At 41.3% G+C, this 72089-nt stretch overlaps 1 long non-coding RNA gene across 1 annotated transcript; it reads right to left on the bottom strand.

Moving 5' to 3' along the window:
- Nucleotides 1-33068: 33068 nt before the first annotated feature.
- LOC124547380 lies at nucleotides 33069-59909 on the bottom strand. The gene is made up of 3 exons (XR_006967692.1): nucleotides 59739-59909; nucleotides 33290-33390; nucleotides 33069-33205 (listed from the first exon to the last, which is right to left on the bottom strand). It is a non-coding gene; the product is annotated as an uncharacterized LOC124547380 (long non-coding RNA).
- Between the last annotated feature and the right edge of the window lie 12180 nt (nucleotides 59910-72089).

Here is a 72089-nt window from a genome sequence, read left to right as displayed (position 1 = left end):
CATTGTCTCGAAACCAGGCAGAAAATCCAAAGAGATTCTCGTCGTATGTGAAGTACGCTGGCGGCAAGACGCAATCAATGCCTTCTCTGCGCGAAACCAATGGAGATGATACATACCAATGGAGATGATACTATCGAAGACAGTGCTGGCAAAGCAGAGTTACTAAACACAGCCTTCCGAAGTTCCTTCACCAAAGAAGACGAGGTAAATAGTGCAGAATTCGAATCAAGTACAGCTGTCAACATAAGTGACATAGAAGTAGACATCCTCAGACTAGTATAGCGACTTAAATCACTTAATAAAAGCAAGTCTACTGGTCCAGACTCTACACCAATTAGGTTCCTTTCAGAATATGCAGGTGCAATAGCTCCGTAATTAACAATCATATAAAACCGTTCGCTTGACGAAAGATCCGTACCCAAAGATTGGAAAGCTGCACAGGTTGTAAGTAGGCTGTTTAGGTTTTTATATTGGTAACGCCTCGTAGCGCTCTGTATAAAAATAAGTAGCTGTGCTCTGTGCAGTCTCTGGCTGGTTTGCATTGTTGTTGGCTATTGTAGTGTTGGGCAGTTGGCTGTTAACAGCGCGTAGCGTTGCGCAGTTGGAGGTGAGCCGCCCGCAGTGGTGGATGTGGGGAGAGAAATGGCGGAGTTTTGAGAGCGGATGATCTGGACGTGTGTCCATCAGAGACAGTACATTTGTAAGACTGGATGTCATGAACTGCTATATATATTATGACTTTTGAACACTATTAAGGTAAATACATTGTTTGTTCTCTATCAAAATCTTTCATTTGCTAACTATGTCTATCAGTAGTTAGTGCCATCAGTAGTTTGAATCTTTTATTTATCTGGCAGTAGTGGCGCTCGCTGTATTGCAGTAGTTCGAGTAACGAAGATTTTTGTGAGGTAAGTGATTTGTGAAAGGTATAGGTTAATGTTAGTCAGGGCGATTCTTTTGTAGGGATTATTAAAAGTCAGACTGCGTTGCGCTAAAAATATTGTGTGTCAGTTTAAGCACAGTAATTCATTAATTTTTCTAGGGGGACGTTAGAAGGTCACACCAATATTCAAGAAAGATAGTAGGAGTAATCCACTAAATTACAGGCCCCTATCATTAGCGTCGAAATGCAGCAGGGTTTTGGAGCATATATTGTGTTCGAATATTATGAATTACCTCGAAGAAAACGGTATATTGACACACAGTCAACACGTATTTAGAAAACATCATTCTTGTGAAACACCACTAGCTCTTTACTCGCACGAAGTGTTAGGTGCTATTGACAAGGGCTTTCAAATGGATTCCGTACTTCTGAATTTCCGGAAGGCTTTTGACACTGTACCACGCAAGAGGCTTATAGTGAAATTGCGTGCTTATGGAATATCGTCCCAGTTACGTGACTGTATTCGTGACTTCGTGTCGGAGAGGTCACAGTTCGTAGTAATTGACGGGAAGTCTCATCGAGTAAAACGGAAGTGATTTCTGGCGTTCCCCAAGGTAGTGTTAAAGGCCCTTTGCTCTTCCTTATCTATATAAACGATATGGGAGACAATCTGAGCAGCCGTCTTAGGTTGTCTGCAGATGACGCTGTCGTTTATCGACTAGTAAGTTATCAGAAGATCATAACAAATTGCAAAACGATTTAGATAAAATATCCGTATGGTGCGAAAATTAGAAATTGACCATCAATAACGAAAAGTGTGAGGTCACTCACATGAGTTCTAAAAGTAATCCGTTAAACTTCGGTTACACGATAAATCAGTCAAATCTAAAGACCGTAAATGCAACTAAATATCTAGTGTGAGCTAACGAGCATTTTGCTCTCATTTAAGTATATGACCGAAAGAGACAGTCTTCCACGAACTGTGAAACGAATCCTGTCGTACAGGACCGTGTGCCACAAGAAGTGCAGATTCGCCACGAGATGGGGAAATTCACAGGCGTCTACTGCGCTGAATGAGGCCAGGCTGATCAGGCCTAAGCGCTGTAGTGTGCGAGTGAGACAGACGAGAACATACATCATACCGAAACCACGTAGGAGCTGTTTGTGTCCAGGGAGGCGTAGCAGCAGTCTGGAACCGCACGACCGCTACGGTAGCAGGTTCGCATCCTGCCTCGGGCATGGGTGTGTGTGAAGTCCTTAGGTTAGTTAGGTGTAAGTAGTTCTAAGTTCTAGGGGACTGATGACCTCAGAAGTTAAGCCCATAGAGCCATTTGAACCATTTTTGAGGCGTAGCACTGTTAAATATGGCAGACCTGAGATCCGCCATAAAGGGAAGCATTTATGAAAACTATTTAATTCTGTAGTAAATCAGGGAAAGGAGCCACAGTAATTTTAATTTACCATCTTTCTAAAATGTTCATGGTGATCCCAATAAAACTTGAATATTGATCTCATTTATAATTACTATTAAAGTGAAATAAACAAGTTTTGTAACAAAGACCTGATGCTAAAATCTGAACGCTTTGGTGGATCTTAACGATCGACATTTCATATAAAAGCGTATCAGTAAAATGACAAATGTTTTATGCATCAACTCGGTAACTTCATTTGTTTAAAAGATATAGTAAATTTAAATTATCAGTATTTTTAGTTAATCACCAGATCATCATTTCCTCCACACAAAACACATTGAACGATGACAGCATGGCACTTTATTGAATAATTAGGTAATAGAATATTTGTTGTTAAGTTTAGTGCATAATAGTTACATTTGTTCTTTATTTATTTATCAGAAAGCACATTGGTGCAAGGCTACTGGACGTAACATTCAAAGTTAAGAAGGAAAATGTATTGGTTTTCTGTAAAAGAATTCAGCGTTTATTATGTAATGGGTATTATTATTACTTTATTTAGAACGTGAAAGTGGTCAAGCTTTGATTATTTAAATATATTAAAATGTACAATAATGTAGAACAATCTGTAGCCAATCAGAAGGACGGGGGAGACGCGGCCGGAGACGGGCGGAGGGACAGTGCTGGTGCAGACGCAAAGGCGGACAGTTCGTCTGGAGGTACCAAAGTGGACAGTTCTGGTCTCAACACCAAAGGGTACAGTTCGGATTGAGACGCGAAAGTAGACAGTCGGTCGTTAGGTAACTAGGAAGTGAAACGACCTAGAAAATTTCGCGTTGTGTGATATCGCGGGACTTAGTCTCTGAGCGATGAGCAGTCGCGCGATTAGTGCGAACTCTTAACTTTTCGCGTAGATAACGAGGTGGAGTATTGGACTTGTATTTTGCGATGAGATTGTGAATGATCGAAACTTGTCAAATGGGTATGCGCTCGAATGTAACAGTAACTCTAAATACGACCACTTTCGCTATTCGTTTGTTTTCTGAATAAACATTATTCTAACCAAATCACAATTGTGTGGCCTATATCATTTATGGATCGTTAATTTAGTTTCCAATATTATTATTGCTGTTATTATATGTTATATTAACTAATTTCAGGAACGTGCCATCAGCCAGACAATTTAACCAAAGGGTTACAGGCGCGTAATTTAAGGCTTGTAATGCGACACGTGCGGTTCAAACCCCAGACAATTTTGAACCAAGACATTTCGACGAAGAGGAACCGCTTGTGAGTCCGAACATCTTTGGGATTTTAGCTGGGGGGGCCGCCCGGGATAGGAATTTGGAAGGTGTTAGTTCTGAGATAAGAATCTTGCAAAGTGTTGGAACAGGATTGAATTTTGGGAAGTGTTAGTTGCTGAATATGAACTCTGGAAAGTTTTAGAATTGGATTTGAAATCTACAAAGTGTTTACAAAAGTATTAGTGCATAATAGTTAGTACTATCTGAACTCCGATAGCGAGGACCTCTCGCTAAAGTTGAATGTGAGATCAGTTCAGGACTGAATAGTGGATTTCTTTAGTAGTTGTGAAATTACAGTTGTAATTCTCACGGTTACGACATTCTGTGATCTAGGTCCCGAGTCTGTGGCGGTTTAGGCAGTTTGCGTGGGGGCTCTAGAGTTACGAATTTTGCAACCGTTGTGTGTACCGAGTTTTAGCAGTGGTTAAGAAGTGATAAAAAAGTAACGCGTAAGAAGAGGCGACATCGAAAGCACGTGGTTCCAGCCAGCAGAGGCATCTTCAACGGCGATCCATCGCGCAGCCGCGGTTGCAGTACCACAGCAGAGGCTACGTGATCTTCAGCGTCGGCTTCAACTGCAACAACGGCAGGAGTACCATGGCAGAAGGATCCAGCACGACAAAGCTAAGTACCTGCGCTGATAGCGAGATTACGCATGATTCTGTACTTCAATCGCCAATAATAGGCGTCGCTAATATTAAGCAGTCGGCCAGTTTGTGTGGGTCCGAAAATACTAGCGAGCCGCTTAGCTCGAAGTCGGAGCGGGAGAGCGAGATTGTCGGTGAATTTAGTAGGGCAAATAGTCCGAAATCAGGTAAGGGTGATGCATTTGGGGGAGACGTGATGTCGCAATTAATGCAAATGATAAGAGGATTGGGATCCGAAATTGATTCTGTTAAAACCGAGATGGGTGACGTAAATTTATAAACTGATTCGGTTCAATCCGAAATAGGTTCGGTTGTGAAACACAAAGTAGGTAAAATTGCTAGTGGAATAGAGGAATTGATGGAAAATTAAAAACCATTCCGGATGAAATGGGCAAAATTTCTGATCAAGTTGGGATACTTGACTCTAAAGTAGATCAAGCGGAGAAAAATTTCAGTGATAAGGTAGAGAAGTCGCAGGCAAATCTTGGAGGCAACGTAAGAAATTAATGCTCTAATGGCTAATACAACAGCGGCTATTAGTAACTTATCCCTTCGAATAGGAAAGGAGAGAAAGAAGTAGCTAAAATAAAGGAACAAGTAGAATCTGGCATTAAAACTGAAAATCGTGAAGCTAAACAGCAAATCAATGAAATAAAAAGCGAATTGAATTCTTTAGCTGCACATCAAACCTCTACAGTGATCAGTGTTCCGTGGATGAACTAGGGAACGGTCAAATATTTTGGAGAGGACGGGAAATATCACCCAGTAAATTTTCTAGCAGCATGCAGAATGCCCAACGAGACGAAGATGAAATTCGTGAAAAGAGATTTGGAAGGTGAGCCGCAATCGTGGGCAAATATACCCAGTGATACGTTCACTATCTACGAAATATTCGGAAGCAGTTTCTGGAGTGAAGCGAAGCAAACGCGACTCCAAAATGAGTTTCTGAAAGGGCTAACATTTAAATACGGGAACGGATCGATGCGAGAACTTTGCAAACGTGAACTTGCGAGATTAATGCATGTGAAACGTCCATTGGGAGTGCTTACTGAAATTACGACATTGAAAAGGCGGTTACCGGAAAAATTGCAGTGGGATCTAGTGCACAGTCCTATCAACTGAATAGACGAATTTTTGGACTTTGTAGAATAATTAGAACGCGCGATGAAATTTAAAGCGCAAAGTAAACAGATGAATAGTTTTTAGAGTTGAAATCATAATTAGTCTGAGTAACTACTATGAAAGACATCCGGGAAGTTATGAACGGAACGCAAACAGCAGTTTTCATAAGGAAAACGGTAACAGGAACATATCCAATGATAAATTTCAAAGGGGTAATTGGAACACATACTTTCGTGATAGGGACAGACACCAAGAACGTAGATTTGAGGGATCGGCACCTGATGAAATCGACCAGCGTAATGGGAGACTGGGAAACTAAGTTTTGCCACATCTCAGGTTCGAAGATGGCAAAATAAAGCGGCAATGAATAGGACGCGAGTAAACGCAAATGTCATACGTGTCAACAGATCGGCAGAAAGGCGCCAAAATTTTGAAATGAAATAATTAAGAGATGAAAATCAAATAGGTACATTTTCAAATCAGGTCATCCGTAAAAAGGCATAAACCTAAGATAAGGAAAGGTAATGATAAAGATAAAATAACAATTTAGGGCTAAATGATTTGTTTTATGAATGTGAGACGAAATAGTGTGTGAATGTTAATACAATGAAAGATTCTATGTGTCATAAGGAGGCTGAGATGTAGCTGAATGTGATGGAGTTAATGGTACAGGAAATTCTTATGAGGTTCTAACCAGGGGTAATGATTATAGTGATAAAGGTAATGATGTTTCAGGTGATACTGTAATGGCGAAAGTTGTTAAGGAGGTTAACGGCGGCGTAGCATTAGTCTCGTCAGCTGATGATGAATTAGTGTGTGTATCGGGGGGTACTGGTGAATTATTTTTGAAGGAAGGTAGTGATGCTGTTTTATGTGCATAAGTTATGAAACTTGAAGCTGCTGGTATTGATACTCCAGAGGAAGAAATCTGTACGTATCTTTCTACTAATGGAGGTGAGCCCGAAATTCTACATGGATCTGTGGATCTTGAATTTGTTTCAGAATGAATATGGACCTGAATTTGATGTGTGATTTGAAATTAATGTGATGCCGAAGCGTGTAGGAGAGGAAAAGATATTATGCTCAGGTGTAAACCAAAGCAAAGCTGAATTTTATGTTACTGTTGATTCTGAAATTGCACGATGCTGCAGCTACAATTTCTGTGATTTAAGGGCAGAGGATGGTGAAACTATGAACGGGTCTTACATTGGTGATTTGTCGATGGAGGTTTTATGTATCAACAGCTGTTGAAAGTGCTGTTTGTGAAGGTGTTTGTAATGACGTGGAAGTAACAAGTAATCCTTTATTTCATGATAATGATGTTGTAACTAATAATGTCAATAATTTTAAGGGAGAATACAGTGAGTTTGATGCTACAATGTAGAAACTGATATTTGGACAGAATGGTATCTTAAGGAGGAATGTGATTTTAATGTAACTGATTGGCGATGGTGAGGTAGAACATTACGATCGTTATTGCCTTATTTGTGGACCCGACAGAAATTTAAGATAGCGAGAGGTCTAGAAGGGAGGAAAAATGCAACTGAGGAGAAAGAAGCATTTAATGAATTATTTTGGGATATGTACGAAACTGAGGGGTGAATCGAACCGTATATGTGTACTCTAGAGATGGAAGAGAAGGGATGATTTATTGAGGGAACAGTGTTTAGAGCGAAAAGAAATGATTAATGTTCAGCCTATCATTGAAATTAAAGTAAATGATGAGAAAGTAGATGCACTGCTGGATTCTGGAAGCAATGTGTTGGCAGTGTCAGAAAGTTTTGTACATAGGATGAAGAATAAGAAATTAATATTACTACCTGCAAATAATGTAAAAATTAAAATGCAGTTGGCGGTTTAAGTAAGCAGTTTAAGTGTGAGGAGAATAATTTTAGTATAGGATGCTTTATAGTGAATGGACTTTTAAAAAATGTGGTACTGGGAACAGATTTCTTATGTAAATACAAAACTTCGCTCCACTACATGGGAAGGTGCTTGGATTTTGAAATTGAGGGTGAAAAAAGGAGAGTATATATATATATATATATATATATATAGTAATGTTCTGTAGGTGATACAGGCACCTACAGAACCATCCAGAGCCCGCCGATGTGGCCGAGAGGTTCTAGGCGCTTCAATCTGGAACCGCGCGACCGCTACGGTCGCAGGTTCGAATCCTGCCTCGGGCATGGATGTGTGTGATGTCCTTACGTTAGTTAGGTTTATGTAGTTCTAAGTTCTAGGGGGCTGATGCCCTCAGATGTTAAGTCCCATAGTGCTCAGAGCCATTTGATTTGAACCTTCCAGAACATTACTTCTTGACACACCTAGAAGATACTAGAACTAGACACAGAAATTAAAATTTACGGATAGGAGGAGTCACGAACACGATCCTTTGCATAGGACTCTAACTCCATATCCACTGCACCATACCAACGCACAATTCATAGTTTTCTCCCACGACCATATCATGGAATTCTCTTTGTTTACATGAAAATTCTGAGCTTGTTTTCCGACAAGATTTGCTTTTTTTTGTGCCTTAGCGTCTCTAGAGAGCCACTAGTAAGTGTCTGATGGTTATGGTCTTGTGTCGATCTGGCATCGTATCAAATCTTACAAACTTTCATCAATGGCGAAATTGTCTGTGACTGGTGGAACCATGTTGGAACTGTTGCAAATCTAGTAGCGGTATCTAGGGCTGTTGTATCTGTAACAGCAGACATAGTTCCTGGAAAAAGCTCGAATGCTAAGCACTACACTAACGGAAAAATGAGAGTTCACTGATGCAGGCTGCTCTCCGTAATAAAACGATCTTTGAACGCTATTTTTATCTCTAACAACAACTCCGCCACGAGTGTGACTACTGTGTTTTGCAGACATCTACAAAACAAGATGTCAGTAACAAGCAAAGGAAACTTTTGTGAACAAAACGCTCGCGATGGAGCTGATATTTCCCTCCCTATTTTAAAACAGACGAATATTATGTAGTCTTTCTAGAGAAATAATCGCCAAATCTGGAAACATTCAACATAGTGACTGGAATCAACTTTTACTCGGTTCCGGGCAGCGAGAAACACGCGGCGTGGAGGACACAGTATCGAGCGCAGAATCTTTGCTGTCGAGAGAGGAGGTCCAGTGGTAAGAGTTTGGACCCGCATTCAGGTGAAAGGCGCTTCAAGTCTTCGTCCAGTCATCCAGATTTAGATTTTCCGTGATTTGCCTGCATCTCTTAGGGCAGATGACGGAAAGGTTGCTAAGAAAATGACAGTCGATTTCTTTCAGTTTCCTTCCGCAATCCGACTCTGCGCTACGTCCCTAATGACCTAGTCATCGATGGGACTTTTAACTTAAATCTTCCTTCTTTCCTATATTCCTTGCTTTCTTCCTGCGCCGATAAAACTCGACATTGTTCTAGACAGCACGACATACCCGGTATCGATAACAGCAAATTGTGATTCATATAGTAAGCACAGAATACTTACTATATGAAGCACAGAATACTTGCAGTAGTCTGTGAAGAATAATAGATCACCATGATTACTCAGTATCGCAGGTATTGTTACCAGCAGAAAACTACATCTTCTAAGATAATAATGTCGCCACTGATGGTTTAACAATCATAATGATGAAACAGTCCGTCTTTCGAGCCCCCCACAATTGCCATACTTCAATATTACGGACTGTTTTAATGGATCCCCTCCAGCGATTCACGATTCATCTTTGAGACGCATAAATTCCCAGGCGGGATTCGAGCTTATAGGAGTCAAAAGTTGGCTCTGCATCATATTTGACAAGTGTACACCTTTATCTTTCAGGCCGTCATATTTTAGTTTCATTTTCGTAAACTTTAAGCAATTTCATTTTCGTTTCTCTATTCTTCTTTTAATTTCATCTCTAAGTAGTGGAAACGCCTTGCTACTCTTCACATCTTTTACATTCTTGTACTTCTTCCTTCTACCTTTAAACTAAAGAGTTTCATCTCATGCGCATTTTATACTTTGTCTCTGCTGCGAATAATGTCAAAGCAGTCGGAAGACTGATGAATAAAATTGCTTCAAGCTGAAACTATATGCTGTACTGGGATTCGAATCAAGACCACTTCCAGGGACAGTGTGTTACCAATTACGAGACCATTTTTTTCCGAGCACACGTCATTCACCAACTCAGACCTCCTACGTGTCACTGTCTTCTCCCGTTTTCACATTTCTCAGCAACTGTCGAGTTGTTTCGAGGCTGGTGCAATCGTATCGATTTCACGCTGCTTCGATGGTGTGCGTGTCGGTTGCGCCGTTGAGTTTCCATGCTGGAGGCGTATTTAGATTTATGTGAACGGGTGGTGCCTGGTCTTTTGAACATGTCCGAAAGGACAGGCGTTACGCGTTCACATAACTGGTTCGCCTTGATTGGCAGAGAATCCACCATATTCAGTGGGGATGAACAATTACGTCTGCCCTTCTGCGGGAATCTCAAAGTAGCGACCACGGCTGTGTCAGAATGGGAGTCGATCGACAGGCGTGCCGAGATAGTCCGCGCATCTGCGATAAACACTGTGTGTGGGTAGCGCAGTGGGTAATGGAACTGCCCAGTACGCGGGAGGTCCTGCGTTCGAATTCCCGTCCGGCACATACTTTCACTCGTCGCCGCAAATTCTGCGTAAGGTCTCGATCCAGCTGACGTCAATAGCCCCTTCTCTTTCCTATATTTTCTCCCGCCTCCACCTTCAATTTACATAACGTGTATTCAGTTTTGCAGAGCCTGGCTCTGTCACATATAGACTGCTCCAATGCCGGGCCAGTTATTTCCGCCTGCCATTTATACTCGTTCCTCACAGCCTGGCGAGTCAACGCCCGTGCCGCTTGCGTCAGCGCCCTGTCTGGGAATCCCCCCCCCCCCCCCCTCCCACACTTGTTGGATTTCACTGCATGAGAACCGTTCTCTTCATCCTTCACAACATCGTACGTGAAAATGCTTCCCAATTTGTGTTAGGTTTCAACTTTCAGACCGGTTATCCGCAACCGACACTTTAGTATTTCACATTTCCCCCACGTCAGCAGATGGGGGAGATCGGTGAAGAATGAAAGATCCCTTACGTCATTAATAAAACGTTAACGGGTACGCAATTGGATTCATATAAGATCAGGTATACTCAAATTGTCTTATTCAAAACTGTAACAAACTTTAGTTTATAAAAACTGCTTATTTTTTTAATTACTCGTATTTTAATTTATTTATGCGTGGGAAAGAAATGCAGTCTTCACAATGAAACAATAATTTAGTAAGCTGGGGCTCAGAACCTACAACTTAAATTAAAAAAGAACAATCTTTGAAGCCGGCCGCTGTGGCCGTGCGGTTCTAGGCGCTTCAGTCCGGAACCGCGCTGCTGCTACGGTCGCAGGTTCGAATCCTGCCACGGGCATCGATGTGTGTGATGTCCTTGGGTTAGTTAGGTTTAATTAGTTCTAAATCTAGGGGACTGATGACCTCAGATGTTAAGTCCCATAGTAATTGAGCCATTTGCACCATTTGAACACTCTTTGATTTATAAATATGCCTATGCAGAGATGAAACAAAAGTGTAGGCGTATACGATACACATTGTAAGTGTTGTCTTGCCTACATTAGGGAATCCGTAACGTCTAGTAACCACCTCAGTGAAGAGTATGAGCGCTCAGTTTGACTGCGACAGCACAAAATTCGGCACCTGCGGAGCACCATCATGGTTGTGAGCTTCGTATAAAATTTCAAAAAGCCCGAGTACTTGCGAGACAGTCATGGATTCGTTCACGTAATATAAGATAAGCTACTGTAATCATATGCAGCCTCACAAAATGAATAGAGAGAACTACTAAAGACTCATGGTTGCCAGTAACTCATGGCTGCCAGTGATTCCGGTACGACGGACCGAGTGTAACGGCAGGGCTGGCTGCGGCCTCATCAGCCACTATAGCGACCTTTTAAACAAAGATTGTGTGCCGAAGTGGCGTCGTTTTCCCGTGACTAACAGTAAGATAACCCGACATCACAAATTTGTTGTCGATTAGCAGCTACAGATCACCAGCAAGCCGTGTAACCCACGATTATTCTGCCACATGCCCACTCGCCCTCTCCTAAAACTGACCAGTGTTATTTTAGGTCCACTGTAATTTAACTATTTTGATATCGGTGGTATTATGACACCGCTAGAAACGTAACATACTGTAGCACCCAATCATTTCCTAAACTATTCTATGTCCTGAGGATGGCCGCTGCAATTCGATCGAAATGTCGATTATTTTAGCATCTCGACTACTGGATGTAATGAAAGAGATTAGACGTGACCAGAAAGTCTATCACAACGTAACGCGAATTTTAATTGCAGTGGGGGAGTAGAGGTCTTTCCACAAACGAGTGACTATGTATTCGAACGATGTGCTGAGGTAATATGCCACCCGGCGAACTACACCGGACGGTGCGAACACGACCTCGGCGGTGTCTCTGCTGCGACTATCGAAGGCCCTGCTTTACGAGCTCCTTGTCTACCTGCTAGCTTCTGGAAGACACTCTCCGGTTGGCGAAACGTCTAACCACATTCTTTCTACCAATAAGTCTCGAACAAATATAGCAACTTCGATTTTTGGGTGAAAATATACGGACAGAAGAAATCCTAGCAGTTGGCGGGACGCCGAAGCCTGCTCCTGCCGAACTCGATACATATAATAGGTGCACCAGGAAATCACCAAGAGTATGTAAATGAACTGATGCACACTGTAAAAGAAATAAACTCTGAATTAGTCCAAGCATGCCATTTCTACAGAGAGGTACATTGCCGTCCATAAAATAAAATTTTCCTGGCTGTTATCAATTTTTCAGCTTAGTCTAAGTCTGTTCATTTTCACGGGTGATCTTACACAACATCTTCAATATTAGACAGCCCGAAGCTCTATATATATATATATATATATATTATGACTTGTAACATATGGTACCTTGTTTAGTATAGTTATCACAGTGAACTCATTTTAACAGCCTCACGATATGGTCACATGTCTGGCACATCCTCCACGGGTCGGAGGATGGAAGCATCATACGCCATGCTATCGCCACGAATATCTTGTCTAAAAAAGCAATGCAAGATTCTCTCGTTCTTCCCAGTGCTCATTAATGTGTCAAAGCTCATTAACTTGTATACTGTGTTAATGCTCTCAGACTGTGGGACGGATTGTTTCCCTTAGGTAAATGATTTATATCTCCACGTGAAAATGTGCTAGCAATTGTCTGTCATTTTCTCACTGTACAAACTAAAAAGCTAAGACACAACGAATATTCACCTCATTGCCCGTTGGAAATGGAAATGCCGTGTGGCTAGGGCCTCCTGTCGGGTAGACCGTTCGCCTGGTGCAAGTCTTTCGAGTTGACGCCACTTCGGCGACTTGCGTGTCGATGGGGAGTCATCACGAGGCAGAGAAAATCCCTGGCCCGCCAGTAATCGAACCCGGGACCCCGTGCGCGGGAAGCGAGAACGCTACCGCAAGACCACGAGCCCGTTGATCAGTTAACAGAACAAATCTGCAACTCCTAATTCTACAAATGGGTCATTTGTGGAAAAACCAGGTGGCTCCAGAAAGTACGCTTTTCGTAAAGAATTCTAGGAATTTGTCAGTAAAATCATGGTAGCACCAGACTAATGTCACTAAAACCTATAATAAATAAGGAAAAGTATGAGGTCATCCCCCTGAATACGAAAAGAAATCCATTACATCGTTTACACGATAAATCACACAGATTTAAAGGCCGTCAATTCGACTTAATACCTAGGAATTACAATTATGAACAACTTAAATTAGAACGGTCACATAGATAAGATTATGAGGAAGGAAAATAAAAGACTGCGTTTTAATTGACAGAACGCTTAGAAGATGTTACAGGTGTACTAAAGAGACTATCTAAACTACGCTTGTCCGTTCTTTCTTAGGCTATTGCCGTGTGGTATGGGATCCTTACCAGATAAGATTCATGGAAGACATCTGAAAAGTCCAAAGAAGGGCGGCTCGTTTTGTATTATCGCGAAATAGGGGAGAGAGTGTCACGGATATGATAAGCGACTTGGGGGTTGCAATCTTTAAAGCAAAGGTGTTTGTCGTTGCGGCGAGATGTTTTCACGAAATTTCAGTCACCAATTTTCTCCTCTGAATGTGAAAATAAGTTTGTTGTCGGCAACCTACATAGGGAGAAATGATTATGGTAATAAAATAAGAGAAATCAGAGACCGTTCAGAAAAATTTCAGTGTTCATTTTTTCCACGTGCTGTTAGAGAGTGGATCGGTACAAAAAGATGGTTCGAAAAACCGTCTGCCAAGCACGTAAGTGTGAACTGCAGAGTAATCATGTGGATGTAGATGTCTAAGTGTAGGATACGGAAAGAAGTTTGCGCGTTGTAGTGGGATGGATACGGACGGGCAGGGGAGCGGTGTATGGCGTCTCATGAGAACATCGTAGCTGTGATAAGTACCCACCATTGTTATGTGTATATCATTGATTCAAGTTACTGCCTACGACGACGTATGTAATAGAAAGCGTGAGTCTTCTGACCACACAAACTGTTCCTATTATTCATGATCCAGTTGGCGCTGTTGCTGAATAAAAGAACGATTACACTCTTGACATCAGTTATACAGAAACATTTGTACAACGTGCAGAACGCTTGTCTTCTCAGAACACATTTCTGAGTTCTCAGTTGCACCACGTGTTCTGCTTTGTATAGCGGTCAAATCTCTCGTGACTGTCATCTTGTATAAATCATCGGCTTCTGATGTCTTTTTGTGTTGTAGCTGTTTCACCTTCATGCGTCCTATTTCCACAGATACTACTTGCAGCAGAATGGAACAGTTGACACGTTTCCCATGATACTCGTTTCCCTTCATAAAGTATTATCCGTTGTCAATGGTACCGAGATAAACGGATATTGCGACATTCTGCACAGGTAAATGGTCATTTTCTGTCCGTATTTCTGATAGTTTTTCTAGAGTTTTTTGCACCACATCGGTTGCCCCTGCTGCAATGCAGAGATTCTCGTTCTCACAGAGGGTTCGAAATGATGTGCTCAGCGGCTTATGATACCATTTTAAGGCGTGCTGCATAGTGTTCCGCGCAACTGGTTATTCAGACCCAGTTAATTTGGTTGTGGACCTTTCCTTTCTTTGGATTTACCTGGACAATTCTTTGCATCTTATAGAAATTTTCTTTGACAATTGAAAAATAGTTCTTGCCTGCAGAAATACAACGCACACTGAGCTCCAACAATTGGGCTACGTCCAGAGTCATCCTACAAACACCATGGCATCTGAGAAGTAGCTGACCTTGTAACTCTGATGTCATACTTGCACGCACACGAATAAACAGTGTGATAAATGAAGGAATTTCTAGTGACAGCGTTTGATGTGTTCATTAACAACTCGGTAATTCTCTGCCATCATATTCATCAATCACATGCATCCTGAGACGAATGCTTGTTTGAGCGAGTGTAGAGAGACAGTGAAAGAGATTAAAATTCTAAGTGAAGGATATGAGTGAGAAAATTCGCTGATGACATCGAAAAAAGACGAAAATAATGAGAAGTAGCAGAAATGAGAAGAAAGAGAAACTTAACATCAGGATCGATGCTCACGAAGTAGATGAAGTTAAGGCGGCAACATAACCTATGACAGACGGAGCAAGGACATCAAAAGCAGACTACCACTGGCAAAAAGGGCATTCCTGACCGACAGAAGTATGCTGGTATCAAATATGGGCCTTAATTTGAGGAATAAATTTCTAAGAATGTACATTTTGAGTACAGCATTATATGGTAGTAAAACATGGACTGCAGGAAAACCAGAGATGTGGTGCGACAGAAGAATGTTGAAAATTAGGTGGACTGATAAGGAATGAGGTGGTCCTCTGTAGAATAGGCGAGGAAAGGAATATACGGAAATCAGTGAAAAAAAGACGGGACAGGATGTTAGGTCATCTTTAAGACGTCATGGAATAACTTCCATGGTGCTTGAGGGAGCTGGAGAGGGTAAAAACTGCAGAGGAAGAGAGAGATTGGAATACATACAGCAGATGATTGAGGACATGGTTGCATGTGCTACACTGAGATGAAAAGGTTAGAACAGGAGAGAAATTCGTGGCACGCCACATAAAACCATTCAGAAGACTCGTGATTCAAAATAAAAATAAACAAATATTCACGGTCATGGTGTAATCTGATACCCTGCCCATGTGTCTTGAGCAGTTGCCTGACATAAAACTGGCGGTGAAATGGAGGTCACCCTCCCCCTCCCCTTTCCCTTTCTTTATAAGACAATGGGAACACATTAAAAGGCAGGAACCCCTTGTTCCTCCTCCTCCTCCTCCTCCTGCTGCTCTGCCTGCTGTTCCTCTCTCTAGTCAACTGCATGAGCCTCGTAATTCGAGGTCTGTTCACCTTAATGACAGGATAAGTTTTGTGTGGAATCAGGCTCAGGTTTTTTTCTTTGTAAATAATAACATAGATATAACAAGTTAATATCTGGTTTATTAATAATAATTTTCTAAGTTTTTCCCAATAAATACATCTGGTTAACATTTTTCTGCTTTTTAAAATAATTTTTCTAACCATTTATAAACTTTTCTGGAGTTTTGGGTAATTAACATTTTCAAACTAATTTTATAAGACATTATTTTTTATACTTCGAAGATGACTAGAAAACTTATATACATACACTTTTAAAACTAATACTAACAGGTACAGAGATACTTCTATATACAGTTTACGCAAATATGAGTACTAATGTTGAATCTATGTACAACTTTTCACATTTCAAATAATTTTTAACCAATACTTTATGACTTTTATTTTTTTATTTAATTTAATTCTCTTTACTGTCAACATTTTCTCTGTACACAATCGACGTTTTTTCATACTATATATAGATATTTGTACATTGGAAACAAGATATTAATAATAAAGACTTACTGGAAAAAGTAGCAGCAACGAAAGAGAAAACCATACTCACAGCCACACAGAGGTGTACATCACACACAAATAAATGCACATACACACGTACCATGCAGTATGAAGCGGCAGGCGGTGGTTTGGAGCAGTGGAAAGTTACTGGACTAGAGAATATAAACAATTTTAGACAAACAAACTTTATTATAGCAATATCCAGTAAGTGGTAAGAAATACAGATCAATACAGGTGGCGAGTAAGACCTTCATTGATAGATCAGTGCTACAAATAATAATTACTTTAAGTCAACTAAAGAGAATAAAACACGTTATTGTTCTCTTAACCCCTGATTATCCACTTGAGTGGCAGTCCAGAAAATGACACAATACAGTTAGACAAACTTATTAACGCTCAAACACAAATCTTAAAACGAGTGTAGAGAGGCACCCAACATTTAATAACTATTTGTGCCAAATGACAAATGTGATTAAGATATCTTTTGTTTTTTAGTTTTGGCTTTTAAGTCGAAGGTACCGGAAATAATGGGCAAGAGAAGATAAAAACTAAAAGCTTCCAATGTAAATAACTTCGATACACATGTTACCCATTGTTTCTCAAATTGCACATTTTCATTGTTTACAATTTAATCATGATTATAAAACATTAGCGAAAGTTATCACAATTAATCGTGAATAAATCCATATAAGAAGTATTTACGTCAGTAGAGGTCAATTTGAATGCAAAATTTTAGAGGTAAAATAAAATCCTGCGAACTGAAAGAAAAATACCCATGAATCATAAAATTCGTGAAACATTGAAGTAGCATTAGACGTGGTGAGGGCAAAATATTTCGTATTAACTAAATAAAAGAATTACACGGTACTCGCCCAGAAGAGCTTCTAGTCAAGCTACTAGCAAACTTTAAAGCTACAGTTTTGACGACAAGCAAATTTAGAACATTACACATGGGAATGCCCAAACCTCACAGAACAGGCAAGAATGGCAAATTAGCAGCACAAGTACCAGCTTAATCAAAGCGGATAAAGTAAAACAGGCACTCACTAAATTCTAATAAGACATATCGTTTTACTCAGCTGAACATCACCGCAAATCAATGAACAAATACACCTTATGATTCAATATCTTCAAGAACGTCTAAACAGCTCGTGAACATGAATCGGACTAACAGGCACAGAAAAGATATGATATCATACATATACAGTCCCCTCATGATAATGGATCTAAGTACTGTCTGCAGCTTAATAAACTTCATTAATAAACTTACCACTTACATAAGCTTGCATATCACGTAGCTTAAAGAGCTTATAAAAAAGGATGAAAACCGAATGAAGAAGATTTCACCAATAAAATTTTGATAAATAAGCACCAATGATTGACATACCCGACACAGGGCGTAACAGATGCTCTGTGGAAGCATTAAATGGAATATGAATACAACATCAACGCTTCCTACGCGCATATAGCGCAAGTACCAACTTGGCGGCGCTCCTAATGTAGGAAATGACAGTCATCCACTAAGGAACTACTGACTGACATCATACAACAGAACGACACACTGGGAGAAAGAACACTTGCTACTCATCAAACAGCAAACCTGCCAGAGGGTATAACGATCATGGACATGGAGCACTTCACAGGGGATTTAATCATAGAAATGAAAACTAATTGCTACAATATCATCATCATCATCATTTAAGACTGATTATGCCTTTCAGCGTTCAGTATGGAGCATAGTCCCCCTTATAAAATTCCTCCAAGATCCCCTATTCAGTGCTAACATTGATGCCTCTTCTGATGTTAAGCCTATCACTTCAAAATCATTCTTAACCGAATCCAGGTACCTTCTCCTTGGTCTGCCCCGACTCCTCCTACCCTCTACTGCTGAACCCTTGAGTCTCTTGGGTAACTTTGCTTCTCCCATGCGTGTAACATGACCCCACCATCTAAGCCTGTTCACCCTGACTGCTACATCTATAGAGTTCATTCCCAGTTTTTCTTTGATTTCCTCATTGTGGACACCCTTCTGCCATTGTTCCCATCTACTAGTACCTGCAATCATCCTAGCTACTTTCATATTCGTAACCTCAACCTTGTTGATAAGGTAACCTGAATCCACCCGGCTTTCGCTCCCATACAACAAAGTTGGCCGAATGATTGAACGGTGCACAGATAACTTAGTCTTGGTACTGACTTCCTTCTTGCAGAAGAGAGTAGATCGTAGCTGAACACTCACTGCATTAGCTTTGCTACACCTCGCTTCCAGATCTTTCACTATGTTGCCATCCTGTGAGAATATGCCTCCTAAGTACTTGAAACTGTCCACCTGTTATAACTATTTGGCACTCAATCCGTTTATATCTCTTTCCCACTGACATTACTTTCGTTTTGGAGATGCTAATCTTCATACCATAGTCCTTACATTTCTGATCTAGCTCTGAAATATTACTTTGTAAACTTTCAATCGAATCTGCCGTCACAACTAAGTCATCCGCATATGCAAGACTGCTTATTTTGTGTTCACACATCTTAATCTCACCCAGCCAGTCTATTGTTTTCAACATATGATCTATATATAATATGAACAACAGTGGAGACAGGTTGCAGCCTTGTCTTACCCCTGAAACTACTTTGAACCATGAACTCAATTTACCGTCAACTCTAACTGCTGCCTGACTATCCATGTAAAGACCTTTAATTGCTTGCAAAAGTTTGCCTCCTATTCCATAATCTCGTAGAACAGACAATAACTTCCTCCTAGGAACCCGGTCATATGCCTTTTCTAGATCTATAAAGCATAGATACAATTCCCTGTTCCATTCATAACACTTCTCCATTATTTGCCGTAAGCTAAAGATCTTGTCGTGACAACCTCTAAGAGGCCTAAACCCACACCGATTTTCATCCAATTGGTCCTCAACTAATACTCGCACTTTCCTTTCAACAATACCTGAGAAGATTTTACCCACAACGCTGATTAAAGAGATACCTCTGTAGTTGTTACAATCTTTTCTGTTTCCATGTTTAAAGATAGGTGTGATTACTGCTTTTGTCCAGTCTGATGGAACCTGTCCCGACTCCCAGGCCATTTCAATTATCCTGTGTAGCCATTTAAGACCTGACATTCCACTGTATTTGATGAGTTCCGACTTAATTTCATCCACCCCAGCTGCTTTATTGCACTGCAAGCTATTGACTATTTTCACCACTTCCTCAAATGTGATCCTATTTCCATCCTCATTCCTATCCCATTGTACATCGAAATCTGAAACATTACTGATCGTATTTTCACCTACATTGAGCAACTCTTCAAGATATTCCCTCCATCTGCCCAAGGAATCCACAGGATTCACAAGCAATTTTCCTGACATGTCCAAAATACTTGTCATTTCCTTCTTACCTCCCTTTCGAAGACTGCTAATTACACTCCAGAATGGTTTTTCAGCAGCTTGACCCAAAGTCTCCATCCTGTTTCCAAAGTCTTCCCAAGATTTCTTCTTGGATGCAGCAATTATCTGCTTGGCTTTGTTTCTTTCTTCAACATAACTTTCTCTGTCTACCTGAGTTCTAGTATGTAGCCATTTTTGATACGCCTTCTTTTTCCTTTTACAGGCTGCCTTGACTGTGTCATTCCACCAAGCTGTTTGCTTCATCCTACCTTTACACACTACTGTTCCAAGACATACTTTAGCCACTTCTAGTACTGTGTCCCTGTACCTTGTCCATTCCTTTTCCAATGACTGTAATTGACTACATTCAACTAACTGGTACCTTTCTGAGATCATTGTTATGCACTTGTGCCTGATTTCCTTATCCTGTAGTATATCCACTCTTAACCTCCTATAAATGGACCTGACCTCCTGCACTTTCTGCCTCACAATACCAATTTCGCTGCAGATTAAATAATGATCAGTGTCATCAAAGAATCCCCTGAATACACGTGTGTCCCTCACAGCCTTCCTGAATTCCTGATCTGTTATTATATAGTCAATGACAGATCTGGTTCCCCTGCCTTCCCAAGTATACCGGTGAATGTTCTTATGTTTAAAAAAGGAGTTTGTGATTGCTACAATAAGCTTCAAAAAATCGGATGTTACATAAATCATGATAGCTGATCACTCAGTGTGCTTAACCTGACATTTAAATTCCTTGCACAGCCTGCGGACTTTCAAAAAAAAAAAATTAATGGTGGCCCTCAACTACGTACTCTCAGACTCAGAGTTGAAATATTAAAAGCTTTGGGTGGTTTCGTTGTCTAAGGGCTGGGATACATAGTTGCCACATTACAAGCCAAATACTGTTGAGTCTACAGTATGCAATATGAATATACACATGAATCGAATAGTCGAATGTTCCTATCACTCAGCAATTGCGAATTTTGAATGTAACATAAAAATTTATAAATGAAAAATTGCAATTAAATAAAATCTGCAGGTACTATTTTTAAAGACTTTAAATGATGAGTAAGATAGCAGAAGTACCTTCATAATGCAGTTTATTACTGCAAAACACTTACTGGCGTCGATGGTCCAGCAATTAAATAAAATATAGGTTGAATAACAGGGAAAAAATAGATTCCTACTTCACGTAATTAGTTATGAGCCAAAACATAGCTCACGAGATATTCACTTCTAAACGCATACTATGTTTTCACTGCAGAAGCCATGGAAATCTCCCAAGTGCACGCACTGCGGAGTATTTCTATCTCCAGCGAGGTGGACGAGCGGGCATGCTCTTGAGATGGAAAACTGTCCCTAAAAGACAAGAATCAGCAATGATCAACGGCATAAGGATGCAGGAGGAAATAGAAACCATTCTCTTAAAGGCACATAATGTGTATCCACAGGACATGTGGCCTACAACAGAAAAAGTGTCATATGATCTCTCCATTGGCGAAAGATTCCGGTCCAGTCCTCCAGCGAATCTCTGGCAAGGGACTGCCAAGGGGAAGGTGACCATGAGAGAAGGCTAAATAAACAACTAGAGGATAACTTTCTATTAGTCGGGCGTGGAATGTCAGAAGTTTGAAAGTGATAAGGGAGCCAGAAAACCTGAAAAGAAAACTGCTAAGACTCACTCTAGATGTGGTAGGCGTCAGTGAAGTAAAACGAAAAGATGACAAGGGTTTCTAGTCAGATGAATATAGGGTAATGTCAACAGCAACAGAAAATGATATAACGAGATTAGGATTCGTTATGTTTAGGAAGCTAGAACAGAGAGCGAGTTTCTGTGAACAGTTCAATGACAATGTTGTTCTCATCAGAATCGACAGAAAGCAACACCGACAATAGTTTGGGTATACATGCCGGCGACTCACGGTGAAGGTGAAGAGATAGAGGAAGTATGTCAAGATGTTGAACGGGTAATTCACTACATAAAGCGAGACGAAAATATAATAGTCAAGTGAGACTGGAATGCGGTTGTAAGGGAAGGAATGGAAGAAAGGGTTACTGGAGAATATGAACTTGGTAGTAGTAATGAGAGAGGAGAAAGACTAATTGAGTTCTACAATAAATTTCAGATTGTAATAGCGAATACTCTGTTCAAGAATGACAAGTGGAGGAGGTATACTTGGAAAAGGCCAGGAGATACAGGAAGATTTCAGTTAGACTACACCATGGTCAGGCAGAGATTCCGAAATCAGATTTGGATTGTAAGGCATATTCAGGAGCACATATAGACTCAGATCACAATTTAGTAGTGATGAAGAGTAGGCTGAAGTTTAAGAAACAAGTCAGGAAGACTCAATGGCTAAAGAAATGGGATACCGAAGTACTAAGGAATGAAGGAAAACACTTGAAGTTCTCTGAGGCTATAGACACTGTGATAATGAATAGCTCACTAGGCAGTTCAGCTAAAGAAGAATGGAAGTCTTTAAAAATGGTAATCACTGAAAAACGTAGGGGCAAGGAAAGTAACTGCGGAGAGTGCATGGATAAAAGAAGAAATGTTTCAGTTGGTCGACGAAAGAAGGAAGTACAAAAATGTGCAGGGATATTAATGAATACAGAAATACAAGTCACTTAGGAATGAAATTAATAGAAAGTGCAGGGAAGCTAAGGCGAAATGGTTACATGAAAAATGTGAAGAAATCGAAAACGAAATAATTGTCGAAAGGACCGACTTAACATACAGAAGAGTCAAAACAACCTTCAATGACTAAAAGCAAAGGCCATAACATTAAGAGTGCAGTGGGAATTCCACTGTCAGATGCAGAGGAGAGAGCGGACAGGTGGAAAGAGTACATTGAGGGTTTCTATGAGGGGTAGGACTTACCTGATGATGGGATAGAAGAAGAAGCAGGAGTCGATAGGGAAGAGATAGGAGATCCAGTATTAGAATCAGAATTTAGAGGAGCTTTGGAAGACTTAAATAAGGCAGAAGGGATAGATAACATTCTATTAGAATTTGTAAAATCATTGGGGGAAGTGGCAACAAAATGACTATTCACGTTGGTGTGTACAACCATCTGACTTTCGGAAAAACATGATTCACACAATTCCCAAGATTGCGAGAGCCAACAAGTGCGAGTTCAAATGGTTCAAATGACTCTGAGCACTATGGGACTTAACATCTGAGGTCATCAGTCCTCTAGAACTTAGAACTACTTAAACCTAAGTAACCTAAGGACATCACACACATCCATGCCCGAGGCAGGATTCGAACCTGCGACCGTAGCGGTTGCGCGGTTCCAGACTGAAGCGCCTAGAACCGCTCGGTCACACCGACCGGCCAAGTGCGAGTTGCTGACAAGAATAACAATCACAAGAATGGGAAAAAAATTGAAGTTTTGTTAGATGACGATCAGTTTGGCTTTGGGAAAGATAAAGGCACCAGAGGCGGAACTGACGTTGCAGTTGATAATGGAACCAAGACTGAAGAAAGACCAAGGCACATTCATAGAATTTGTCGACCAGGTAAAAGCCTTAAAAAAATAGAGGTAAGCTACAGGGAAAGACGGATAATATACAGCATGTACAAGAACCAAGAGAAAACAGTAAGAGTGAAAGACCTAGAACGAAATGCACGGATTAAAAAGGGTGTAAGACAGAGACGTAGTGTTTCGCCCCTGCTGTTCAACATATACGTCGAAGAAGCAGTGGCGGAAATAAAAGGCTCACGACTGGAATTAAAATTTACGGTGAAAGGATATCAATGTTAGGATTCGCTGATGACATTGCTACCCTCAGTGTGAATGTAAAAAACAATTACGGGACCTGTTGAATGGAATGAACAGTGTAATGAGTACAGAATATCGATACAGAATATCGACTGAGAGTAAATAGAAGAAAGACGAAAGTAACGAGAAACAACAGAATGAGAACAGCAAGAAACTTAGCATCATAGCTGCTGATTTCTTATTTATTATTTATATTAAAAGTCTAGTTCCGCTGGACCAAATTGAGGAGTCAATTTCCATGGTTACGGAGCGTGTTAGTACGTGAAATTACAACAGAAAAGTAACAATAGATCGAATAAAAGGTTTATGAATCCTGAAAAAGATAGACTATAAGTTTATGTAAGGGCAGTCAACAATATTCTGATAGTAAAAATGGCAGCATTTAGTCTTTGGACAAGATCCTGAACACATGCCACAAAGGTTTACTATCTATCTGAACACCTAGAAATCTGAGCTGTTCAGTCTCACTAATCATCCGTTCTGTGTCATTATAACATCAGGTTTTGTTGAATTGGGTGTTAAAAATTGTAAAACTGAGTCTTACTGTGGTTTAGCTGCAGTTTATTTACTACAAGCCGTGAACTTATGTCTTTAACTGTGCTATTTGAAACAGTGACCCATTCGGATCCCACCTCATAGACATTCTCAATAATGTGGAAAATGACCTTCTACTGTCTGTTCTTAAAGTAAGCTATGAACTAATTGTGAGAAGCTCCCCATATTCCATAATGGTCAAACTTCTGGAGTAATATTTCGTAACCAATACAATCAAAGGAGGCTGCATATAGGACGCTGGTGTGAACAGTTCTTGAGTACTCCTTGATTGTTTGGGACCCGTACCATGTTGGGTTGAAGGAAGACATCGAAGAAGATCAGAGGCGTGCTCCTAGGTTCGAACAATATCTAAGTGTTACGGAGATGCTTCAGGAACTCAAATGGGAATCCCTGGAGGGAAGGCGACGTTATTTTCTAGAAACGCTATTGAGAAAATTTAGAGAACCGGCGTCTGAAGCTGATTGCCGAACGATTCTACTGGCACCAACATACACTGCACGTAAGGACCACGAAGATAAGCGCTCTATTTGCGAGTCGAACAGGAAAGGAAATGACTGGTAGTGGTACAGGGCACCCTGCGCCTTGCTCTATTTAAGGAGTATCATATAGATGTAGAAATAGATTGTTTTTCGAGATTTAGCACATTGCACTGAGCTAAACCGTTTGGGTGAAGTGACAGTTGTGTAATACCTTTTTAATATTTCTGGAAAATATGATGAATGCAACATCTTTATACACAAACTGTCCAGCAAATCCCTGTGTGTCTGTGATGATGATCACATTTTTATGCATCAGTGTAGAATACACCACATGTTGTGTAATACCTCTACATTTATATTACACATTGTGGAATTCCTGTTAGTGGTGATTAATTAATAAGTTGGTTATGTAGCATTAACGCATACACTGAGGTACCTGAAGGGAAGTTTTGCAATGATTCAATTCAGTGCATACAACCACAATTCCAATTTTCGCCACCTTGCACTGCTTTGAACAACCTCACCACTATGAATGTTAAATCCTTAAACTTGTCTGGGCTGAGTTTGCATCTGAAACCATCATCAGTCTCGTAGTAAAATGGGCAAAACCTTGCGTAAATTTCATACAATAGCTGATATACGTTTTTGTCTTAGTCAAGCCATAAGTTATCATATTAAATAAATTGGGAATGTAAGTAAACTCTACCATTGGTTAGTTTATAGTTGTCAAATACGCTTGACTCCTTTGTCAGGTACCCCTTCCTGTGTGTTTGCACTGCTAGAAAAATAAATCGAGGTGTTTCTAGCTGAACATATGTCTTAATCGTTCGTGCTATGTGAGATGACTCTGGGAAGATCGGATAATCAAACAGCTCCCACGAACAGAAAGTTAATGGCAGTGGATTTCTGGGATTCAGTACACGTAAAGTTCAGACTCTCTTCATCTGCTAGAGATACATGTGCACTTTCCACACCACTTTATGCAACACAGTTTTATGGTCTTCTTCTCCTTGTCTTAGAATGTATGAGTTGTTATCAGTAGCACCTCAGACTAAATTCAGCTCCTGTTTAGCCTTCGGAATGATATATTTATTATGCAAAAAGAACCCCATTAAAATTTTGAGCAGGATACACAAAATAAACGAGCCATGACTTGATCTGTCTATGAACCATCCAGCGTTGTGTAAGGACCTGACCTGATTCCAACAACGTTTCAGATGAAGTCGAATTCGACGCCATTAAGTTCGTATCTTATTTCTTGAAACAGAAAGGTGGCTACATTATGCGTGAGTTGCCATGTCATTGCTGCTGCTGGGGTCTTCTTATACATAAACATCCCCTTCAATGAGAATAAGTTTTTGCTCGGAATTATTAAACCATCTTGATCTTGAATAAGAATTCTTATCTCGTCGTTATTGTTAAATGTTGATGAAGTCAAAAGTATGTGTGAAAAATATTCCTGACTAATGATACACTCGTCATATTGAACTGTAGTTGTTACATTGAGTGACATCATTGTGAGGTCTCAATCGTATTCTTTTAAGAAACTCGTAATTCTCGTGTCTTCTGATCGTTGTCCGCACTGTATTTATACTTAATGCCCGTGATGCCGTTTTAGATGAGGATCTTCGCTACAAAAATCCCATCCTCATCAATGAGATTCAGACGGAGATGGTCTAATGTCTGAACAGTCACTGGGAGGTACGAGGTGCGTGAGAAAAGTGACGAGCCTGACAACACTGTTGGCGACCTAGCAACGCTGTATTGTTCTGCTTGTGTAGACCGGTGTGTTCATTCCTTCCAGATGCTCAGTCTGAGTTTCAGCTCAGTACAGCCGTCAAATGATGTTTGAGAGCGCCGTCAGTGAAGTTGTTTTTTGTTGTGTGTTAAGAAAATGGAATGGAGGAATTTAGAGCAACGTTATGTCATCAGTTTTTGTGTTAAACTTGGGGACTCCATGAGGGTGACCTATGAAAAATTGAAACAGGCCTATGGCCAACATTCCTTATTAAGAGCCAAATGGTGGCCAGGTGCTCAGGATGAATTATATGGAAGGACTGGACGGAGGTTCGGATAAACGCCATTCACCATCTGTAAAACATTCATTATAAAAATTATGGAAAGCAAACATCCAGTTTTACAGTAGGCAAACTTTATGAACATACCCAATGGATACTGGTGCTTAATAAATTTAAAGTGGACTGAATCCAAAAACTTCCTTAACATTTCAAGAATAAGCCCACAGGGCATTTAAATAAAACTTGAACAAGAAATAACGGAATTTACTCTAATTTTGAGTTTACATATTTAGGAAAAAAGCTACCAGTGCCAACATGTGGCATAATTGTTCTGAAAAAGAGGGACTTCTAGAATATTATACCACAATTCAAATCTACAAATGGGATCCCGACTAACATGAAACCAAGAACATGATGGGTAATAAGGAAAATTACTTATAAATGTATCACAATAACATATTGCTTCTACATCTAAAGGCCCTATTAATTAAGAGAACTTGGTCAGTGCCTAAACCTATAAAAAGGTTTAACAAATTAAGAAATAATCAATCATTGCTCTTCAAACATTTAAACCCAGCCAGCGCCAGATAATAAAATTTAAGGAAATTTAACAGTTTGGGCAATGGTTGTCCATGGTCCTGCAAAACATTATCCCAGCAGTGTGAAGCTCTTAAACTCATGTTAATTAAAACACGAAATAGGACAATATCTCTTTTCAAAGAAAGGAAAATAAAGCAAGAGTATTACAGTTATCGTAGCAGAAGCCCATAAGAAGGTTACGTAAATTAGGTCTCTGCAGTGTGAGATGATGCAGGAGGTGGTAGTCTCGGTGAAGATGATGTCGGCAACTGTTGCACATAGACGGTCGGTCCATAAGAGAACTATGAAGTCAAAATATTCGGTGTCCTCCGCGTGTGTCACAACAGCTGTAAGACTGAAACAAACTAAGGAAGCATCTAAGCTGCGGCACTACTAGCTCCTTTCACAATCTCCCATCATCGGATGTTCAGTCAGGAAAGGATTCCCTTAGCAGGCACCACCTCCGCAAAAGTCGAAGTTCTCTGCCTATGGAGTCACCAATCATTTATACAATTTAAAATATTTATACACTGTCATACTTACTGCTGCTGAGCATAAGGATCAGCAATACAGTTACTAGAACCACATCTCAAGCATTGCAGTCCCTTGATTCTGCCCAGCACCAAAAGGCAAGACACTGGGACAGGAAGCAAACCCATACACCACAAATATCGCCTTTCCTGACTTAGCCCATCTAACGAGCTTAACCAGCTCCGAGCTCACTAGGCCGACAGACAGCACGGTAATCTCATGATGCAAAGGCCAAAGTACCTGACGAATCAGAGTCTTCAAAACACCACACACTCGTTACATTAATTCATATAAACTGAATCCCCAAATGAGACGAAAATGACTCGAACGTACAAATGAAATAAATTTTGGCGGTCAAGAAACTCACACGGCCAAGGTCGTGTACAATAAAGTGTACTCAGGTATAATGTCAGAGAACTGTCGTGCCAATAGGCCTCATACCAAATACCAGAGGCCAACATGACCAACCTAGGCCCTACACAGCCATTACTCCCAACTGAGCCAAGTCCGACTTTATGCCACGAACCACACTGCCACTGTCAACAACCACCCGGCCTTTCGCAGCGGCACGACTGTGCCCCCTAGTTGGAAACCGCTCTCTGTGGTGAGGGATCGCTAGTTCTCTGGCGTGCAGATCAGGAGATGTGAAAGAAGGAAGCCGCCACGGTTGACACAATCCGTTTTTGGAAGACTGAGAATATGCTGAAGGTGAACTTTGCTCAGGTTGACCTTCAGCTTCAAAAACGTCGAACATACGACGTTTGGCAATAAGGAGGATCAAATGGTTCAAATGGCTCTGAGCACTATGGGACTCAACTTCTGAGGTCATTAGTCCCCTAGATCTTAGAACTAGTTAAACCTAACTAACCTAAGGACATCACACACATCCATGCCCGAGGAAGGATTCGAACCTGCGACCGTAGTGGTCTCGCGGTTCCAGACTGTAGCGCCTAGAACCGCATGGCCACTTCGGCCGGCTAAGGAGGATCGGTGATATGTTGAAACTGAAACACTTTTACTGACCATCAAATTTTCACCAAAGTTTTAAACACGCGAAAGGTTCGTACCAAAATGATGCCGAAAAACCTCACAACTGAACAGAAAGACAGACTAAAAGTGTGCATTGATCTTGAGAGGATTGCCAATAGTGTGATCACAGATGATGAATCCTGGTTTTTTAAGTACGATCCTGAGACAAAACGGTAAAGTGAGGAGTAGCACACTGAAACGTCCCCTCGACCAAAAAAAGCTTGACTGAGAAAACCAAAGATCAAAACAATGCAGATTTCCTTTTTTGACGGTTGGTGTATCGTTCGTAAAGAATTTGTTGCTCCAGGACAAACTGTCAGCCAAATGTTTTACGAAGATGTACCTAAAAGGCTCAGGAAATAGGTGAAGTGAGTAAGCCCGCATATTCCAAACAAGTGGATGCCCCATCGTGATAACACCCCGTGCCACACAGCCACTTCCACCCACGAATTTTTGACCTCAGAAGGCATTCCTGTTGTTCCACAGCCCCCCTCTTAACCTGATATGAGTCCTTGTAACTTTTCTATTTTGCTGAAGTTGAAAAATATCTTAAAAGGACGTCATTTTGGGACCTTGGAGAACATTCAGAAGAATGTGACCGACATGTTAAAGGTCTTACCAGCTAAAGCCTTGCAGCGCTGCTACGAAGACTGGGAACAATGACTCCGCCGTTGTATAGTTGCCGAAGAGAACGACTTTGAAGGGGACAATATTGTTGTTTGAAAAAACTTAAAACTTCGGTAGATAAGAAATCAGTCTCATTTCTTTTCTCACACACTTCTTGTAAGACACTTGTGACAAGGTTTTTTTGGTCAAGTCGGTCATGGCGATTATTGCTTGTTCACATTAGTACATAGGGTTTTTATTGTTGTTGTTTTGGTCTTCAGTCCTGAGACTGGTTTGCTGCAGCTCTCCATGCTACTCTATCTTGTGCAAACTTCTTCATCTCCAAGTAGCTACTGCAACCTGCATCCTTCTGAATCTGCTTAGTGTATTCATCTCGTGGTCTCCCTCTACGATTTTTTACCCTCCACGCAGCCCCCCAGTACTACATTGGTGATCCCTTGATGCTTCAGAATACGTCCTACGAACCGATCCCTTCTTCTAGTCCAGTTGTGAGGGGTTTTATGGAGAAATAAATAACACACTTGCAGCTCTTAAACTTTTTTTCATTTATAAACGCTTACATACAGCTGGGTGCATATAAAAACTTAAATAAAATTGTAGTTCTTCGACCACATCTGGAAAAATTGGTTCATGTATCCCCACCTGTATCCATGTACAGCATGACTCGTGGAGTTGAGGTTTCTTATGGTGGATGGAAGTATGGTGAGCTAATTCTAGGAAGTTACCCCATAGTGTCTCATAGAATTGGTAGACATATGGCTACCACCTTAGTCGTTACTCTTGCTCATTCTGTATTCCATAGTTGGTGATCTTAAAAGTTTGCTCCTACAGATGTATGCACTCCCAGTTGTTAAATATTTTAACTGTTTCAGGAAAGGTCCTTGTACGAGGGTTGGAACTTAGGTAGTGGCAACTTTTTATTCACAACCAATAAAAAAAGAGTTACATGTTTTAACCTGTTACTGCCCTTCAACGTAGTCACCAGCGTTGTGTAGAACCCGTTGCCAGCGATGTGGAAGGTGTAGTATACCGTTAGCAGAGCCTGTTCTGTTGATGGTGCGAATGGAGCGGTCCAGTGCGTGTCGAATCTCTGGAACAGTTCCGAAGCGAATATCACCAAGTGGTTCCCTCATCTTCGGAATCAAATCAAAGTCACAAGGACTTAAGTCGTATTACTGTTCGTTTTTGGAGCATCACCTGCGACCAGGTTTGCGAAAGAACCGGCGACGCATTCTGCGCAACCCACCCATCATTTTGCACGACAATGTGCGGGCGCATACAGTGCAAGCTGTGGCTGCTCTGTTCGGCCGATGGGACTGGTAATTACTGTACCATCCACAATACGCCTCGGACTTAAGTCCTTGTGACTTTGATTTGATTCCGAGGATGAAGGAACCACTTCGTGGCATTTGCTTCTGAACTGTTCCAGAGATTCGACAGGCAGTAGACCGCTCCATTCGCACCATCAACAGAACAGGCTCTGCTAACGGTATACTACGCCTTCCACATCGCTGGCAACGGGTTCTACACAACGCTGGTGTCAACTTTGGAGGACAGGAACACGTGAAAACATGCAACTCTTTTGTATCGGTTGTGAATAAGTAGTTGCCACTGTTTAAGTTCCAACCCTCGTATGATCACCCAGTATCACGAACAGAGAGTGAACATTTCCATGGAACAAGGCTGAAGGCTGCATTGACACATCACATAGTCGACACCATTTATCCATTTATCATATTACTTTGATATCACTAAATAAATATGGTTCTAATGGCTCTGAGCACTATGGGACTTAACATCTGAGGTCATCAGTCCCCTAGAACTTAGAACTACTTAGATCTACTTAAACCGAACTAACCTAAGGACATCACACACATCCATGCCCGAGGCAGGATTCGAACCTGCGACCGTAGCGGTCGCGCGGTTCCATACTGAAGCACCTAAACCGCTCAGCCACACCGGCCGGCCACTAAATAAAAGGTTTTATAATAGCACAACTAAGTAGAGTTCCCAATTCAGTGCCGGCCGGTGTGGCCGTGCGGTTAAAGGCGCTTCAGTCTGGAACCGCGTGACCGCTACGATCGCAGGTTCGAATCCTGCCTCGGGCATGGATGTGTGTGATGTCCTTAGGTTAGTTAGGTTTAATTAGTTCTAAGTTCTAGGCGACTGATGACCTCAGAAGTTAAGTCGCATAGTGCTCAGAGCCATTGAACCCAATTCAGTGTCATACCGACACTGACCCACTTACTGCGACTGGTGTTAAAATAGTAGGTTAGTTCGAACAGCATTATTTCCACGTCAGGTAGCTATTGCTGCAATGACCTCAACTAGCCCGCAAGGAAAACATGAAAAGAACTATTAGTTAAGCATATTTGTTTTTTCTTCTACACTCTTATTCATCGCCGTCAGTACCTCTTCGCTTGAGTGTTGGTGCACGTCTCAACATGTTTACCCTTTGACGGTTCTCTCACAAGTGGGTGAACTATTTATCTATCACTATTAGCGACTTAAAAAAATACGAATACATTGACTGCCAGTTCATTATCATCAAAATGAATAAGGCCTTCGATACTTAATGCAGAGTGATCATACCCGTTGTAAACTTACGTATATTACAAGACCACTGAAGCATTTTCGAATACGGTCATTAATTCACGACAATGGCGTATTGTAGATACTATGGAGCTAATTACCCATTTATACATCACAAAAGATGTCTGTTATATGCATGAATTTCTAAACATTTTTATAGGGAACTATGCAATTACATTGCTGTTACATATTTCAAGGTCTTTTTAAATAAATAAAATAAAAAAGACAGGAAAGTATTCTAGACAACTTGTGCATGTGTGCTGTGAAGCAGCGTGTTGATTTCGTGCTTCACATCGCAGCCGCTTCTGTTATATGGAAGCATGAAACATGCTGAGTACTATATATCGTACCAAATTACTGTCCAGCGCCCAGCAAGAGCTCCAGTGCCTCAGAATGAAAAATCCAGGCTACACATTCACACACACGGCTCCTGCTCGATAACGCCTTGGCGCGACATCCAAAGTTTTTATTATTATTGTTGTATCACCCTACATTTTAACCTGTTGTACTACCATCATCAGGAAGACCCTTCCACACTTAGAGACAGTTCAACTGTTGGCATCCCAACTACAAGTATGTGTGTTGTTATTAATTAATTGGGTTGAAAATTAAAAAAATTAAGACACATTTATTAACATAGTGACAGCTGTACAACCACCTCCTCTGTGGAGATCAATATTCCACCATCCGCCTCCATGGTCGAGGTCGCGCGCGACCTGGGGGTAAACCAGCTCGAATCCTGGTGGTTGGAAAAAAGTTTTCACTGCCAGTATTTGGCCGGCAGGGATAGGAAAGATGGTGGCGTAAAGTTCCTGATCACCAAGCTTTGCGTAGTTGTCCTTGTTTAAATACCAAATCCCTGCAGTGTCGTAAGAACTGAGGGTATGTGACACTGTTGATGGCAATCCTTCTGTCGAATGGGGACGTTATGCTGGGTGGTTCCCTTGGTGCTCTTCACGACGACTAGGCTATGTACTGGCACCATGTTTCACCCTCTCGCTCCTCTCATCACCATCATCACATCATCATCCAACACACACACACACACACACACACACACACACACACACACAAAATACATACACGTAGTATTACAAATAATGTACTGGAGCTTGTTGTAAATAAAAAACAATATCCCTCCAGACTGCTAAACACAACTACTGCTGCAGCTGCTGTGTTCTGTGGAACACCTCTGTGTCATGTTGTGCTGCAGACTGTTGTGGCTATTGTGACGTATGGAACACCTCCAGATCTTGCTCCAGTTGTAGCTTTGCAAGCACTGTAATTATCACAAAACCCTAAGTGTAACAGCATACACACAAATAATAATAATAATAATAATAATGGACGGATGAATACTTACTGACAGGCCTCTCCAGCAATTTCAGCGAGGGTCCACCCACGTAATGCTCTGCTACTGCTTGTCGCTGCACCTCTCACTATCTCTTCTTCTGTGGTTGGAGACTAGAGAGACATTTAAAAAAAAAATGTTCAAATGTGTGTGAAATCTTATGGGACTTAACTGCTAAGGTCATCAGTCCCTAAGCTTACACACTACTTAAACTAAATTAGCCTAAGGACAAACACACACACCCATGCCCGAGGGAGGACTCGAACCTCCGCCGGGACCAGCCGCACAGTCCATGACTGTAGCGCCAAGACCGCTCGGCTAATCCCGCGCGGCAGAGACATTTTAAAAGGGATATACAATTCCATCAAATGAAACACTTTTTATTGGTGGTCCCAATCAGATAATGCATCTTCTTACTTTTCTGTTGCATTTCCATTATTTGTTAAACTGTACTCCTCCACATGCTCCACTGTGACCATGCCATTTCGTTCTTGATGCAGAAAGCTATCAGTACATTTCTCTGACAGATGTTTTCAGCAAATAGACGTTTCAAAGTCTTCTTTTCTGTACACAGGCGTCTCACTAACTGAACACATGAGATTTAGACGTATGTACAGACATGGAAGATGAAAGAGAGGAACATTTTACTGTATTTAAAAGCTGACCAATCAGCCGGTTATGTCTAGTGAATAGCATTAGTCAATGCCGTTTTTTATATATCATCTCTTCCAGACGCATGAGATGACTTACGAAGCAACGACCACCGATGAACAACATAAAGAATGTCTCTCTAAAGATCAGAAGCTATTCTAGCATTATGCTGTTTAGCTGTGAAGAGTGTTTGAAACCATCCTCGTAGCAGTTAAGAACTGAAAACTCAGCAAGTGACTCGCTAAATGAAAAAAATGTTTGAAATGGCTGTAAGCACTATGGGACTTAACATCTGAGGTCATCAGTCCCCTAGAACTTAGAACTATTTAAACCTAAGTAACCTAAGAACATCACACACATCCATGCCCAAGGCAGGATTCGAACCTGCAGCAGCGCTGTTCCAGACTGAAGCGCCTAGAATCGCACACCCGGAGCGACCGGCGGCTCGCTAAACATCGTGACCTTAGTAAGCGAGGCGGCGTAGTGGTTAAGGCACAGTATTCGCTTTCGGAACACAACCATCCCTTACAGCAAAAGCCGGTAACGTTAATTAGGACAGGATTTTGTCGAATTCTTTCCCTATTCTTCCCAGTGCGACTGTGTGCTCCGATAAAATCCCTAGTGATTTGGGACTTTAGTTAAAAAACAACGCAATAGTATTCAGGAGGAAATCATTTAAAATCTCCCTCTAGCCACCGTGATTTATGTGCCCCTAAATCATCATAGTTAAACGCTGAAATTGTTCCTTCGTTAATGCTACCGCTCATTTTCTTTCTTCTAAAGATCGACTAAATTTCAGTCTCTTACCTCATTCCCTTTCGTGCAACTGTTTAATCGGGATATGTAGAAAGCCTTAATGTTGATGAACGAAAAATCCATTAGCCGATAATCCAATGGCTTCGTCCCTTTGGTGACATGAGAAGATCAGCGCCCTTTAATATGCCGGCGTAAGATCGCACTGAGACTGACGTTAGTGAATCAGAACACTTCAGGTCCCTACAGCTATTCAACACATAAATCACCATGTGCAATAAGTACTGTTCTCTTCTGTCGGCTGACTGAGGAGAAAAGTAATGGTAGATGTTTAAATGCAACCCAGACCCAAGCGTGAGAGAGGCAATGCCACAAACGAGCTTGTTCAGTGTAACACAGTGGCGGCGGCGCCTCCAAGCCAGAAATAGACCGCAGGCCGCGCTGGACTGCCTTGACCAGCATCCGCGACTCGTGAGGCTGAACAAACAGTGGCAGCACAGCCTCCCGCTTCCTTCGCACTCTGATGATCTCAGCTGCCCGCTGGGGCACACCGAAATTCTGGTTCCCGTAGGCGTGATGTAACACTGCCGCGGCATTGCCTTAGTGATGCTTGAAATGGAAAGAAAACGACATGGTCTCAGCAAAAGTATTTATTATTCCATGATTTATCATGCTGCAAAATTGATCGAAACAGGTTTGCATTCAGATTCTGTGATAAATATAAGTAATCACTAACCAGTTACAAACATAACGCTTCTAGTGACCTAGCAAGGTGGTGCGTTTGGGAAGAGTGGAATTTAAATCTGCATCCAGCCATCCATATATTTGCCGTAATTTTCCTAAATATACGGCTTGCGTTGTCGCCCGTCTGTCTTTCCGACTGTTATGAAACCCTTTTCTCAGGAACCACTAGATGAATCAAGTTCAAATTTATGTCGCGTGTTAAGGTCTGTGGTCCCTTGGCAGTGTAAAAATTTTGAGCTTCTAAGTGAATTCAACCAAAAGGTACGGACATTTATGTACAAATTTTGACACTCGAAAACTCACTATCAGATACTTTATATGCATGCGTTGTGCCTGTTCTTTCGGACGTACATGAAGGAGGACGTCGAGGCGAGGGCGATGAGGCAGCGTGAGCAGGGATTGTAACCCGAGGCCTGGCCACCGTGTCCCCCTCTCCATCAAGGGATTAGGAGTGGTGAGGGAAAATAAAATTTTTTTTTATTTTTTGTTATACCACGCCGAGAATACATGTAACTAACACCGCATCGTGCGCTAAGTAAACAACACAAAGAATCTCGGGACTTTCCTTCACCGAGGCAATGTACACTGAGGAGCCAAAGAAACTGGGTCACCTACCTAATATCGTGTAGGACCCCCGCGATCACGCGGAGATGCCGCAACACGACGTGGGATGTCTAAAGTAGTGCTGAAGGGAACTGACCATGAATGTTGCAGGGATGTCTATAAAACCGTGAGAGTAGGAGGGGATGGAGATCTCTTCTAAACAGCAAGTTACAAGTCATCCCAAATATACTCAATAATGTACATGTCTGGGGAGTCTGGTGACCGGCGGAAGTGGTTAAACTCAGAAGAGTATTCCTGGAGCCACTCCGTAGCAATTCTGGGCGTGTGGGATGTCATATTGTCCTGCTGGAATTGCCCAAGTCCGTCGGAATGCACAATGGACGTGAGTGGATGCAGGTGATCAGACAGGATGCTTACGTACATGTCACCTGTCACAGTTGCATCTAGACGTATCAGGGGCCCCCACACGCCCCACACTATTACATAGTCTCCACCAACTTGAACAGTCACCTGCTGACATACAGGGTCCATGGATTCATGATGTTTTCTCCATACCCGTACACTTCCATCCGCTAGACTCAATTTGAGACGAGATTCGTTCGACCAGGCAACATGTTTCCGTCATCAACAGTCCAATGTCGGTGTTGACGGGCCCATGCGAGGCGTAAACCTTTGTGTAGTGCAGTGATCAAGGGTACACGAGTGGGTCTCCGGCTCCGAAAGCCCATATCGAAGATGTTTCGTTGAATTGTTCGCACGTTCACACTATTTGATGGCCCCTGCATTAAAATCTGCAGAATTTTGCGGAATGGTTGCACTTCTGTCACGTGAACGATTCTCTTCAGTCGTCGTTGGTCCCGTTCTTGCAGGATCTTTTACGTGCAGCAGCGATATCGGAGATTTGATGTTTTACCGTATTCCTGACATTCACGGTATACTCATGAAATGGTAGTACTGGAAAATGCTCACTTCATCGTTACCTCAGAGATGCTGTGTCCCATCGCTCGTGCTCTGATTATAATACCACGTTCAGACTCACTTAAATTTGATAACCTGCCATTGTAGCAGCAGTAACCGATCTAACAACTGCACCAGATACTTGTTGTCTTATACAGGTGTTGTCGACCGCAGCTCCGCATTGCGCTTGTTTACATATCTCTGTATTTGAATACGTATGTCTATATCAGTGTCTTTGGCGCTTCAGTGTGTATGGGGTAACGGAAAACACGCTTCGCAGCTAGATGCAGAACGCAGCGCCCCTGCTCTCATCATCCAGGTATGTCTTCAACCGTATCGTAAGTTATTCCACCGATAATAGGTCGTGTTCTCGTCAGCTCAGTTAATGGATCTCTCCTCCTACCTGTTGATGATCCAAGTGCATGGAGAATCGCTCAGGCCACTCCCAAAGTAATTAGAAAAATATTGCCTTTACTTTGGATTCTATACAATCTTATAATGACGTTCTTGTAGATAGTTGCAGTCCAGTTGAAGTCCAATATATCGTTAGGTCATCAGTGAAATAGAGAGTTCACCACGTATCCAGGAACCACTTGACTGCGTTGGTTTTGTTGCGCTGTAAATACAGTTCATCTGGAAAAAGTAGAAGCTGAGATACGATATGTTTCGGGGTCGCTTGTAGAAAGTATCACAAAATTTGTCGCGACAAGTACGAGGGCAGTTCAATAAGTAATGCAACACATTTTTTTTCTCGGCCAATTTTGGTTGAAAAAACCAGAAATTTCTTGTGGAATATTTTCAAACATTTCCGCTTCGTCTCGTATAGTTTCATTGACTTCCGGCAGGTGGCAGCGCTGTACGGAGCTGTTAAAATGGCGTCTGTAACGGATGTGCGTTGCAAACAACGGGCAGTGATCGAGTTTCTTTTGGCGGAAAACCAGGGCATCTCAGATATTCATAGGCGCTTGCAGAATCTCTACGGTGATCTGGCAGTGGACAAAAGCACGGTGAGTCGTTGGGCAAAGCGTGTGTCATCATCGCCGCAAGGTCAAGCAAGACTGTCTGATCTCCCGCGTGCGGGCCGGCCGTGCACAGCTGTGACTCCTGCAATGGCGGAGCGTGCGAACACACTCGTTCGAGATGATCGACGGATCACCATCAAACAACTCAGTGCTCAACTTGACATCTCTGTTGGTAGTGCTGTCACAATTGTTCACCAGTTGGGATATTCAAAGGTTTGTTCCCGCTGGGTCCCTCGTTGTCTAACCGAACACCATAAAGAGCAAAGGAGAACCATCTGTGCGGAATTGCTTGCTCGTCATGTGGCTGAGGGTGACAATTTCTTGTCAAAGATTGTTACAGGCGATGAAACATGGGTTCATCACTTCGAACCTGAAACAAAACGGCAATCAATGGAGTGGCGCCACACCCACTCCCCTACCAAGAAAAAGTTTAAAGCCATACCCTCAGCCGGTAAAGTCATGGTTACAGTCTTCTGGGACGCTGAAGGGGTTATTCTGTTCGATGTCCTTCCCCATGGTCAAACGATCAACTCTGAAGTGTATTGTGCTACTCTTCAGAAATTGAAGAAACGACTTCAGCGTGTTCGTAGGCACAAAAATCTGAACGAACTTCTCCTTCTTCATGACAACGCAAGACCTCACACAAGTGTTCGCACCCGAGAGGAGCTCACAAAACTTCAGTGGACTGTTCTTCCTCATGCACCCTACAGCCCCGATCTCGCACCGTCGGATTTCCATATGTTTGGCCCAATGAAGGGCGCAATCCGTGGGAGGCACTACGCGGATGATGAAGAAGTTATTGATGCAGTACGATGTTGGCTCCGACATCGACCAGTGGAATGGTACCGTGTAGGCATACAGGCCCTGATTTCAAGGTGGCGTAAAGCCGTAGCATTGAATGGAGATTACGTGAAAAATAGTGTTGTGTAGCTAAAAGATTGGGGAATAACCTGGTGTATGGCAATGCTGAATAAAACAACCCCTGTTTCAGAAACAAAATGTGTTGCATTACTTATTGAACTGCCCTCGTACTATACGTCTTCTGCTGCGCCCCACCTGAAACGGTGGTCGTCCGTACAGGTACTCTGCATTCCGCACGTACAGGCGAGTCCGCCGTAAGTATCTTGTAGAGGTGCGATCGGGTGGCCTGGTTACCGTTGACTGTGATGTACCATGCTGATCGGACGTCTGCATCCAGTGTAACTGTGTGTATCGTTCGCCACACCACCTTCCAACTGGCATGAGAGTTCTTGGCCTCCAACAGGTTTGGTGGACGCCTCCGTTGTAGGACTCAATATATCTCCAGCGCCGTCGCCTGTTTCGTCGTTGGTAGTGCAATACAGCCATAAATGTGTTCGTGGTAAAAGTGACCGAAGTTGTGCTAAGGCGGGGGTGTATGCCTTTTGTAGTCACTGGGGGCGTAAGGGAGGGCGGAGCCAGGGACTCCAGCAGCGATGCCGACAAACTTTCCGGACGGTGACGCCACAGTTTGATGTGCGAGCTAACAAACAGGGCCATCGCTCTGTCGTGGACGTGAACTAGGTCAAGACATCCTCTGTCTGGGGAAAGGGTTAACGATTGCTAACAGACTTCGAAGAGCATGCCGTTACTGACGTTAGCTCCAGATGCCACTAAAATACGTCGAGCCACTAGTAACGGTATTGGAGAAAGCCTACCTGTGTAATGTGTGGGGCTAGGCAGAAATGGACGAAATGTGTCCTTTTAAGAACGTTGAGTGTCCGCAGCAGAAGGTTGGCGATCTTGAGCCGAATTTGTTGTAACAAGCGGCAGTAATTACGGGTCGCAGTGCGCCGTATGTCGTCGTGAAACTCTATTCCGAGGCATTTGATAGTACCGCGCCGGGCTTCTCGTATGTTCATAGCGACTGATTTGGTGTCAGTGAGACAACTGCCGGAAGCCCCAACGTAACCGTACGTGTGAATCCATTCTATTGCGTTGGTTACATTGTCATCGTTGCTGAGCACGAGAACCAGGTCGTCTGCATATGCTGTATAGTGAATTGTGACGCCACGTAACATTAGTCCGGTGAGGCGTTGTGGAAGGAAGCACAGGAGCGTTCCAGTGCTACCACGTAGAGTAATGTCGACAAGGGGCAACCTTAATGCACCGATCTGGAAATCGGAAGGAACTCCGTGAGATGCCCATTAACGAGCACCTTGGAGGTCGCCCCTCGATCCACACCACGACGTCTATCAATCACTGCAGGTGAGATGGAGAACGGACGTCAAGAACATGTGATCCACTCGATCGAAAGTTTGGCTAAAATTTAGTAATGCCAGTGCTCCCGGGATGCGGCGTGACCTTTCTAGAGCTACGACGTCACAATGCCATGTGGTTGTTATTGATACCCCTTGAGGAATCCTGATGGGATGAGATGATGTGAGGCAGAGTCAGTCATATATAGGTCGCTAAGGGTCTAGTGAATATCTACATGTCACAGCTGAGGAATCTCAGAGGCTATAATCATATACTCAAGCACCACCTGTCCTTTTGTGGACTGGTGTAACCATTCCTTCGGCGAAGGCTGCAGGGAGCGTCAATGAGGGGAACATAAGCTCCCGACAGATGTCCGTAAACTTGGGACCAGAAAACACTAGAAAGTTCTATAAAACTCCACAGGAGGTCTTCCGTAATTTCGTCTAGTAATTTAGTTTTTAAGTCCTCTGGAACAGTGCCATAAACAAGTGGTGAGACTCCTGTCCTTGTCATCGGGTCGGAACAATGAGCAGATGAAAGTCGTGCATAATGGTTGAAGAGGGTTGTACCAGTACCTCGTAGCGTGGTGAGGCGATGGCCGTCCACAGTAGTAATGACCTGTATCAGCGCCCTTCGTCGTAGTTTACGTTCCTGAATGACTGGGTACATGGTGGGTCGTCTCCAACTGATCGATATAGGAGATGTTGGGTGACGGCGGTCGTACATGCTCCACGTGTCCTAGATGGCGCGTTGACAATCTGTAGAAGTGAGGTTTAACTTACAGGGATGTTGGCTGCTCCAAACCTGTTGGGGGCGAAGGGTGACATCACATATACAGACCTCGTGATCAGAAAAGTCTACAGACCATACGTCAGTGCCACTCACTGTTGCTGCGAGAGAATGGGAGATGTAAATCCCATCAATGCGACTAAACGAGTGACTCGTAAAATGAGTGAATCCCGGCCGATTTCCACGAACATGTTCCCTTATATCTACCAACGAGAGATCACTGATGAGTGTCCCAAGTTCGCGGTATGGTTAATGGCGCGCAGCTGACCCTTAAGCACCTGGGCCCCATTGAAATCGCCATCTAACTCCAGGTCGTCATGCCTGCCCTGAAAGAGCGGTACTACGCCTTCCGCGAGAAAGATCGATAGCTCGCGACGTCGATTCGTTCCGGAAAGGGCGTGCACATTGATAAACTGGACGCCTACCACCGTTACAGCCATTTCTCCAGCGTTGGGAAGATACCGTACGTTCGTCTGCCTCGAGTCCCTTCCTAAGAAGAACTGCGTCACCATTATTAGTTGGCGAGGCGTGGGACACATGAGCTGTATCACCATACGTACCCAGTAAACCCTCGAAGACCTCTCGGATAAAGCCAGTGTCGATGTCTGTGGCATTGAGGATATCTTGGAGCAACGACGACTTCGTACCTGTCCGAATGATGTTAACGTTGATCATCGGTAAGCGTAGGTCTGTAGGTCATCTCCTGCGCCATAAATGTCGTGCCATGTCATCTGCAAGCTGTGTCCTCGCAGTAGTCTGCTCATACTCGGGAGGAGCGAGGTGTGCAAGAAGACACCCCTCTCCTGATCGAACATAGCAGGCGCAGAATCTTCTTCAATGTCGTCCGCCCAAGGTCCGTAAGTCAGCCTTGGCTACGGTAGCGCACTTTCGAGTTGGGTGTCCATACTTGAGTCGACAGTCGTTTCCTGCAGTGCATCGGCGAAGGGCACTGTTCTCGTGATCTTTTCGCCGAGAGACCGGCAAGAGCTGTGTCGAAGTCAGGGAAAGCAATAGGTGAGGGCGACCCTGTGTCAACCGTGTTTCCTGTTTCATTGGCCGTTCGGCCGCCAACTGGTGAAGGCGCCCGCAGGAGGCATCGTGTGTTTCCTGGTGACTTCTGTTTCCGGATGTGGCCTTCCACGTTCGATTGAGTGTGTCGGTCCTGCACTATATCCCCCTCTGGGAGAAAAGCAGAAGTCGGTACAACCCTAATGTTGAGTTCCATTCTCTCATCCTAATCACCCTGTGGAGTCGATGGTCGACCTCCCTCTATCTGTGACGATTCTGTCATGGTTTAGATCAATATTCGACTTGCTCCGAGTGTGCAGTCTGACAGTCCCTGTCTTCCAAGTGGTCCTCCGTCTGCCATGATGTCGACCGTGACACGCCCTGCATAACTGAGGTGGAGGGCCGTTTCATTTAGTGCAGCGATTCCCAACTTTTTTGAGACAAAAATGGTTCAAATGGCTCTGAGCACTATGGGACTCAACTGCTGAGGTCATTAGTCCCCTAGAACTTAGAACTAGTTAAACCTAACTAACCTAAGGACATCACAAACATCCATGCCCGAGGCAGGATTCGAACCTGCGACCGTAGCGGTCTTGCGGTTCCAGACAGCAGCGCCTTTAACCGCATGGCCACTTCGGCCGGCTTTTTTGAGACAGTTACCCCTGAACGTGGTCATATAGAAACCAACACCCCCAACAGAGTGTAGTGTCTAATTGAAGTTGATAGTGGAGCAAATAACAAGACGCAGTCATTACTAAATGAGCAGGAGAAAACGTCATTCCACATACACAAAAACAACAAAAAGACAGCTCAGGACAATACAAATTCAGCAAGGATGCGTGGTTTACTAATGTAGACCTGTGGACAGTTCCTATTGGCAGCCACAGGACTCACACAGTGTAAATTGCAGGAAAAAATAAAAGACAAAACCCCACTGAGGATACCGCAGTCGTGGTGAAACATGTTTTGGTAGTGAAACAAAACAACTGTATGCTTTCAAAAAAGGCGGACCCATCCTTAATTCTTTATTACTGGAAAAAAAGGTTTGAACGTTCCAATTTCTACAATTACAGGAAAATACACAACATTTTACTAACGTTCAACAAATAAAACTCACTTGTTTTTGTAAGTACTGTATTAAATTAATAAATAATGAAAGTCAATGAGATGGCTGATACTGCTTATTTTTAATAATCTTTTTTATATTCGGTTTTGTCTCGGATTGTGCACATCCTAAATTGTGTTGGAAGTTCAATTGGTTCCTTACTTTAGTTTTCATTACCACCACAGGCGCAAATTCGCTTTGACACCTATAAGTTGAGGCGAATGGAATCAATATTGTTAATGCTTTTTCTGATAATAATGGATACTCGTCACCCAGCTTTCTCCAAAATGTTGTCAGTTCCGTTTTGGAGAAATTTATTGTCAGTGTGTTGTCTTCACGTAGTCAAAGAAATTGTGCTTTGGCTTGAATTTCACTATCTGAAAATATTCCTTCGTTCACTGAAAACGATCTCAAAACCCAGGCATTTACTTGTCGATACTCCAGGAAAATAGTTACTGACAGAATTTATTATTGGTAAGTGCTGACTTATTTCATTTACGAATGAAAAATGCTCAATGTCGACATCAAGCATTACTGTCAATTCTGGGAACACCGAAATGTCTTGAACTTCAGCCCTGTGTTGGTAAAGCTTTAACCTCCGAAGGTAACTGGCAACTTTATCTTGTGCCGTCAAAATATTCACCATATGTCCCTGCAAGCCGAGGCTAAGCGTATTGATTTCCGCAAAGAAATCCGCAAGATATGGAACTTTGGAAATAAATATATTATCTATTATTTTAGCGTGTAAGTCTTTCTCCTTCTTCGTCCTCGCCCTTTCCAGAAACAAAGCAGTTTGTGATCGGAGCTCAAGTACTCTATGCGCACTAGTAAATCAAAAATCGAGTTCCAGCGAATCGGAATTTCTTCATAATTCTGATATGCAAGGTGATTCAGCTGCCCCGCAATGTTATATCCGGCCTTCGCAAACCACGCGCGAGTCCGAGCGAGATGACGCACTTATTAGCGCGCTGGACTCGCACTGGGGAGGACGACAGTTCAATCCCCCGTCCGCACATCCTGATTTAGGTTTTCCGTGATTCCCCTAAATCCCTTCAGGCAAATGCCTTCATGGTTCCTTTGAAAGGGCACGGCCGACTTCCTTCAGTAATCCGATGAGACCGGTGACCTCCTTGTTTTGTCTTGTCCCCCAAATCGACCCCAACCCCCCACACGTGAGATTTTCATATTCTCTAGCTCGCTACGCACTAACTATTAGTCCCACAAAAACAATGAACTGAATCTTTTTTGTAGGAAATTTAATGCAGTTAAGTTTTGTACTGGGATATGTTTTCGCAGGAGACCACGGTTTTCGAGTTCTCAAGAAAAACGTACAAAAGTGAACTCCAAACGCACCTCCACCCCCACGCTCATCCCTCACTGGTCAGCATTTCTAGTACGTCGTTAATGGCACTCCCTCCTACCACTGTGCACAAGTCTCCCAGTACACGAACTATTCCCGATATTCGACCTTCTTTGATCTGTATTCATTGGGCTATTATCCCATCAGTACAGTCGGCTACTTCGTTAACGTTATTAATTTAAAAGTGCGAGTGAGGGTGATGAAAGAAAAACGACTTTTGTAAACGTTCAAAAATAATTACGTTGGCAATTCGATCCAAACTTGACCCTTACAAGCACATGTAGTTTCATAGTCAGAAGACCTGACGACTGCGACGATACAATTATTTTATGCTGTCAATATTCACAAAATTATTAAGTAAAATTTACGCAAACGTCAGTTTTACGGCTTGTTACTGCTCGTCTGAGCCGAGAGCGTAATGAGGGCACTTAATGAAGACCAAAAAAGATGGGATGGGGGAAATAATTCGTGCAGTCGCAAATTTTTGTACACTGGTAGCAGGGAGTGCTATGGATAACATACTAGAAATCCTGACCTGTGGGGGCTGACTGTGGACTGAGGGAGCATCGGAAGGTCACTTTCATACGTTTTTGTTAAATAATTCAAAAATTATGGCCTCTAGCGAAAACGTATTCCGATACAATTGTCGTTGTTGTGGTCTTCAGTCCAAAGACTGGTCTGATGCAGCTCTCCATGCTAGTCTATCCTTTGCAAGCCTTTTCGTCTCCGAGTAACTACTGCAACCTACGCCCCTCGGAATCTGCTTACTGTATTCATCTCTTGGTCTCCGATTTTAACCCCACACCCTTCCCTCCAGTACTAAATTGGCGCTTCCTTGATGCCTCAGAATGTGTTCTACTAAACGATGTAACCTCCTCACAGTAAAAAATATGTTAACCTCCCAACAGTAAAAAATATAATAACTTCCCAACTGTAAAAAATATAAGTATATAGTTATATCATTCACATTCAGTGTAACTACCCAACAGTTAAATTCCGGAACCTACCAATAATAAAAATGTGACTAATCTCTCAATAGAATTGTGGCTCACTTATAACCTTCAATAATTGACTGTGAATTTAAACTGGTAAATTTTGGACGTCAGCAGAGCTGCGTCATGGCGCTGAAAGATCATACTGAATAAGTTGAAACTTCTTACCTCAATAAGGTCGCCGGATAACGCGTATATATCTGCTCCTATAAGAAATTTTTCTGGCACAGCTCAGTGCAATGCTGGCCGATAGATTCGTCATGTATAAAAAGAAACAACTGATTTTTCTTTACAATAGTCAGAATGACCATGGATTGGAGAAATTAGTAAAATCTTTAAATTGATATGAATGATTGTCAAAAGTTAATTTTTATAAGAAAGATTATTATTAAGAGATTTCTTTTTAAAGGCATTTACATGGTACTTATTATAACAATACTACATATGCGCGAGGTTGCTTTTACCTTATACTACAACGCTCAGGCACCGCCATCGCTCCACACGACCGGCCCAGCCAACACGATACACCAGACTGCTAGCTATTACTTACTCCTACTGCCACACAGTTCCTACTGCAGCCAACACTGCTCTCTGGTCTTAGGTTCTCTTATAGCTTACATATCGCAGGCAGCGAGTGAGCAATCCATCGAAATTACATCTGCTCAAGTGCGCTAGCAACAACTTCCTTAATCATGGACCTCTTACAACGATCCCTTCTTTTAGCCAGGTTGTGCCACAAACTTCTCCCCAATTCTGTTCATTACCTCCTCATTAGTTACGTGATGTACCCATCGAATCTTCAGTATTCTTCTGTAGCGCTACATTCCAAAAGCTTCTATTTTCCGGTACAATTACCTACATTTAAGTTGCTATAAAAAAGGCTCCTGTTCATTTCTACATCTACAACTACATTTATACTCCGCAAGCCACCCAACGGTGTGTGGCGGAGGGCACTTTATGTGCCACTGTCATTACCTCCGTTTCCTGTTCCAGTCGCGTATGGTTCGTGGGAAGAACGACTGCCGGAAACCCTCCGTGCGCGGTCGAATCTCTCTGATTTTACATTCGTGATCTCCTCAGGAGGTATAAGTAGGGGGAAGCAATATATTCGACACCTCATACAGAAATGCACCCTCTCGAAACCTGGACAGCAAGCTACACCGCGATGCAGAGCGCCTCTCTTGCAGAGTCTGCCACTTGAGTTTGCTGAACATCTCCGTAACGCTATCGCCCTTACCAAATAACCTTGTGACGAAACGCGCCGCTCTTCTTTGGATCTTCTCTATCTCCTCCTTCAACCCGACCTGGTACGGATCCCACACTGAAAAACAATACTCAAGTATAGGTCGAACGAGTGATTTGTAAGCCACCTCCTTTGTTGGCTCTCTGGCTCTGAGCACTATGGGACTTAACATCTGAGGTCATCAGTCTCCTAAAACTTAGAACTACTTAAACCTAACTAACCTAAGGACATCACACACATCCCTGCCCGAGGCAGGATTCGAACCTTCGACCATAGCGGTCGCACGTTTCCAGACTGAAGCGCCTAGAACCGCTCGGTCACATCACCTTTGTTGATGGACTACACTTTCTAAGGACTCTCCCAATGAATCTCAACCTGGCACCCGCCTTACCAACAATTAATTTTATATGATCATTCCATTTCAAATCATTCCGTACGCATACTCCCCGATATTTTACAAAAGTAACTGCTACCAGTATTTGTTCCGCTATCATATAATTATACAATAAAGGATCCTTCTTTCTATGTATTCGCAATACATTACATTTGTCTATGTTAAGTGTCAGTTGCCACTCCCTGCACCGAGTGCCTGTCCACTGAAAATCTTCCTGCATTTCGCTGCAATTTTCTAATGCTGCAACTTCACTTATGTGGGACTCATAGTTTACGAGTAGGAAGCGAGAGAATACGAAAAACTCGAGCGTGGTTTTTGAAGGCCAGATATCACATTCCGGGTTGCATAAAACGACAACGGTAGGGGCAACTGAAACATCGTGTGTAATTACAGCAAAGTTATAAATTACAGGGCACGGGAGCAGAATGGCGTACGCAGACAACTAGAAGTCGAGATTTCGAGAGCGGATTGAGACTTAATAAGAAGAGGCGAACGCAGTCGACGAAAGGAAGTAGATCTGAACCGAGAACGGTGTAGCTGGATGGAGGAACGAGTGACCAAAGGAATAAGAACGAGACCTTTTCCGCCACACTTCTAGAGAGAGATTCGTTGTGGAAACTATTAAATGCATCTCGTATTGAAATCCGCATCAAATTTCGAGCCTCAGTAGTGAAACTTCGCCAATCTTGGAGATTTTGCGCTCGTCTAAATTACACGTGCCTATTTCGGTGCTCCTGCAGCAGCCTTCTGTCGTGTTTTGTGTACCATGGGGAATCAGTTCCGACTGTTATTAATTTATTTGGTATGAATCTCTCGAGTGCTGTTGATACTAATTCTTTGAACTTAAGCCACATATGGTCTTCACTTACATAGTTTGGAGGGATTGGAGACTGTCTCTTAGAAAGACGTCAACCGAATTTTTAGTTGCTTTTAGTAAATAGATATATTTCGCGTTTAGTTTTGTTGAATTTCTTTGTTAGGGAATTGAGCCTCGCTACGACTGTGGTATCAGATAGATTATATAATGGTAGGACAGAGATTTAGGAACCAGGTTTTAAATTGTAAGACATTTCCAGGGGCAGATGTGGACTCTGACCACAATCTATTGGTTATGACCTATAGATTAAAACTGAAGAAACTGCAAAAAGGTGGGAATTTAAGGAGACGGGACCTGGATAAACTGACTAAACCAGAGGTTGTACAGAGTTTCAGGGAGAGCATAAGGGAACAATTGACAAGAATGGGGGAAAGAAATACAGTAGAAGAAGAATGGGTAGCTTTGAGGGATGAAGTAGTGAAGGCAGCAGAGGATAAAGTCGGTAAAAAGACGAGGGCTAGTAGAAATCCTTGGGTAAAAGAAGAAATATTGAATTTAATTGACGAAAAGAGAAAATATAAAAATGCAGTAAATGAAGCAGGCAAAAAGGAATACAAACGTCTCAAAAATGCGATCGACAGGAAGTGCAAAATGTCTAAGCAGGAATGGCTAGAGGACAAATGTAAGGATATAGAGGCTTATCTCACTAGAGGTAAGACAGATACTGCCTACAGGAAAATTAAAGAGACCTTTGGAGAAAAGAGAACCACTTGTATGAATATCAAGAGCTCAGATGGAAACCCAATTCTAAGGAAAGAAGGGAAAGCAGAAAGGTGGAAAGAGTATATAGAGGGTCTATACAAGGGCGATGTACTTGAGGACAATATTATGGAAATGGAAGAGGATGTAGATGAAGATGAAATGGGAGATATGATACTGCGTGAAGAGTTTGACAGAGCAGTGAAAGACCTGAATCGAAACAAGGCCCCGGAAGTAGATAACATTCCATTAGAACTACTGACAGCCTTGGGAGAGCCAGTCCTGACAAAACTTTACCATCTGGTGCGCAAAATGTATGAGACAGGCGAAATACCCTCAGACTTCAAGAATAATATAGTAATTCCAATCCCAAAGAAAGCAGGCGTTGACAGATGTGAAAATTACCGAACTATCAGTTTAATAAGTCACGGCTGCAAAATACTAAAGCGAATTCTTTACAGACGCATGGAAAAACTGGTAGAAGCCGACCTTGGGGAAGATCAGTTTGGATTCCGTAGAAATATGGGGACACGTGAGGCAATACTAACCCTACGACTTATTTTAGAAGCTAGATTAAGAAAAGGCAAACCTACGTTTCTAGCATTTGTAGACTTAGAGAAAGCTTTTGACAATTTTGACTGGAATACTCTCTTTCAAATTCTGAAGGTGGCAGGAGTAAAATACAGGGAGCGAAAGGCTATTTACAATTTGTACTGAAACCAGATGGCAGTTATAAGAGTCGAGGGACATGAAAGGGAATCACTGGTTGGGAAGGGAGTGAGACAGGGTTGTAGCCTCTCCCCGATGTTATTCAATCTGTATATTGAGCAAGCAGTAAAGGAAACAAAAGAAAAATTCGCAGTAGGTATTAAAATCCATGGAGAAGAAATAAAAACTTTGAGGTTCGCCGATGACATTGTAATTCTGTCAGAGACAGCAAAGGACTTGGAAGAGCAGTTGAACGGAATGGACATTGTCTTAAAAGGTGGATATAAGATGAACATCAACAAAAACAAAACGAGAGTAATGGAATGTAGTCGAATTAAGTCGGGTGACGCTGAGGGAATTAGATTAGGAAATGAGACACATAAAGCAGTAAAGGAGTTTTGCTATTTGGGGAGCAAAAGAACTGATGATGGTCGAAGCAGTGAGGATATAAAATGTAGACTGGCAATGGCAAGGAAAACGTTTCTGAAGAAGAAAAATTTGTTAACATCGGGTATAGATTTAAGTGTCAGGAAGTCGTTTCTGAAAGTATATGTATGGAGTGTAGCCATGTATGGAAGTGAAACATGGACGATAAATAGTTTTGAAAAGAAGAGAATAGAAGCTTTCGAAATGTGGTGCTACAGAAGAATGCTGAAGATTAGATGGGTAGATCACATAATGAGGAGGTACTGAATGGGATTGGGGAGAATAGAAGTTTGTGGCACAACTTGACTAGAAGAACGGATCGGTTGGTAGGACATGTTCTGAGGCATCAAGGGATCACAAATTTAGTATTGGAGGGCAGCGTGGAGGGTAAAAATCGTAGAGGGAGACCAAGAGATGAATACACTAAGCAGATTCAGAAGGATGTAGGTTGCAGTAGGTACTGGGAGATGAAGAAGCTTGCACAGTATAGAGTAGCGTGGAGAGCTGCATCAGACCAGTCTCAGGACTGAAGACCACAACAACAACAACGACTGTGTATTCACTAATACGTTTATCCGTCGTGATGCGCAGGATTATTTGTGGCTAAGAGGTCAAGTGTGTTTTCGTAATCATTTACAATTTGAATGGCCTCGTGAACTAATTGTTCAAAATAATTTAAAAAAAGCGTTTAGAACAATTAAGAAATTTGTTTTCTACCTACAATAGGGCCTGAAAATGTATTTTTGTCAACATACGGAAGATAGATTCAAGTCGCTGCCAACTGTAATTGTATGAGTAGGGTACGTATTTGCGATGAGACTCGGGTTTTCTTTGAAATGTTCAGCAACTGTTTCATCTGAGACCGGGGGTCGGTAAAAGGAGCCAGTTATTAATTTATTCCGGTTGTCTAATATAAACTCTGCCCATACTAAGTCACAGGACCTACCTGCTTCAGTGTGGTTTGTCAGCTAGAACACACATTACATTATTTTTCCTTAGTTGTGCTTCTTGTTTCTGTTGTTGTGGAGATCATTACAATTACGGCTTTTCCCTCCCAAACCTAGGATGCTTTCTCTGTGACCCTGTAAATACCAGAGCTATAAAATGTAGAACAACAACGTACGTTACAAGCATAACATTCTGTATTACTTCATTTCCTTATTTCTAACATTTTAAAACAGTTCGTCGAATTTAGATGACATGTCAATCATAGATGTTCTTATCTCTGTTTATGAACGTACTTTCAGTCATGTTTTGAACATTGTCCCGCTACACTTTATTAACTAATGTTTCGCCGCAAGGGATATCGGATTTTAGAGAGTAAATTAATATGGAGTATGTCGTTCTTCTTTTCGAACAATCACATACACATTTCTTCTTTCCTTGTTGTCTTTTGGGCATGCAGTTGTAGTAATTAAAGTAGGCACAAATGTAGTGATCAAACAGAAATGATTAGCGTACATTCGCATTCTCTTTACATCGTTCCTTTCTTGTTGCTCCCATGGCGATGGACTGTTTCCATCGCAATCAGTAAGCGTGAAAGAAAGTTACCGTACAGACAGAGGGATCTATATTTATACTTGGAAAAAACTAATTAAATACTGACATAATCGTCGGAATTGCTTTCGTCTCCCAAAAGTTATAAATATTTCGATTTCGGAAAAGAAGCTCTGTATTTCGCCAAGATGTCGAAGAAGAAGGTCCCTTGCATACTTGTTGTATCGAGTAAGATGTGGAGACGGCGGTTTGAAAGCGGACAGAAATAGTACTAGGAAGGGCGTCCCTTAAGCCGTCGGCACACGGACCGTGCTGTCGAACGTTAACGTTTAGCGTGCCAAGTTCAACGTGCTTCTGAACGCTCAGGAACGATGCGACTCGTGCATACGGTACGTGGGCCCCAACGTGGTGTACGCGATCGCGACGCACTCCAGCGGCAGTTGATGGATGTTTCTAGTTCGTAAATCACACTGTTTACTCAACGGGCGCGCGTAAAATTTCCACATTAGCACTGTTAAAACGCACATTTTCTCCATCGTCCACGAAAAGGAAAGTACCATGTCCAATCAATAAGGACACAGGTTTATAAAAGTTCCATTACAAATAGTGTGGTACAAATTTGGGATACTTCTGCGCATAAGATAAACATTATTTCATCATTCCCACATTTTAGTAAAACCCCAAGGTCAGTCTTACTTGATCAGTGTTGCTACACAGTAGCAGAATCTTTGCAACACGTGAATTACGAAGCGTAAAAGAAAAAGGAACAAAATATCTTTATACAAGTAGCGCAAGCTGTCCTGTAGATTAAGCCAATTGAACAAAGTCACCCCTCAAAAAAAGGTGAACTTATATTTACATAAAATCAAATATTATAGTATATACTTATATTAAACTAATAATAAAGTATCAGAACCTAATAAAAACGCGAATGTTAGGAAAAAAATTTGGAAGTGGCAAGACACGAACCACCGCCCCATCAAAATTATCTACACGGGCAGTGACGCTAGTCACTACGCTATTTTTTTTCTCATTTTTTTCGCTTTTGTTCGTTGCATCTGCTCGGGGCGGACGTCGTAACACATCCGTTTAAGTACGTTGTTGATCGATTAACTCAGGTTTTTTTTTTTTTATTACAGAGGGCAGCTAACCCTCTGACCGACCACGCTTTTTTTTTTCCTTTTTCATTTTGTTCGTTATTGATCGTTGTGTTTGGTCGTTGCGGACGTCGCAAGACATCCAGTTCAAGTTCGGTGGTTGAGCCTTCCACTCAGTTTTTTATTACAGAGGCCAACCGGCTCTCTGAACGAACACGCTGAGCTACCGTGCCGGCATGCTATAGAAATAACATACTCTAGAAGTCTAATCATAGTATCTTAGGTCGTGCAGAAAACCTTAATCGTAGATATGTTACTAATTGAAGTTTAGGGGTTATAACAAATTGCACCAAGAACAATGCCTTTCGGGTAGATCTTCAGTGTGTCGCTGCCTTGAAATAGCCTACTCTCATAATACGCAAGTTACAATAATTCTTTTGCCACGAATATGATGCTTCTCATTATTTTATTGGAACGAATCACACAGTTAACAACGGTTTTTTTTAGTGATTCTCAATTTGCTGGTGCTCAGAAACGGCGTATATACATATACGCTTGAAATGAATGCCAACCAACTGTGATCCTCACTCCCCCTCCTTTCCTCTGTCCTTTTCCCGGGCTCCCTCTCCTCCCCCCTTCCATCCTCTTTTTTCCCCACCTCCCCTCTCTCTGCCCTCTTCTCTCCCCCGAGTCCTTTTGCACTTCCCTCCTCTGCCTCTTCTCATTCCCTCTCGCGTCCGCCCTGCCCCTCTCCCTCCTTGGTTCCCCCCCCCCCACCGTTTTCGTTTTTTGCTCTCCTCCCTCCTTGTTTTTCCCCCTCCTCCAGGTCCCCCCCCCCCCCAATCTGCCTTTGGCTCGGGAGTGTCATCTTTGTGCCGCCATTTTCGTTCAGTATTTTACTGTGAGTGTTCCGTGTTGTGTCTTTTGGGAAGTGTTGCGAATGGCCATCATACTGTCGCTGGGTGTGATTTTTTTTATCTCTTGCGAACAGAAACCAGACTGTCGCCATGTTTTTTAATTGTGTGTCTCCTATGTTACTTGTCTGATTCCTGTGTATTTTATTAACATTGCCAACCCCTTTTGCTTTCTGTTTTAACTTTCCGCATTTTTCCGCCATTTTACACTTTAAGTCACCGTTAAATCGCCTGTTTTTCTTGTTTCTTCTTCCGTTTTTAAAACAGTCTGTAGGCTGTAGAGCAACGTACTAAGCTGATGTCGGCCCGCCCCCTATGGGGGAATTGAAAATCAATAAAGAAAAAAAAATGAATGCCAATAAGGCGCCTCACAACTCTGTACCAAAGACCTTGTAAAAAATAACTAGACTCACTGATGGCGCTGCAGTCGCGGGATAATTTGAACCTTCGGCTGGACGCCATTATAGTGGTTGTAGTCTGATGTGTTGTGTAGTACTGTTGTTTATGAAGACCCTGATTCAACGTTGTATATTTGTTGGGACGTACATACAGTATTTGTTACTCGTAATTCTACTGTCTGTACGTTCCAATCAAAAGAAGTACAATGTGAAGAGTCGTGCAGCGATTAATTGTACAAATAAATTCGAGAAAGGAACGAATATTACATTTCACAGGTAAGTGAATATTTTAAGTTGTTTTGTATGTCAGTGCACTTGCTTAATAAATGTTTTTGTAACACGGTATTAGCATAATGTCTGTGCATCTATTTGCAGGTTTCCTTTCTCAAAACCACAGCTGTTACAAAAATGGTTACACGCTGCCAGGAGGCAACATTTCCGACCGACAGAAAACCATTTTATATGTTCTGATCATTTTGAAGAAAGTTGGCTGATCGGTAGTGTTTTCATGGTCTAGGTTAGGTTGAAACTTGATAATTTGGTCGTGAGTTGCCAAAGCACTATACCATATATAACGCACTTCTCGTCATAAAATCTAAAGCAAGGTAGAGTCAGAAAATATCTGTTAATATAGTGGGCAAATCTTCGAGTATTTTGATGTATTTTGCGTACATTTATCGTAAATGAACTACGAAAAATGCTAGGGGTCCAGTACATAACTTTTAGCTACGGCAGATTCCATGTAGTATGTAAGATAAATTCGTAAACAGTGACTATTTGCTGTTTGTTCATAAATTAAAAAGTCTGTTGTAGTAACGTATTTAAATGAGGCATTATGTTTGTGACCTAACTCAAGGGAAGGCATTTTATAACCAAAAGCGATGTATAAACATTCGAACTCCGCGAGTCAGTTTACCACTCTAATGGCCGCCGCCCAGCTATTCAATTTGTCCGCTCTTCACAGTCGACCACTCGTGAGGTTGTGGGGGCCTGCTCTGTACTGTAGGGAGACGGCGTGCGTGTGACGTAGGTGGCGTTGTGCCATCTCATTGGGCAACGCTCAGACGCATGCTCCGAATACCTGACATGCCAGATATTGCTCTGCACGTTCGGAAAGACTGCTACTCCACGCTATGACGTCAGAAACTCGGCACGCTCAACGTTCGGATGCACGGTCCGTGTGCCGACGGCTTTACCTGCGGGAGCGCTACTCAAGCTACCTGGCGAAGGGGCAGGTGTGGCAAATGTCCGGCATTCGTCGTGACGGGAACAGTGAACGGCCGCTCCTGGGAAGTCGTTGCCTCGCAGCCGCTCCCCGGCGCGCACGCGCTGCAGATGCAGCGGCCGGCGAGCGTTGGCCGCCCGCCCTTGGCTCCTCGGCGCTCGCGGGAACGCCGGCCGGCCGCATGTGGGTCGCGCGGCGTCCTTGGCGCGGCGGGCGGTCAGCGACGCGCCGACCTTGACACAGCGACCCGGCCGCCGCCGCCGCAGCCCGCCTTACGTAAATGTTATTCAACCCGCGTCGCGGCGCAAACAACGTCCTGCGTCGTCAGCCTCTCTTGCAGGATTTCTGCAGCGTGCGCAGGAAAAAACAATTCCCCGAAGCGAGTGACCGGGCCGGTCTTCCCGCGGAGGTCTACGAGAAGCAAACAAGTGTCCGAGGCCCTGTCCCTGCGACGCAGAATAACAGTGGCCCTACGTGTCAACACAGCAGAAAAGGATAATAGGGCTGACAACAGAGCTACAATTCGGCGAACGCAGCAGTTGCGTAACAATGCTCTTATCCTCCCATTTCCTACGCCAATGACCGCCACTTGGATTTCATTAGGTTAAATAATATGACCGTAGCTTACATTTGACTGCCACCTTTCCGAAGCCAAACATTTCGCCACAAAAACAGAAAGTGATTCTAATTTGTAAATTATCGATTTAGAAATTAGCGGCTTGTTGAAGGTGGGAGAGTCAAAACATCCATGAGAATATTATTATTATTTTTTTTACTTTATTGCTGCAATAATTTAGCAATAGCGGTAGGTATTGTGCAAATTTATTTTATTTTATGAACTTCTAAGTGCTACCAGGTTCGGCATTACATTGATGCCATCTTCAGGCCCCACTCGTCATAGTCGTAAAATCGCTATACACGGAAGGAGCCATATAACTGGATCCGTGAATCAATCGTCCTGCAACAGCTCTTGGTGGCCGGGCGACACAGACACTACCAAACTTGGACTTCATCCACGTCTGCAAAGGCAGTTTACTCGCGTGTATCAAAAATCTGTGCTTCACTACAAAATGATGAAAACATTACACAAATAGTTTTTGAAATCTGAAAACGTGTGTAAAACCCAAAGAAACGGACGACGTGTTATTAATGAACAGGTGGATAATGCCTGCCAAAAATATGTCACATGCCTACATGTCTCTTTCCAGGTTATGGCAAGGATGAGGTTTATGACACCGAAGTGCGTGTTCTGTGGATAATTAACGTCATTAGGACCAACACTTCAGACTGGAAATAATCCTTGGTACGTTCAAAAATGGTTCAAATGGCTCTGAGCACTATGGGACTCAACTGCTGAGGTCATTAGTCCCCTAGAACTTAGAACTAGTTAAACCTAACTAACCTAAGGACATCACAAACAACCATGCCCGAGGCAGGATTCGAACCTGCGACCGTAGCGGTCTTGCGGTTCCAGACTGCAGCGCCTTTAACCGCACGGCCACTTCGGCCGGCTTGGTACGTTCCTTCTTGCACAACATCTCCTATCATCGCATTACGGTAGGAATTATAAATAAATTTATGTTAAATAGATGAAATCACTAGGCTCGAAACTGAAACTAATGCTTCTATTGGAGATACTGGATGAAGTTAGTTGGAAACCGTGTAACTAATGGACGCCCTTCCTGAAGCCAAAGCAGCCCAATTTGAAGTGGCATGATTGCTATTGGCCAACAAAATTTACGTGCCTATGAGTTACATGTGTGGGATTCATGTCCTCAACCTTTATGGTTTGTATTCTGGTAAACATGATATTAGGTATTACCAGACGGACGCCGTGATTATGTTGATGACTGAAAGCGTCGGTTCAAAAATTTGTTTACTACCCTGGAGGCAATGGAAGGAAAGCCACAATTCTGAAATATTCTTTCCCAATTTCGTTCAGTGAAAAACTTTATTATATGATTTAGTGGTCCGTGATTGCATAAATGGAAGTGATTAAAAATAAGTATAACACTTACCGAAAATAAATTAATATCAATAGGGAACTGGAAGCTCCCTGGGTATGTTACATTTTCTCTGTACAGGGTGTGAAATAAAATTAACTTCCCTTGCGGATGATATATATTATTTTGTCACTGGATACGCGGAGCAACAGTTTCGTCGAGTCCCAAAGAAGTAATGACGTACATGTGTGTTCTTATATTGAGAAACATAATAACGCCCCGGATGTCACATTGTTTTTCTTATTTTATTTCGAGGAAAACTAGAATGTCCAAAGAATACGAGAATATCCGGGATACCGGACCTGGTAGGATGCATTTGCAGCTACGTAAGTGAGAGGTGGAGGAAGAAAGCACCTTAAATACGGTATCTCTGACGTAAACGTGATGGAGTGTGATGGCTCTACTGTCATTTACTATATTCGTAACTGACTAAGCCGAAATATTGGTAGGACTGTGTGCTGATTCTAACGCTTGCCGGTAGAACGCCGTGGCGGGAATCGGAGAGTGTATTAAAGCAGAAAACTTGCTCGAGATAATAGTTAAATAATCCTAGAGATGATAAAATGCAATACAAATCGCGTGTATGAAAGAAAAAAAACCGCCTCTTGTCAGTTCTGCCTGTCAGCGCAGTTTTAGCGCTCTTTCATAAGCTAAACATCATGAACACGTGAAAAAGGCTTAGTGCGGAAGACCATAGTATACTGTATACCACTATAATATACTGAGAAATAGTAATTTCCATGTGAAGCAAATCGACACAAATCTTTCTTTAGGGTTAGTCTGTTTAGTTCGTATTTCGAGCGTATATTAGCCATGATTAATGAGAATGAAATACGTCATGCAGAAGATGGAAAGAACTTTGTTTACTCAACACGGTCGTGTTACGTAAGTGCTCAGTATGCTTGCGTTAGTAGTGTTACAAGGTCCTGAATCGCAAAAAAACTGATCTTACTTTTTTTCTTTCTTTATCTCTTCGCCATACTTAATCCCAAAGTCTGAAATATACCAGTTTCGTGATACTTATAGCTCCCTGTGTGCACAACGAGGAAATCAGTGAAATTAGGCAGATAAGAGGTGTACAGTCTTTCTGACAATAGAAGCGGAAAACTAGTTCCTCTCTGCTGCAAACTGTATCGGTAGCACAAGTGCACATACGCAGGTACACTTTGACCAGCCAGAACGTTATTATCACTCAGCGTATAAGTATGATAGTATTTCTATGGCACTCAATACAGTCGTAGTTGTTCAAGCAATGAATACTATCAGTCATTACGACGAACCTGGGGAGGTATTTGGCACAAGACAGACTGTCGAAGTGAAGATCACGCATTTCCTGTATTTTACAAAGTAGCTTCATGTCCAGTCTGCACAAATTAAACATGAAATGTACTCGACTGTGCAACTACACGTAGAGGCAATTAGCTAAGACTTCAAACGTAATTCGCGTTCGTGATTGTTACACCATAAAAGCGAGAAAGTGATTTTGTGGCACGAGCCATTACGCTGATGAAAAATTAAACTCCATTTGGAGAAGACATCAGGCATGAAATTATTTTAGATTATGGCTTGAGAACGGGGCGGATCGATAGAAACATGAGATGTGGAAACAGCGGTCAAGTTATAATTTTGTCATGTGAACAACGTGTACATTCGTACTGCGTTTAAAGCCTAAGCTCATTTGCAAATGGCGGCTCACGTTTCGTAAGTAAATTTACATATTTCTCATAAAAAAGCGTGAATTATCTCCTGTGACACAAAGTCAATCTGTAATTCGACGGTCCGCAGATCGTGGTCGTGCGGTAGCGTTCTCGCTTCCCGCGCCCGGGTTCCCGGGTTCGATTCCCGGCGGGGTCAGGGATTTTCTCTGCCTCGTGATGACTGGGTGTTGTGTGATGTCCTTATGTTAGTTAGGTTTAAGTAGCTCAAAGTTCTAGGAGACTGATGACCATAGATGTTAAGTCCCATAGTGCTCAGAGCCATTTGAACCATTTTTTTGTAATTCGACGCCGGCCGGAGTGGCCGAGCGGCTCTAGGCGCTACAGTCTGGAACCGCGCGACCGCTACGGTCGCAGGTTCGAATCCTGCTTCGGGCATGGATGTGTGTGATGTCCTTAGGTTAGTTAGGTTTAAGTAGTTCTAAGTTCTAGGGGACTAATGACCTCAGAAGTTAAGTCCCATGGTGCTCAGAGCCATTTGAACCATTTTGTAATTCGACTATTTGTTTTCCTTTATTGAATTTTGATTCCCTCCAGAGGGGAAAGGGGGGACTGGCAGCAGCTTAATATGCCGCTCTTCAGCCTACTGTAACCTCCCCGCAATAAAGTTTGAAGACAATGATAATGAAAACGTGAGCCAAGCGTAACCTCCTTGCAAAATTAAAGAATAAAAATTGCGCAAATGTAAACTCCCCACAAAATATCGTTAAGGGATGAAGATTGATCACAAACCCACAATAACATTAATTAAATAATGAACCATGAACTGAATGTAACAACTCAACAACAATAGTTAAACCTGACAAATTTTATAAGGACAGCAGCGCTGACCTACGGCCCTGTGAAATAATTAAACCAAAATTCTTACCTCAGTAAAACTGCATCTATATATGCTCCTATTTTTCGGCATAGCTTCATGCAATGCTGGCTTATATTTAATTTTGATTGTTGGAGGGAATGCATAGGAAATATTATTTAGCTTGAAATGAATCTTTTTCTTTAAATGAGTTACTTTATAAAAAGTTATTATTGGGGCATCATTTTTGAACAAATTAATTACAATTAACATACGTTATTAGCTGAGCGCAATGATGCTTCATTACCTTCTACAATAATGTACATATCGTCCACCACATTCCTGACCAGACTCGTGGGCAGAGCACACCGCGGACGTATGCCGACTCGCTACGTCCTACCGTTCCTGCCGACTCACTACACGCTACTAGCACTATCGTCTCGCGCGGTCAAGCGCAGACTAGCCACGATAAATAACTCTCTGGTCAGAGATTCTGTCATGCCTCGCCATCGCTGGTAATGAATACATATGAAACGTACGCGTTTCATAACCCTCCACTGGGGGGGCAAAAATTTGGCAGCGATGGTGAGTCATTTGGACTTGCCATGAGCAACAAATTTTTTCTTAACTAATTAACTTTACAATTACAGAATATATACAGATATATATAGGTGTAGAACATGAAGTAAATATAGTGCACATGCACTGAGTACAGAACATATCAGGCAAAGACAAAATATATACAATGAGTACAAAACATATTCACAAATGGCAAAAGTGCACACGCACAGTAGTACAGAACATATCAGCAAATCACAAAATGTATAGGCCATGAATACAAATCATGATAACAAAATTATTTTTAATATGTTACAAGAATTAGGATAGGAAAGGGAAGGATTGCGTAATGGTTGTAGCACTTTAGGTTGCACGCAGCTGCACTGAAAGTCCATATCTTTCTACAGAAGCACAACACCAAGTGAGGCAATCTGAAGTTCTTTTCCCTGAAGTATTAATCAGCGTAGCCAAGACACTGAAATGCCGTAGTAATATTCCATGTTATCCTTTTGGTAGTACATTAGGTACACCAAACAGTGGGACCATAACAGCATCTCATCGCTCATTGTGGTGGACAGCATGTCGTGTCAACACCATGTTCTTGTCTGTTACAGCAACGTAGAATTAGTGCAAAAACCAAATATAGTGCTCCATGATCATGAGGATATACAGGACAAACGGATATTGCAGTAATTCCAGGTAATTAGGTTAGAATGTGAAGGACATTAAGTCACATACTAGCCTTCATTGAGAATTACACTAGTAATGGGTGGCACTCATTGCTCAGTCATTGAACATTTCTCTACCATGTATGTAGTATTACAGAATAATGTTCATGAGTAACTTTACAGAGAACATTGGCACTCATTGCCTAATTACAAACCATTAGAAGTCATTATAGAGAACATTGGCACTCATTGCCTAATTACAAACCATAGAAGTCATTTACAGAGAACATTGGCACTCATTGCCTAATTACCATCAGAAATCATTTACAGAGAACATTGGCATTCATTGCCTAATTACAAACCATCAGAAGTCATTTACAGAGAACATTGGCACTCATTGACTAATTACAAACCATCAGAAGTCATTTACAGAGAACATTGGCACTCACTGCCTAATTACAAACCATCAGAAGTCATTTACAGAGAACATTGGCGCTCATTGCCTAATTACAAACCATCAGAAATCATTTACAGAGAACATTGGCACTCATTGACTAATTACAAACCATCAGAAGTCATTTACAGAGAACATTGGCACTCATTGCCTAATTACCATCAGAAATCATACACAGAGAACATTGGCACTCATTGACTAATTACAAACCATCGGAAGTCATTTACAGAGAACATTGGCATTCATTGCCTAATTACAAACCATCAGAAGTCATCATTGAAAATGAGTTAATAAATGGCATAATTAATCTAATTATAGTAAACATTGACCTCATAGTTCATCTTATTCCATTAATCAGTGGCATTCATTTGCCAGTTGCAAAGCATTTTTTTGTGCTAGCAATGCATTGCGTTGGGATCGATAATTAATAACAATATTTGCTTTTGAGTTATTGCTGCAAATGAAGATGTGTAACGTCATTCGTCAGGAGTCAGCTGTATCAAGATTATGAAACAAGTAGAGTATATGTAATCACATTCATAAATGACATGTGTTTAATGAACAACTGCTTATAGTACATTAATTTCATGAATAATTTCTCCTGCAAAATATACAAAAATGGATTATTAGACTGAAAGAAGAAACGCATTTTATGCTGAAAAGTAGTGAACTTCGAATTAACAGGTAGTGAAATGTGTATAAAATGTGTTCCCTAGCTGTCCTTTCCAAAACCTTCAGTCATTATACCATACGATATAACACATACTGTCAAAACGAACTGCAACAAATACTTAAATAACTACAGAGCATGAATACATAAACTTCAACATCATCCTCATCTGTAAAGAAAAAAACTTCATTATCCATCACTTCATTATCATAACTCCATTATTATCATCACATGTAAAGAAAACCTTCATTATTCATAGCTGCATATTCTTCATCATTATTCATCATCATTCATTATCATCTGCAAAAAAAATCACTTCATTATTCATTACACAACTATTCCTTATTTCTAGCATATTTCCTCACTAAAACTAAGATGTGAAGTTCTGTCTGACAGCCTGCATCAATCGCCTTGTATTCTGAAAGAAAAAAATTAGTTAAGACTGCTATTCCACGATGTGTATAGTATATTCTTGTTAATGCTTGTTAATTCTGATCCATTTACTCTTCCTCATGAGGTATTGCATCTTCTTTCGTTTATTCCGTAGGTGAAATTCCCATTTCTGTTTAATTTATTTCCTTTACACATTATTTCTTTCTGAAAATGATGAACAAAGATTAATGTCTTGCATTTAATTCATATACCCATTAGATAAAAACTGGTTTATAGTGATATAATTAAGCATACAGCATAGCATGACAGAAAACGTATTATGTCAAAAAATATAGGCAGTGTTCAGATGCAAAAATGTACACAGAATATCATAATGCAGCAGCAAAAAATGTAAAAATAGTCACGATGTTGAGATATCATAGGGCAAAAATGTCAAAGTCAACTGGTGTTTGCTATATCTTAACTATTTCATAATGCATACAAACAAACAGGAAAACAATCATACATACATAAAAAAATGGAAAAGTGCACGGTCTGATGTGTAACGACAAGAAAAGCGACCTGCTAACCTTACCTTGCCGGGCACTTGCCAAGAAAAAATTACGATAATCATCAGTAGGTGTTCATGTGAATATAATTGCATAAGCCGTCATAAAAATTAGGAAAAGGCATTGCAGTCTGATAAATCATAAAGTATCTTCATTCAATAAAAGGTTTGACGTTGGATACGTGGTGGTTTTTCTGGTTCTCAAAGTTTCGACATGTACTACATTGGGGTGAGGAATGCTACGAATTCGATATGGACCTGCGTATAGAAGCTCAAATTTACTGAACCTACCTTTTATTTTGTTGGATAAATAGTGTGTACGTACTAATATCATCTGTCCAACGTGAAAGTCACGGCGTATACAAACCTGTTTTTGTTGTCTTCTTCGGCGCTCTGCGGCACGTTTGATGTTGTTCAGCGCAATGTCAATTATTTCATGGTGTCGTAGTCGACGAGATGTAGGAAATGTTACTAATACTTTAATTTTGTTATGTGGTTCAACATTTTTCAGTATAACAGACGGAGATAGCATAGTGGATTCATTTGGTATGGAATTAATTACATCCGGGAATGAGTGTATGTGTGTGTCCCAATCAATATGTCTTTTATGGCAGTATATTCTACACAGTTTACCAATTTCTTTCATTAATCGTTCACAAGGGTTCGAAGAAGCATGGTACCTGGATATATAGATCGGAGAAATGTTTCTAGCTCGTAACATACGTGTCCACATAGCAGATCGAAACTGTGATCCATTGTCAGAAATTACTTTCAACACATGCCCTACATGAAATAGAAAATGTCTTACAAATGCTTTCGAAACAGTTTTAGCAGTAGCTTTGCGTAACGGAGTGAAGTTAACAAATTTTGAAGTGAGTTCAACAGCGACAAAGATATAGCAAAAACCTCTATTAGTTCTGGGAATCGGACCAAAATGTCTACAGCGGCCATACGTCTCAATTTAACAGGTACAATGGGATGTAATGGAGGAATATGTGAAGTCGTGTCTGATTTAGCTTTCTGGCAGATTTTACATGACGCTAAAACTCGTCGTATACGTTTCTCCATGTTGGCAAAATAACAGTTCTGTCTCAGTATAAGAAAACATTTTCTAGCTCCGTAATGTGCGTAACGTAAATGAGTATACCAGATTAATTTGTTAACAAGCTCGTCAGGAATCCATAATAACCAATTGTTGCTGTCAGGATGAGAGCGGCGAAACAGAATGTTATTGCGTACAGTGTAATGGTTTCTAATTGTAACATTATTCCTATCTTGCCAAAGGTGTTTAATTTCTTTCCACACGTTGTCTTTACTCTACTCTTGTGCTATGTCTTGTAATGACGACGAAATTAAATTTTCAAATGCAACTTGTTGAATGTACATGATTCTGAAATTTGCTTTGCAGAAGTTGGTTGCGATGTCTTGTTGATTGTTGCCGAGAGAACGAGATAGTGCGTCTGTTACAACATTTTGTGTGCCGGGAATGTGAACAATTGTAAAATTAAATTCCTGCAAGTAAAGTTTCCATCTGCTTAATCTGTCGTGTGTAAATTTAGCCGAAAGTAAAAATTGTATCGCTCTGTGGTCTGTATAAACAGTAGTATGTCTTCCATAAAGAAAATGCCGAAATCTCGTAAAGGCCCAAACAACACATAATGTTTCAAGTTCTGTAACGGAATAATTTCGTTCAGCAGGTGCAAAATGCGACTTGCAAATGCGATGTTTTTAATTACTGTACAACCATCTTCTTCAATTTGCTGAAAAATATGTACGCCTAAAGCGGTGTTAGAGCTGTCGGTAGCAATGGAAAAATTTTTAGTAAGATCTGGGTGCGATAAAAGTGGTGCATTCAACAAAGCATGTTTCAGGTTCATAAATTCAGAATGTGCTTGCTTATCCACGACCAAATAGTGTTTTTCCCTGTCAATTGGCATAATCTAGGGGTGTCTAAAGCAGAGTGATGAATAAATTTACGAAAAAAGTTAATTAAACCCAAAAAGCTGCGTAGTTGTTTCTTCGTCGTAGGAACAGTAATGTCACGTAAAGCATGAAGTTTTTCTGGGTCAGGCGCAATGCCTTCTGCTGAAATTACATGTCCAAGAAATTTTATAGAAGTTTTGCCAAAATGCAATTTACTGAGATTAACTGTGAGTCCTTGTGCACGAAAAGTTTGCCACAGTTGTTCAAGAATCAGATTGTGTTCAGACCAGTTAGCTTCTGCAATAAGAATGTCGTCTACGTAAGTTGTAATTCTGCCTTTAAGTTCTGTCGGAAGTATTGTATTCAAGCCGCGAATAAGATCTACTGAAGAAATAGTTAAACCGAACGGTAATTTGCAAAATTGATAACATTCACCAAAACAGAGAAAAGCTGTGTACTTTCTGCAGTTCGGATGGAGCTGAATTTGCCAAAATCCCGATTTCAGATCTAATGTAGAATAAACAGCAGTACCGTGAAATTTCTGTAGTAGTTCCTCTAGTGTCTGTGGTCGATCTGTTTCATTAATAATTATGTCATTGATGTGACGCGAATCAAGTACAAGACGAAGTGAGCCATCCTTTTTCTTAACAATATGGAGCGGGTTTATGCATGAACTAACTGCCGGTTTAATAATTCCTTGGTCGAGCATATCTTGCAATTCTTTCTTAACTTGCTCTCTTTGAATATACAGAATAGGATAATGTTTGGCTTTAAATGTTTCGTGCTGTTTAACTTGAAATTCATACATAAAACCGGACATCGTACCAGGAACATTGTCAAAAACTGGAGCTTGCTGTAAAAGAATTTTGTGTAGTTGAGTGCGTTCGTCGTCTGTATTTGCACTGCTTTGTTTAACTTTATCAGAAATCATCTGTATTACGCCATAGTCAGCTTCGTCTGGAGTATTATAGTTATGTACGTACGTATCTGTGAACAATGTGGAATTACAGTCTATGCTACGTGATACGGAAATGACCTCTGTGCGATTAATTGTTTGCTCTTCTGCAGATAATGAGTGCTGAAATTCTAAAGCCAATTGCACATTTTCATCCTTCAACATTAAATAGGAATTTTGAAAATCAATAACTGCGTCGTGTTGTACCAGAAAATTAGTACCTAAAATAACGTCTGTTGTCAATAAAGGAACAATCCAAAAATTTGAGTGAAATGTGTGACCTGCAATACAAAATGATAAATGTGTCTCTAATTTAACGTCTACTCCTTTACTAGATACTGCTCCTTTTACTTTCATTTTGCATAATGGTAACGTAGGATAGGTATTCCTTTTGTTACACTCGTTGAAAGTTTCTTCATTTATAACTGACATAGGTGATCCAGAATCGATTACTGCTGAAAATTTCGATGAACCAATTTTAATTTCGATGACAGGATGTGAAATGGTTTTCTGAACAATTGGTCTTTCCTGCAAAAGAGTGTCTCTGATATCGTCAAAAGTAATAACATTTTCGTGAACAACATTCTGCGTGTCAAAAGTAGTGCTTGTGTTATTGGAAGATGCGACCTATACAGTATCTAGTCAAATTCTATCTGACGTGTTTTTATTTTCTGGAGGATGTTGTGGCATTTCGACTATTTGAACTGTTCTGTTATTTCTTCCAGACGTATTACGTTCTGGATGATACCTACTGTCGGGTTCATTCATGAGAATATGTTGTTGCTGATCATTTTGCTGCTGGTAAGACTGACTGTTATTAAACGTATGTTGATAATTGTGCTCATTGTTTTTACGTCTGTCGTGATAGTCATTCCTATACGGTGCATTGCGATAGGAATTGAAATATTGTGTTTTCTGTACGTAGTTATTTCCTTGCTGCTCTGCGTTACTATTTGTTGGAGCTGAGACTATACGTGTACGCGGCTAAACATTAAAGCTTGGTTGACCTTGTGCATTACATTGTTGGTTACGTATGCTAGCCGGTTGGTTTTGTTGCTGCTGCGGTGAAAAACCTCTATTGTTGCTAAAATGTGGTTCTTCTTGCTGATAATTTTGTCGATACTGATAATTAAAATTTTGCCTGTTATTAGAATTCTGGTGGTTGTCGTTCCTGAAGCGTCTATTAGCTTTGCTATTGTAATTGCGTGGCTGATCGTAATTACTGTATGTTTGTTGACCTTGGTTACTATATGAAAAATTTTTGTTTATAAAGGAATAATCCGATTGCTGCACTTCCAAAAGCTGTAACAGATCTCTGAATGCCGATATATTTTCCTTTTGCTGACCCGTTAAAAGTGACACTCTTAATGATCGTGGTAATTTAGAGATACATAGTTAAATAAGTGCAGATTCACTATATGGTTCACGTAAGTACTGGTTTTGTTGGACCATGTGCTCAAAAAATTGCGTGACAGTGGAAAAATTTGAGTTCTCATAATTTGGTAAACTAATTAGTTGATCTTTAATTCCGCGCTGTGTCGTCTTCGACCAATACGCTGACAGAAAAGCATTCTGAAATTCTTCTACCGAATTGCATTGTCTCGCGATCGGTCTCATACGAGTTGCCGGTTCGCCTTCCAAAAAACTGCAAATAAATTCAAGTTTATGTGTTACGGGCCAAGTCGGTGGAAAAGCAAAGCTGAATTGTTGTATCCAATCCAGGGGGTGAATCTGTGTTCTGTCATTTTTAAATACTTTAAATTTTTTCACTGATAGAAAATGTTTGTAATCAAAATTATCGTCTCTGTATGTCGGAACCGGTTCAGGATTGCATGAAAATCTATTTGACTGTGACTGTTCGGTATCTAACTCACGTACTCTCTGTAGATTACCTAAATTATACTGGCTGTGTGATTGTGAGAAATGTTCGGAATGTGTCGTGCCATGTGACGTGTTAAACGTTGAAATATTTTTCATCTCTGTTACTTCTTGCTGTAAACTTGACAATTTTCTACGTAATGTATTATTAGATGAATCTATCTCACTGATTGTCTGCTGTAGGTTTTGGAATTCAGGTGTTTGGTTAAACGAAACCGGTGAAGTATCGTCTGATTTGCTGTCATTATTATTTTCAATAACGTCAATACGACTGGCCAATTCATCATATTTTTCAGTCAGTATTTTTACCTGATCATCGGTTTTAGTGTCAGAGGCATTAATCTGTTTTTGTATTTTACGTGTGGTTTCGTTCAATTTTTTAACGTCGGCTTTGATGACTTCGGAATCCTGTGTTAGTTCTAATTGTTCGAGTCTGTCTGTCACTGTCTGAAAGTCTGCTGTGTGTGGGTCTGTTTTCGATTTAAGATCGCAAATTTCATCACGTAATTCTGTGTTCAACTGTTTGATGGTACTAAATTCGTCGGACACTGTAGCAATATTGTTGTCTACGTATGTTTTTGCCTTCGCAAACAATTTACGTTTATCTTCCTGCCTCTGTGCGGTGATTGTTTCCATGACTTGTCGTTTTACTTTATTCTGATCCTGTATAAATTTACGGAAACGCGTATCGCTGTTTTGTAGGTGAAGATTAAAACGTGTCTCAATTTGAGTGTTCTGTTGGTCGAATTTCGCGTCTATTTTTGCATCCATTGTGCGCGAAAGTTCTGCTGTCATTAATTTAAACTCGTCGCGTAATTGTGTTGCTTTTTCAGAGCATTATTTACCGACTGCACTAATTTCGTCTCTAAGTGATTCTGTTGTAGTTGTTTGCATATCTCTTAATTCTTGCGCAACAGATCTAATTTCTTCGCTACTTTTCCTAGCACAAGCCTCAATTTCCCCGCGTAATTGTTCCTTAGTATCATGACACTGCGCGGCAACGGCTCTAATCTGTTCCCTCAGCTGTCTGGAACTGTTGTCTAATTTTTCATTTAACTGGCTGGAATTGTTGTCTAATTTTTCATTAAGGTGTTTGTTCTGTTCACTAAGTTGTTTGAAATGTTCATTAAGGTTGTCTTGTTTTTCATTAAGTTGTTTGAAATTTTCAGTAAGTTGTTTGTTATCTTCCTTAAGGTTGTCTTGTTTTTTATTAAGTTGCTTGAATTCTTATTTCTGTTCTAGCAATATTGCCATAATTTGATCAAATCTAAAATGAACATCTCTATTCTCTGCACTGTGTGATGGTGTGTCTGCAATTGTCACGTTTTGTGTATACATTTGGACATTCTGTGATTCTTGAAGATGTTTGCTAATCGGATGTACACTGTTGGTCACTAAATCGGAATTAAATAAATCCGACGCATTCTGATTACACTGTTCGATTTCATTAGAGAAATTTGTCTGTTCATTACGTAAATTTAGCAAACCGGGTGTCTCAAGCTGGGCAGCGTTCATCGTAACAGAACGTCCCGCGTCATCAATTGTCGTCAAATTAACAGAGGACTCAATTGTATTCGTTTGTTCATCACTAGGATAAAAATCAATATTAGTGGTCGGTACACACTGATTGTCCGTAAATGGAGGATTGTCATCATTACACTGCGTGTCGCAAGTACTATCGGTCAAGTTGTTTAAGTCGGTTATTTCACTCATTATACCTCGCGATGTACTATTAACAGTTTTTCGCGGCATTTTAACACAAATCACAATTATTCAATAATGAAACAAAGACAATACAAAATGCAACAAACACAAATACAACAAAGAGCAACGAATTGCCGATGATCTGTGAAAGAAAGTGACAAAATTAGTAAAAGCGTAGAACCAAATGCTAATTATATTTAAGTAAATAAGAGCAGATATGCGACTACTTATCAGAAGATTCTCAAAGAAATACGATCCTGGTCCGGATGTCGCCAAGTGTAACCTCCCTGCAAGAAATTAAAAGACAATGATAATGAAAACGTGAGCCAAGCGTAACCTCCTTGCAAAATTAAAGAATAAAAATTGCGCAAATGTAAACTCCCCACAAAATATCGTTAAGGGATGAAGATTGATCACAAACCCACAATAACATTAATTAAATAATGAACCATGAACTGAATGTAACAACTCAACAACAATAGTTAAACCTGACAAATTTTATAAGGACAGCAGCGCTGACCTACGGCCCTGTGAAATAATTAAACCAAAATTCTTACCTCAGTAAAACTGCATCTATATATGCTCTTATTTTTCGGCATAGCTTCGTGCAATGCTGGCTTATATTTAATTATGATTCTTGGAGGAAACGCATAGGAAATATTATTTAGCTTGAAATGGATCTTTTTCTTTAAATGAGTTACTTTATAAAAAGTTATTATTGGGGCATCATTTTTGGACAAATTAATTACAATTAACATACGTTATTAGCTGAGCGCAATGCTGCTTCATTACCTTCTACAATAATATACATATCGTCCACCACATTCCTGACCAGACTCGTGGGCAGAGCACACCGCGGACGCATGCCGACTCGCTACGTCCTACCGTTCCTGCCGACTCACTACACGCTACTAGCACTGTCGTCTCGCGCGGTCAAGCGCAGACTAGCCACGATAAATAACTCTCTGGTCAGAGATTCTGTCATGCCTCGCCATCGCTGGTAATGAATACATATGAAACGTACGCGTTTCACTACTGAAGAGTTAAAAACGTAATAAGAAGATAACAAACATTAAAAACAGGAGATAAGAAGGTGACTTCGAAAGGTCTCTGTTGGATTCCTTTCATGTTTATTTCTTAAATCTGTTGTCATTTACGGCATAAATTCCTCTTCTAAATTTACTGTGGCGTTTCTGACTATCTGGGAGGAGACTGAGTAGTGCAACGTGTTACTTTTACACATAAACAAGAACGATCTGTCACACTACTACACTTTAAAACACAGTTTATATGTAATTCACGTCACACAGACTCATACGGAACCTACATCTGCTTTCTTTTATATACTGTATATGATAAGATACTGTCATCCCCCTTCCCTTCTGTGTGAAAGGATGAATGAGCAAATGTATTTCTAGTTGCATGCTCGATGGTAGCAGACAAGCCGGTCTGCTAGAGAACAGTAGGACCAATGTCGGAACAGGTAGCTACGCTTTCTAAAAGCAAAGAGGTTTCTAGTCTTAGTATGGTCCTGTCCGTCCCTTGTCATGTTGGTATAGGAAGCTGCCTCTCTGGTCACTTCCGTTTGTATCTGAGAAGCACCCTCGGTAGGGGCCCACACCAGTCTGTCTGCGGCGAACGTCTGAAGTGGTAAGATCTCCGACTAAGTGCGTCTCTGCCAAGTCCGTAGGACAATGGATTTCTTAAGTTCAGCCTAACCGAAAATTTAATCATCTTTATTTCAGGTTTAGATCTAAAACATCCAACGTTAGCTTAAATTCCAACGCAGTGTAATTCGAGTGTGAAGTTCAGAATATCTTCCAGTAGTTGCTTTGTCACTACTTTGTGAGTAAAGTGGAACCACATGTTGATGTCCGTAATTCTAACGAAGATCATCAATCTTAAATGTGAATGTGCGTGAGATTATTACGTCTCGAATTGACAATATTTTTCAATATAGCAACTTTTCTTTATGTTCAACCCACGTGGGGTGTACTTTGTGAGATCAGTATTACGTGCTTATACAGTTGTTTGACCCATCAGGTTAATAGTAAGACGATAGTAACCAGTTCGAGGTTTTTCTATAGTAAATTGCGTTTCGATGTAATTTATGTATCAAAATTATTGGTGAGTTACTCTCTTTGTGTAAACCAAGTTGACCACATGAAGCATGTGGTGTAATCATCAAAGTAGCCCTCAGATATTCTTTTCGGGAAGATTTCACAGAGAGTTAGTATGAATTCAGTATACCAGTGTGTGGTAATTTCATGACAGACAGGATTGCGCAACGAACGTAACTTCTTTGGGTGAAAAATGAATCAGTTGGTTGTGGCTAATTTCCTCTTGCATATGTTTCGACGTTCTTCATGTGTTATTTTATGAATGCAGTGTTGTATGCAGTCTCCCAATCTTGGCTCCATATTTGATGTGTTCTGTAAGATTACAACAAACTCACATTTTCACAATCCTAAATAAGGCACCAGTTTAGTTATGAATCAAGTTTAATATGCTGAAATTTTAACGGAACAATGATCAATGTTAAAATAAATGTCCAAATATAACCTGATTTATTTCTTTTTATTTAAATTCTCTTTATATATATATATATATATATATATATATATATATATATATATATCACCGGTTGTCGTAAGATGACTATTAAAAGATTATAATTAATGTTAGTCTGGTTGGGAATTTGGTAAGCTAGATTGGATACCTGGTGAAACAGTTACTCAGTAATGCAAGGTTAACTTCCCCAGATAGCTCACAGCTTTTAACCCGCTTTTATTGTTTTGAAAATCAGCACCGCTTTCAGAACAACTTAATACATCAACATTACAACTTTTTAAAATTTTAAAATGGCGGAAGGTTGTAGAAGTTAAAATACAGAAACAAAGGGCTGGTG

The sequence above is a fragment of the Schistocerca americana genome, chromosome 1 (assembly GCF_021461395.2).
Source record: "Schistocerca americana isolate TAMUIC-IGC-003095 chromosome 1, iqSchAmer2.1, whole genome shotgun sequence".
NCBI lineage: Eukaryota > Metazoa > Arthropoda > Insecta > Orthoptera > Acrididae > Schistocerca > Schistocerca americana.
The sequence above is the reverse complement of the archived record's forward strand: the minus strand, read 5'-3'. Positions and strand labels throughout refer to the sequence as shown.